This window comes from Epinephelus moara, chromosome 18, assembly GCF_006386435.1.
Source record: "Epinephelus moara isolate mb chromosome 18, YSFRI_EMoa_1.0, whole genome shotgun sequence".
Classification (NCBI taxonomy): domain Eukaryota; kingdom Metazoa; phylum Chordata; class Actinopteri; order Perciformes; family Serranidae; genus Epinephelus; species Epinephelus moara.
In genome coordinates, this window is record NC_065523.1 from 24,348,577 (window position 1) to 24,420,665 (window position 72,089).

Genomic DNA, 72,089 nt, shown 5'->3' on the forward strand with positions numbered 1-72,089 from the left:
TCAAAAATTGGGTCAGAAGATCATCACAAGGTCTGGCTCAGTCCTTCTACATAATGACAACAGGATTGTCATTATGTAGGTTTGTAACTTGGTTGTAACTGACAGAGTGTCTTGCTGTTCCTTGACTTTGTCTGTGATTTTTGGCATCAACCATTACTGACAGAAGTTCCAGATCTTGTTTTCTCTCCAGTCAGACAATTCCGTCGCTGTCCTCGTGCAAATGACCCTTCTGTTTCACCCACGAGTGTTTAATCTTTTCCAGTTTCCTGCAAGCTTTCAATAGAAATGTCATCCACACACTCACTCACTTGTGGTGAATTCTGCAGACAATTACCTGCTCTATTCACACATGTGCTCACTTGGACATTACATGGACTTTGTACCCGGAGAAGACATTCTCACACACAGCTCCTCCGAGTGATGTCTAGATAATTTCAGACTTGCAGCGCATGTGTGAAAGGGGGTTTGGAATGTAATAAACAGTAAAGTCTTCAGCCCTGACTGTTGCTAACTTGTAAGACATCACTTGAGGAAATTTATTAGACTTTGTGCAGCTCCTTCTGGAGCTGGCTTTGTTCAACTTTCGTCACATATGCTGTAGAACTTCGTAACACCTGTGAACAGACTTTAAGGCCCAGTCCCAATACACCCTCTGCCCCTATCACCCATCCGTGTTGCGTGTTCATGTCTAGAGGTAGGGTGTCCTCTTTCTTGTAGGGATAGAGGGGTAGGGTGAAGTGTTAAGCGGGATTTATGCTTGTGTGTCAGCTTGTGTGTCAGCTCGATGCAGATCCTACTCTGTAGTAGCTTATGCACATGGCCGACGCCATTGTGAGCATTTACACTTGTGTGGTGGTGTGGCTGTGTCACTCTGCAGTTACACCTCCAAGACACTAGTTGGCGGCAGGGTTTCTGTGAAGTGCTGTTAAGTTTAGCTGATTCGAAACACACTTTAAGCACACATTAAACATGACTTAATAGCGACAATTTATGAAACCCACATATACAACATGCTAATGTTTTTAGCACAAGGCTATGGCATCTTACATTGTATAAATTAGACTAGCAGCTAGCAGACTTTTCCTCTACTCATATGGAGCCAGGGACAACAGCAATGTTTGACAAAGGTAACGGATCATAATTTGGCTCCATCACAACTCACAAGGTTCACAGACAAAACAACTGTCTTATACTAAACACGTTTTCCAAACAGATATAACATGCTAACGTTATTAGCACAAGTCTATGGCATTTTACATTGTATAAATTAGCCTAGCGATTAGCAGAGATTTCCTCTGCTCATATAAAGCCAGGATAAATCACACCTTATTGGGCCTTATTGTCTTCACAATGTATTGTTTCTTATCTGTGAAATTAAAGTAAATTAAAACTTTGTTTCCACGGAGGGAAATGGTTTCAGCTTACAATAATAGATAGGAGGTCTGCGTCTTCTGGGAAGGTGCATGTCAGGCTATGGCGTAGGGTACGCTGTAGATACAGCGTTGATTCAACACAGAAGTATAAATCCTACATTAGGGCTACATGGCCTTCCAAACGGAGATTTTTTCAGAGGCACACTTCACACCAAGTGTTATGAGAAATCATTGGCAAGATGACTGTACTAGCAACATGAGAAACCCACAAATGTATTTTCTCTGTCATTAAAGATATAAAAATTATAACTATCACATTATCATAGTTTAGTGTTGTTTTAATGTATTATAGGCCTTTTCTTTGTAACAGGCCATGACATAAGCTAATGTTACCTTGTTTTACATGACAGTCCCCCATTTTGACATATTTCCGTGTTGTATATGTTGCATATGACGCCCATAATATAATTAAAATCCAGTTGTTACTGCTCCTCTAATATCTGACTGGTAGGTTAGGAACATGGGTTTCTGACATTAGCCTACAGAGCATCGCTCATTTCCTGGTAATTAAATAGTGTTATTTTTTATTTGATGACTTGTTTGATGGATTAATAGCGTGAAACTTAAGCTGTGAACAAATTGCGAGCATCCGGACAGATGCAAAAAGATGCCTGTAGCACACGTAAGAGAAATCACCACAGCAGAAGACGCCATATCGGCAATGTCTGCCTACTCTTGTTGCATTTCTTTATGTAAATCAATTATGTATCAGTGATGTATCAGGGTCTTGAAGGGTGGTCCTATTTCAGAGCGGAAGATTTCAACCATTATCCCTTGTAACTGTTCTGAAGGGCAAGGTGGCGCTCAAAAACAAGGGGTAGGGGTTAATATAAGAAATGGAAGTGGGCCTTTGATGTGAAAAAAAAAAAATGATGCAGTTCCCCTCTAGCCATCTTCTTACTTAAAGTAACAGTCATGAACCAATTCAAAGTAATTGAAATGATTGTTCCACTTCCTGCCACTGTCTTTAAAGGGGCACGTCCTTTGCCATTTGTCCACAGTAGGACACGGCCGACTGCCTCCGAGAGAAGAAAGGAGAAGGAGAGAAAGCAAGAAATGAACGAGGGGATGAGATACCATCTGTTTGTTTTTCTGCTTTTCTTTCCCAAGCTTGTTATCGTTCCTCATTTCCTGCTGGACGACAAGTAAATAATTCACATGTATACATGTACCAACACTGAGCCCAGGCCTCCCTGACTCGTCTGGATTTTGGCCTCAGTTTCAAAGCTATTCCCAGTAAACGGAGCCTTGGTAACTCGCCTCCAAACGACGTGTAGAAAAAACAAACAAAAGGCTGAAATGTTCTCCCAATATTCTGCATGCTCAAGGGGGGAAAAATGTGTGAGTAGCATTTTTCTGAGTGAGATATTCCATCATGCACATGACTCTGCAATCTCCTGCCCACGCTGATCCCGACCCAGCACAATCCATCTCTTCAGTTCGACTCTGACTTCACTCTCTGGGGAGGCAGCTCAGCAATTGTCTCAATTGTTCCTTTTTTTCAGTGCCTCCTACTCTCTGAGGAATCGTTAAGGGCTTGAGTGCTGATCATAAAAAGTAGTCGAACTCTCTTCTGATTTCATTAGCAAGATGAAGAAATGCCATGAGCGAAGAGTCCCTGTTGGACTGTTTAGGAAATGGTTAATAGATCTTTGGCCTTAAGACATTTTTGACTGATGATTTTTGTCCCCAGATGAAGCATCTCATGTTTCAAAACCAATTGTCAGCTTTTGAGACGTGTGATGCTTCAGTTTGGTCTGGGTGCTCAGACAATCTTCAATATCTGGATAAGATTTGGCATCTTCCCCAGTAATGACCACATTGTTGGGGTCTATTAGATGAGAGTGCCTCAGTAAGTCTACCCTCACATCCCAGGGGATTCACCTCATCCCCCAAAACACAGCCACTCACCGCAGGTGTGCAAAGTCACAAGGCAAAGGCTGTCAAGTGTCTCCTGATTTTGAGGCCACCCTAGACATCCACAACCCTCCAGCCCCTACTGAAGGACCCTCAAATCCCTTCAACGTCCCAGCTGCACCCTGAGCAATGCCCCTGGGCTGAGGCAGTGGCTGGGGAGCAGAGTCCACAGGGGTGACCTCGCTCTCCCTAAACCCTGCAGGAATGTGTGGATTTGAGTGAGTGCTGTAACCAGAGAGCACTCTCTCCTATCTTTAAGCCCATAATGGAGCCACTTCCTGTTGATAATCAGTTTGTTGTGATCTCCCTCTGCCTTGGGATTTTGACACTTCATCTTGAGTCATAGGAGAGGAGGAGGAGGAGGAGGAGGAGGAGGAGGAGGAGAGGTGTTATTATGGTTCTGGTCTGTGTACCATAATGACAGTATGGGCTGGCATCAAAGGCTCGGGGACCAAAAAAAGTTATTTTTCCAATTTGAGTTCAAGATCCTTCAGCAAACCTCTGTGTATGCACGTGCATGCATGGAAACGTCACCCAGTGTGTCATTCTTTGATACAAGGCATAGATTGCTTGACATCAAACAAGTATGGGGCTCTCAGGGTTTCCTCGAGGGCCAGCAGATGGGGACGAACACCAGGCAGGGGTGCCGTCTCCAGCTCCATTCTGGCAGGGACATTTTCCCTTTTTTTCCCTCTTGTTTGAATCTACTCTTGACTGTCAAATGAAGGCAAGAATACCAGGAAAACAAGAATGGAGGTCTTGCTAACTCCGTCCTGTCTCATATTTTCCCTCCTCTGTCTCGCTTTCTCTCGCTCGCTGACAAACATCCCTCAGCGGTGGATCTGGTACTGCTTTTATGGCCTCCAATAATAACAACAACAATAAAAGAGCCAAAAACCTGCAGTAATTATTTTTTAAAAGCAGCTATAGTGTTTCTTCCAGAGAAGCTAGGTGGGAGCTTGTTGTGGTAGGGGGGCTCACATTAACCGCTGTTAATAGTTACCATGATGCGTGCGAAATAGCATCACAGTACGGCCCATAAACTAGGTAGGGCTTCTCTCCTGGAGGTTAAGTGCTTTGCTCAGTTAGGTGTGGTTGCTATAGGAATGGCGCTGTGTTGAGGAAAATCTCAAACACAATTCATGGCGCTGCTCACTGCACACCTTCACAGCCCTGGGGCTGATAGCACATGGTAAAACGATGAGTGCACCCAAGTGGATTCTCTAACTGGTTGTAATCACCCTTTAATCCTGGGGTTTTCTTTTAGTGGCATCTTTTACTTCAAACCCTTGCAACCATAGATGGATTAATGAACAGGCCTGATGGTCAGTGTCAAATGCCAAGTTGAAATGTGACAGGAAGACTGAAAATAACCACAGAGAAATAAAAAAAGACCACAGAGTGATGCAAGGGAACTGCAAAGAGACACAAATAACTACAAAAATTGCTAAAATAATCACAGAGACACAAAATAACTACAAAAAGGGGTAAAAACCCCCACAAAGAGACACAAAATGACCAAAAAGACAATAAAATTACCTCAAAGAGACACAAAGAACCTCAATAAAACACTAAATTACAGCAAAGACACCCAAACAACTACAAAAACATACAAAACAACCACTAGGAGACACAAAATGACCACAAAGTGACACAATACGACCAAAAAGACAATAAAATTACCTCAAAGAGACACATAAGAACCTCAGGAAGACACAAAATCACCTCAAAGTCACCCAAACAACTACAAAAACAATCGCTATGAGACACAAAATGACTACAAAGTGACACAATACATCCAAGAAGACAATAAAATTACCTCAAAGAGACACAAAGAACCTCATTAAAACACTAAATTACGGCAAGGACACCCAAACAGCTACAAAAACATACAAAAACAGCCACAAGGAGAAACAAAATGACTACAAAGTGACACAATATGACCAGAAAGACAATAATATTACCTGAAGGAGACACAAAGAACCTAAGGAAGACACAAAACGTAAGAAAGGTGGTGGGGCCCTTTGCATATCTGTGCCCAGGGGCCCACTGTCTCATAATCCGCCCATGCTTGCAACCTCTCCTCATCTCCTCACTCCCTCTCTCCTTCCATCCAAGTCTTTCCTCTTCATCTCTGTCATAGATGTCAATCAAGGCAAGTCAAGCAAAAATCTCTCCTTAATCCCCCTGATACAGAATCCTGCCCCCTCCCACATGCACATCATCATCCCGGTCACCACTAGTTCCCCCATCTCCTGGTCCCTACACCATGAGTGGGGCAGCCTATGGCTAGTGAAAGACAAGGGGAGAAGGAAGGGTAAATAACAAAGTGAAAGCCCCATCTGACATGCCAATTGGTGTAATTATGGGCTTATAGGCTCCTAATACATTTCTGAGGACAGCTTTGTGTGCCCCCACTGAGAGCTGGGCTTGTCTGTCATGTCTTAAGATGACTTGTCATTGGACCTGTGAGTGTTTTATAGTCTTATGAGGCTGCCTCTTGGACCCCACATCTACGTCTTCACTCTTGATATTAGTTTCTTGCTATTTGTTTGGATTGTCTGCAAGTCAAAGCCATTTCTTTCCGCTTGCCATCGATGCGTAATCCTATGAACTCTCATATGTTTATTATGAATATGTCCCCTGTATATGTTATGTTCTTTAATGTCCTTATTTCAGGGCCAGTTGCATGTAAGGCAATACCAGTCAGCTATTTTCCCACTGGCACCAACAGAAAGCGTACATTTGTGCCACTATAATGTCTGGGCTCTACACATAGACCTCGAATTTTCCTCCATCTCCCTTGGGACCGCCGTGAGACAGGGCAGCTCTGTCTCCCCCTGTCCCTTTCCACATCGTCCTGTTCCGCCTTTGATGTCCCCCTTGCCAAGAGCCTGATTTGTGGGGTAGCCGTGTCCTCCCCTCCTAGCCTCCGAACCCGCGGAACATGGGGACGCAGTGGGAGTTCCCAGTGTTTTGGGGGAGTTGGAGTGGAGTAAGGAAGGGGGGAGGTTGGGTCAGACCACCACAGAGCCAGGGAGACCCCTGTCTTCCTCCTTGCCGGTTCCCACCGCTCCCAACACGGCACACACATGTTGAAAAGGTCAGGTCTTGATAGACAACAGAGCACCGGCAATTACGCTGCTATTTCTCAGTGGCTGGAAGTCCCCCGTTTTCTGTGTGAGTGTGTGTGTGCAGAAAGAGAGGGTGTTTTTTTTTTAAAGTTCATAGAGAATAAAGAGGCAGTGTTTTAAGGGGAAAAGGAGCTGGGACAGGGGGAACTGCATGTAAGGACTTGTGCCCGAATTGCTTCATGTCTGTCTGTCCATCTGTGGAAATCGGAGAATGCGCATGAGAGAGTGCAGGTGTGTAAGTGTTAGTGCACAAGTTTGTCTGTTCAGTGCGGATTCCCACACTCACAGCATGTGTGGGTCTGTTCATACCTGAGCTGCAAGTCCGATTTTGTGTCTCGTAATGGGATTTCCGTCTCACATCTGGAGCTGTGGCTTGCCGCTAGCTGCGCCCTTCATACTGTTGTGGTCGCAGGCTGCAGTCAGGAGTCCATCCCTGACCTAAATGACGGGGTCAGACCTCGGAACCAGGCAGGAACGGGATGCTGAGGTTGCAAGGAACGTGCAAAAACACACACAAACTCGGATTTCTTCCAGCGTGTTCCCAGTATTTTCTCTCTTTGGTGTCATTTCTCTTTCGCGCCGAACACCTATTTCTAGCTCTCTAAGGACGGCTTTCATGGAGGAGTACAGAGTGAGAAAGTTGAGGCAGAGTTATGACAAGAGCAGACCGCAGTTTGACAGATCTGGAGATCACACGGAGAGGATGCCGCGGTCCCTTAACAACTGAAGTGTGCCGCTGTAATGTATAATGTGTTGCAGCTGGAAGTTTGCCTCGCATACCTTGTACCACCGGCTTTGTGCATTTATGTGTGCATGTGCCATAATTTTTGATCCCGGAGGTTGACTCTACTACGCAGTTGTGACTTATGAAAGAGCATTTTGGGCACCGTGCCCTCTGAATACCTGCACACCTATAGTGCCTGAAAGGAAAAGGGGGTCCTGAGGGGTGCTGGGAGGCCCCACAGAGCACTTCATTCAGATTGCTATGCATGTTAGAGAGATGAAGGCCTGTAAATGGCTGCCAGTAATCGTCCCTATAAAAGAGCAGCTGCGTCCAGTTGTAAGTTGTAAGTATGGCTGCTGTACTTGGCCTCCCTCCACTGCTTAATATTCAGGAGAACAAGCGGTGAGAGTGTTTGAGTCTTTCTCAGCTGCTTGTTTATGCGTGTAGAGGTTGCCCTGGATATGCACTCTGCTCTGGATAATTTCCAAGTCCAATCTATATCGCTACCAGCCTGTGGAATGTACCTTTGCTCCTGGGAAATTTCACCTGAATTACTTACCCATGTGTGTGTACATGAGTAACCTAACCATAAAAGTCACCGCTGTCTCTAATGGGCCTATTACAAGACACAAGCATGTGTCAAATAACACACAGCTCCACACTAAACACATCAACACACAACCCACTAATGGAATCAACTTTGTCATCATAGACACTGATGAGCTAATTTGGGCTTTAGTTAACGGAGCCTAATTCTCCCCCGAGGAGGAGGGAGGAGATGACTCTGTAGTCTGCACAGGACCTGCTCCTTGTGTCCGTGACTCATGCGTGCTCATGATATGGCTGGGTGGCGGGGAGGGAGACACCAGGTTAAGATCTGTTGTTTGTTTCTCTGTTGCAAGGCAATCCACGCGGTCATCCACTCGGTCTTTGACATTATGAGGTGTCATAGAACGGGGATGCCCAGTGGAAAATATGTAACCGCTTTCATTGGAAAGGACATGTATCAGGTGCGGGTATCATAACTGTCGTGAATGTGCGTTTATCAGTGTATTGAGTTTCTATTGTCAGCTCTGCTATCTTTTTATGGTTCTGCAGCGCACTGAAGTGTGAGATTCTTTGCTTTCGTTGCAGGGTCGGAGTTCAGCTGCACTGGGATCAAGTTGAGATTGGGTTATGGATGATAATGTGTGTGTTAAAACACTTACTGTGCTGAGATACCAGGTCCTTTGCTTTGATCCTATAGGTGTCAGGACCGTATCAGGAAAATAAAACAGTCACGGAGAAGGGACATTTTAGACAGAGCAAGATTAAGGGTATATATTTACTTTTAACTTTGTTAACCAGATCTCACCTCTCAGGGTCTCTGTTTGGTCAGGTATGATGATTAAATACCTGCATCTATCCAACACATTCTCACTCCGACCTCGTCACTTATCGACGTTTAGTCATGGACTTTCCACATCCAGATATGACGTGAAAGGTCTGGTACGCTGTGTCAAGTTCTGCCTGTTACATGCATTGTCTTCTTTCAAAATACACACCAAATACAATATACTCTCTATAATATACTAGTCTCTTTCAAAATAAACACACTACGTCAGTACAACGACACGAATTGACGGTTTTTTTTTTTTTTCGTCCAACAAGTAATGCACGTGGTTGGGTTTAGGCAACAAAAGACAGACTTTTGCTCTTTAGTTCTTGACTAGCCGTGTGTCATGCTGACATTAAAGGATGGCTTTTTTCATCAGTGTCTGACGCCGCAGGTCACCGCCCAATTGCTGGATTTCGACAACTTTGGCGTGAAACCAGGTTGATCTATCGGGAACTGCCCATTGGTCCGACAGCCCATTGTTCCGACCATATTAAACCCATTGTTCCGAAGTCCGTTCCGAAATCATCATGATGCCCTGTGGTTAAGGTCTGGTTAGGTTTAGGAACAAAAACCACTTGGTTAGGGGTTAGGGTTAGGAAAAGATCATGGTGTGGGTTAAAATGAAAAAGAAAGTGGCAAACACATAAGCTGTGAGCCTGCTCCGCCTCAAGCCTTTCCCAGCTGACCCAGAGCCGGTCGTGGTGCACCATCAAGGCAGAAATACGCCCACCGGGAGCCGTTCAGCACCGCCAACAGTTGGACTAATGGGATGTTGAACCAATGGGCTGTCGGACCAATGACATGGACCCGATCTATCTGGTTAAAGGTTGGACCAGGGAACTTGATGGAAACAAGTCTAGGCTTTTATCATTTTATATTATTCATACATTATATTTATTGTATACGTTATTTATCCACAGGTTCACCGGACCAAACAACCTGTCTACTGGAAATTATGTTTGTATGCTACTAACCTGCTTTCTTAATTACGTGGGTTTTTTTTGCAACGCAGGATTACATTCAAAGATGTTTCTTACAGGTAATGAAACACCACATATGCTTCAGAAGGAGATGTCTGGAGAGCAGGGCAGGTGTAGAAAGTGTAGGAGTGTTACATCTTAACTTTGGGTTAGTGTACAGACTCCTGTCTTAGATTTGGGCATAAAAAATGCACTCTATTTCAGTTAGAGAAAGATCATAATTTCATTTGAATGTTAATAAAAAAAAAAGTGATGAACAAAAAATGGCGTAGTCACCACATGTGGATACTGTATTTCAAGACTGCCTATTCTGGTGCAAAACAACTAAAAAATATGTTGTCTGTGAACATTTGCTAATATGTTCACTAGCAACATTTTTGCGACTTGCCAGATTTGTTGATTGAGCCCACTCTCACTCCGAAGTTGTTGAAATCCGGCGCTTGGGCAGTGGCTTGCAGCGTCAGAAACCAATGACAAAATGTGTCCTTTAACATTGACATGATGCGTGGCCGGTTGCCATTATAGCTTAATGGTGCCCGGCGACATCAGGGAGAGGCACGATGGGATAAGTGCGAAAGTTAAGGTGGTGAAAGTCTGAGTAGGGGTGGTGGATGGGTCCAACCAACATTGACTTTCACCTGAGAGAGTGGTGTTCAGGTCCCGTAACATTCTAAAGGCAAACCCTGTTTTTTTTTTTGTCACGTCAACAACCAACGCACCCAGAGTACCTTGCATGTCATCTTTGGACGTGGAAAGTCCATGACTATGCTGAACCAAATGATATAGCAGTATAATCCAAAGCAGGCTACCAATGATGGGAGGATGCCTAATGAAAAGTCCAGACAGGTACTGTGATTAACATGGGACACATCTAAATTAAAAAGTCATCTTTGAGTCCATCTTCATTAGTTTATTGTGACTATGAAACTGATCTGACACTACACTTAACTGCAATTTACCCAAAAATAAAACAGTCCCAGCTTAAAGATATAAAGTCAGGACTCTCCAAATGAGCATTACCGTCTCACCATGGAAACAAATGATAAGAACAGACACACTAAGAGGCACACTCCAATCCCCCAAAGGCAATGCAACTCATATCCACCACATTCTTCAAAAATTTCCCCCCATTTTTCCTATGCTTCTCTCACTGGGAACTATGTGTGGCCTTAGGGGGAAACGGGAGTCATCACCTCACTCGGAGAGCGTCCTCTCCGCAGCGTCTTTATGGCTAGATTTACTGTGCACCAGCATCTATAAAACCATTTAATGGGGTTAATGTTGTTAGGTACACAGACCTCAGTTGCCAGTAAACATGTTGCCTAATGGCTTACGCAGAAAAGAAGGAGGGAGAGAGAATGATTTTCTGGTTTTGTTGTTTTAATTTCTTCTCCTTCCTCCAATCTGTATCTTTTTCTCTTTTGCTCAGTTCAGTTTTTTTCCCCCCAGTGTGTAAATGTTTTCATCCACCTCTACCATGCTCTCCATTTTATACTGTATGTGCATCATTCTTATGTGTCTCAAGTTCAAGATTATTTTCTCCATATTATTATGGCTGAACGGTTTAGTGTGCAGGATTTAGGGGAAGATATTTGCAGAAATGGAGTATGATATAATTCATATGTTTAATTTAATGTATAATCACTTGAAAATAGCCAAGAATGGACGAAACCAAACATGAGTCTAGATAGGGCCATTTGCGTTTTCGCTCTGGCCCCTCCACAACAGGCTGAACAGCATTGAAAAAACACAGATTTTTAATGTTAAACTGCTTTATTCAGTGTTTTTACTGTCTAAATCATGGGGTCCATTTATTTTGGAGAAGAAGAGACCTTTGCTGATAATTCGGCTCCTGGTAAAAACCTACTGAACGTCTGGATCTAAAGTCATCAGAGAAAAAAGGTGAGCACACATTAACAGGTGCTGTGCTAGTGGCCTGTCCACCACAAGCCGAAAAAACAGTGTCGGAAAAACACTGATTTCTGAAGTGAAACGGCTTTATTGAGTGTATGAGACCTCTGCGGATAATTCGACTCCTGGTAAAAACCTCCTGAACTTTGAACACTGATGGAATTCTAACCAGGAGTTCATACTTGGCACATAGGAGAAGTTTCAGCTGGCTGCAATCTTCAGTCCTCACCGCTACACTGCTCCTTTAAGGCGTCATTTATAAGCACAATCATCAAAACACAAAGGACACATTAAAAAGGAAGAATGAGAAAGACACAACGCATCATCCTCACCTGCTAGTTTTTCCTTTTACTCACTTCTTCACCCTCACGTTAGAAAAACAATCATTCTCTCCTCCTGGTCTCAAACCTCTTCCTCTCACTCCCACTTTCCCTCCATGATGCAAACCTACAAGACACATGATTCATGCATTTCAGCGAGGGTGCACATCCAGGTGGGGAGGCTGACCTCTGATGTCACCATGACGACACTGCAGGTCATAATGAGTCATTTTGCCATATCACATACTTTAATGCACAGTTCCTCATGCAGCTGAGGACTTAGTGCCATGCAGTAGGGGAGAACGGGGTTGGTTGTCACATTCATTAGATCTCCCTCTCCCCTCCTGTTAAGAAGTGTTGGCACTAAAATTGTTAGAATTGGGATCAGAGGTCACCTACAGGGTCATTTCAGGAGTAAGGCACTTGACATTGAGGTAAGAGGAGTGTTTTTCATGTCAAAATGTAAGTATCCAGTTCTTCTGAGTGTCTCCTCTCAGCTTTTACATGATGGGTTTATAATAATTGCATGAGTAGTTCAGCAAAAGGTGGATTTCTGGACTTTAAAACATCAATTTAGACTCTATAATCACCTTTCGTTACCATAAATATGGCCATTTCCTGATATTGACCTATTTTCTTCACATAATTGATGCCAATTAAGCTAATGAGAAAATGTTGCATGACTGCACCATGGTAATTAATGGATTACTGGACATCACAAACATGGACTTAGACTAACCCTTCCATTACACATTGAAAGGGAATCTATGAAGAGAGCCAGGTCTCGCTCCGAAGTCGTCGAAATCTGGCGCTTGGGCAGTGACATTTGGCGTCAGAAACACGTCCTTTAACGTCGGCATGATACGTGGCCAGTTGCCGTTATAGTTTAACAGCGCCCAGCGGCGTCGGAGAAACGTGGCGAGACAAGGACAAAAGTTAACGTGGCAAAAGTCCGACTGGAGCGAGCGGGAGGGGTGGTGGATGGGTCCAACAAACACAGACTTTCACCCGAGAGAGCAATATTTGCGTCCTGTAAGATTCCTTAACCTAACCACGTGTTTTTGGAGGATTCAGATGAAAGCAAAAAGTGTGACAACCAACCCCGTTCTCCCCTAATTTTAAAGAAGAGGCTTCAGTAAATGGCTTCAGCAGAGGGACATTTTTTTCTAAATAAAAATTATTACATTCATTTTACAGCACCGGTACCATCCTGAAATGAACTTCACAGGCCTATTAAAATAGTGACATTAATTACTCCACCAGCTGCTGGAGCGCTTCCTCCATGCAGCATTTCCAGCCACAACGCCCTCAGGCCGGCCTCGCGCTCTGCAATCCAGCTGAATGGACAAGGTGGAGGGAGAGACCACCTGGTTGGCTGACCTATGGCTCCCTGCTGATTGTCACCTCTGGCTGGTAATGTGCGTGCACGCCGTCTCTGTCTGTGTCTCCGCTCCTGTTGGTATGTCTCGTTTATCAGGCCCTCAGGCTCTCCTCCCAGACCTCCCAGCACAGCACGGCCTCCAGCTTCCCCACGACAAGTTAAGACCAGTCTGTTGTTAACCTGCTGTTAACTAGTTGCTTCCTGTGGCCCCCAAAATCATGCCCACACACACACAGGTGTAAAATGGGCGTCATCTAAGTCATCACAATGTACATTTACAGACATGTTTACATATTTCCATGTGCTTAATGAGCAGACATGATACATACATGGGTTTTTAACTCAAAGGCACAAAGAGATCTCATCATCATGACACATCATGAGTCACCACCGTCATCACTTCCATGATAATGATCACCATCTTCTACATTTTGCTCAAAGTTGATTACATCCTGAAAATCATCCTGAGTGATTTAATAAAAAATGTAATCACTGACTTCCCCTGATCCTTATTTGTGTTACAAACAAAGCTAATTATTAACAATGAGGAATGAGGACAGTGTCTTATCTTCATCAGCATCCTCATCCTTTCTGTGTCTCACTTTGTCCATAATTATTGGCATCCTTTCCAATAGGTGATAATCAGTCATCAAACACAGCCTTAATCTCTGAATGAGCTCTTTGCTGAGGGGCATAGCCTACACACACACACACACACACACTGAGGGGGGGATGGGGACATGCTCTTGAGTCTTAAGTCATCCAACCAGCCAACCAGCTCCCCTCGCTGAATAGATGCACGATCACCGAAACGCGAGGGGAGGCGCAACGGGCACGGAGCTGCTGGCTGTCTATATCCAGCGGCTCAGAGGCGCTCTGACTCCATTCACTCCAGAGTCCTACACAGTTAAGGACCTGTGCAGACTGCTGCAAGACAGACTCTGGATAGCACAGCACGGACAACTTTCTCCCCTGTGATTTTTCTCCCCAAGAGGATCTGCACGTTTGGATTATATTTCTCCACGACTATTAAATACCATCATAGAAAAAAAGTCTTAATTCTGTTTAAGTTGAACAGCCGCGCTTCTTGCTTGATATTTCACTAAAGTGGGGGTGAAGTTTGAAGCTTGTTTTGTTTAGAGGGTGAAGGACAAGTGCAATGCGCTTCAGACTTGTCTCATGGGAATGTCCCACTTGCGCTTGAGGAGCTATGCCGAGCTGCCGCACAGATCTTGTTCAAGAGGACGCAGTCCAATGTGAATAAGTCAGCGTCCAGCCTGTTCAGCCCTTTTTCACAGTTAGAAGCAAGTGCAAGACGGAGTCTGATTGAGCCCGCGTAGCAAGCTCTGACACCCCGGCTCCTCTCCCAGAGGGGATGGTTGTGGATCCTGTGGGGCCAGGAGCGATTCTGCGGCTCCTACAGAACACCACCTTTTTCTTGTTCGGGGTTAAATCTAAATTAAAGGGAGATGAGAGCCGCACTTTGTTACTTCCTGCTGTGGACGACGTACCTGCTGCAGGCCACCTCTGAGGTAAAGTTACCAGGACGGATAGACTGTGTCCCTCTGGTGCCATGTCACACGCAGTGGTGCGGGGTTTTATTCCTGTGAGGGTGCAAAGTTCCCACAGAGCGCGCATTGCTCCAGCAACACACCGCAACTTGATGCCCAGAGACAGAAAACTACAGAGCAATATGTTTGAATTTAAAGCCTGTAATTAGGTTGGAGATAAGATTATGAGCTTACATAATTTAAAGCAATGCTTCATTTGAATGAACACACTCTAAGGGCAGGTCAGACTAAGAGGCTATTATAAGAACAGGGTGAATATATGAAATCATATTTTCAAGAGTGAGCAAACACCATATCAGCTCCAGTTACCATGAGGGTCAGTGACTACGCGCTTTTGAGCACCAACATCGCGTCTTGCACTTGGACGCACATCGTAGTTATTTTTGGCTTTTGTGCCAAATTTGTTTGTAGCCCGAGCCAACTGGGCAAACGTTTTGGTTGGGCTAAGCGCTTTCATGGGAACCGCTGCGGGCGATATAAATAGCCACTGTTCCTGTAAGGCTGCACGGTTTGCTCAACTTGAGGTGCTTGCAAGACCGCAACAAGTGCATGGTGTGGCGAGCTGCCGTTCACACGGGCAGAGAACAGTGCCAAAGTCCTTTAGAAAAATAGACGGTTTAATGTTGTTTCACCTAACAGCAGGGGGATATGATTAATAAAACAATTATTAAAGTCGGTTTGAGCTCATTGGCATCTATTTAATAATTCGGCATCCCATTAATAGTCAAAGCAGTGGTAATATTAACTAATTTTCACGTTTCATGATAGAGTTCTCATAATCATTGACCTGCATGCCAGGTAAAGGCAGTGGGGTTCTTTAAAAACGAAAATAGATATTTTACAGGGAAACTGTGCTTATTCTAATCTCATCTGGGTGCCGAATTCACCACGGGACCCCAATAAAAAATATATGATATATTGTTCTTCAGTCATTTAGTTTTGCCCCCGTGCAAAGCACTCTCTACCTAACTTGTCTAATTTCTAAAGGAGGTTCAGCGCCACCTTCTCCCCGTGCGTAGGGGGGTTGATCTGCTGGTTGTAGTTGGCACATAGTTGCAAAATTGTTCTCGCACTGATCTTCCTGGTGCTTGTTTAAACCCAGCACGTTTACTTATACAGGCAAACAATTACACACACGTTTTGCCACTGACCCGACACATCTCTAACCTTCATCTCTTGTTTATTTTTTTTTCCTGTCGCCCCCCCACCGCCCCCTGTAAAGGAAGTGGAGTTTCCCCAGGAGCTGATAGACAGACTGTCCCACAGTGAAATCCACAGCATCAGCGACCTCCAGCGGCTACTGGACATTGACTCCGTAGGTAAATTCTGCCTCTTGATACTTTTACCCACAGTTACACTTTTAAGCCATGATGCTCTGGACGTTGTTCCACACGTGACACTGCTGTCGTTGATGTGGCAACACGTATTACAGGGTGGTCCGAAAAACAGCTGCGCCATGATTACATAAGCAGGATGCCTTTATTAGCTGTAGAATTTTGCTCTATTGTGGCATCACTTTTAAATATAGCTGTCTTACTTACCTGGTATGGGGACTTTCCATTTATATATGTGTGTGCTGGCTTGAGGATGAAGTCAGATAACTATTGCATAAATGTATACAAAGGTCATTATCTAAAATAGACCTGTCATCATCTAAATTAAGATTCCAATATGTTATTTCCACAGCCTGGGAAAGTACAATCAATATTTGTGTGTCTCAAAGCCAGAAACCACAGGAGTAAGTCTCAAACGTGTGATGTCATCAAGTATAAAGTCTGGAGCTGCTCCATGGAAGATGAATGGGACACATCCCCCTTAATATTAAGAGCATGTGCATTTGACCACCCCCCAAAATGACAAAGTTTTGACAAAATTATAGACATTTACAACATAAATTGATGCATGAAATTAAGTGTTTGATGGTGAAACCCTCTGTTTTACATGTGTTCCCCCAATGCTAGAACAAAACCTACACCCTTGGGCATAAGTAAGCTGATGTTTGAGTGGCACTTGATCAAATAAGATGTGGAGACTTTGCCTATCCTGCAGCTTCAGCGGATTTAGTGAACAAACAGGAATACCTGTTGTTTTGGCACATTCTGCTAATTACACTGAGCAGGGAATCAGTGAAGCTATGACTCCAGCATTGCACAGGAGGGATCTGTGCAGCTTAGCGCAGCCCTGGCGTGCGTGACAAAGCAGTAACCATGAGAGGTGCGTCTACTGTACACATGTGACAAAGATGGACTTTCACTGGCAGGCTTTTTTTTTTGCAAATATTCGTTCAGCTGCTGCAATAAAGTGACTTTATAGCGACCACATATGCCACATATGTTGCCCTGTAAACAGAGACAGCGGCTCGCAGGTCAGGCGAGCTTCTTCGGCTTCAGGCTCTTGGAGGTGCTGCTTCTTCTGTGGCGGCGGTCCGGTCTGTCTCGGGCTGTCTTAGATTAAGTTACAATGGTGCGCTGGAAGAAGCTGTTTGCCTTCACATGAGCCTCTATTTACACAGGCTGTGGCCATATATCAAATTCAGGGCTCTCTCCTGAAGATTTGTTGATGGAAATAGGTAATTACTAAATTTGCTTTAACAGTAAATGATGTAAGCTACCTCGCTGGTCATAGCTCATTAGCAGCCTCAACACTTAAATTCTGCAAAGCAACATTAGGAGCGGAGAAGTACTCTTCTGTGTAGCCACACCAGTGCTTTTCTGACGGACGTGTCAATTAGGGCCACAGTAGTAATAGCCTCACATCATGCGTGTGTTTAATTTGTTAATTCACAATCAAATCAACCTGCTCTCCACAACAGTAATCAGCTCACTATATGCTGGGCCTAGAATAGATCCCTGGAGCGCCTCTAGCATGAGAAGAGGTGTTTATAATTGAATTAACATGTCTTTCTTCAAACAGAGGAATGTTTCGTGGGGTAACAGTAGTAGGCTGATTATTATTACGAGGACATAAATCTGTCTGACGGCCGGCTCGGCGGCCCAGGCCAGCCCATTAAAAGACCTTTGACGCCAGCCGGAGGGGTATTTTCAGAGCTTTTGTTGCAGATGGCTGGGACAGTAAAGCTACCAGTATAGGCTGGACTGTACATGGCATAGCATGTCAATAAGGGAAGGTGAAAGGAGAGGTGTCTATGAGGTGTTGCTTTAAACCTTTGAACATGGAAGATCTGACATGTTGTGTTTTGAAGGTCACAGCCAGGAAACCCTTGATTATTTTGTTTTAGTTGTTATCACAGTGTTTTGTTATTATCTGAGATCTCTTGTCACTGGAGAGATGACTCTATAACTCAGCCTGAAAGGACATACATATGTGTGACTGAGGATTGCTGGGAAGGCCTGCGGGGCCTTATCTCGCGGCTGTGCATTTCACGCAGTGTGAGTCTATGTGTTCTGCGAGGATGGTGTCTTCAGCTTGACTGACAGATGAGATGACCCTGCTGAAGTCTGCAGATGGCTGTCTGGCCCCTGAGGTGCTCCTCTCCTCGCTTTTCCTCTTCTCCAGCCCCGTCTCTCTCCTTAGGCGGCCCCTCGGCCTGCCTGCTCTTATCTCTCTCAGTGAAGGACTTTGACAGAAAAGGGAACCTGACTCTTGGCATGGGGCAGAGGTGGAGGAGGGAGCAGGAGGATTCTGGAGGTTGTATTCCTGCTACACTTCACTCAGAAAGGCTGTAAGTTGTTGTGCAATCGGCTTTGTTTCCGACAAGCTGGCAGAGTGTTTACCTCTGGTACAGTTGGCAGCACTTCCGATGAACCTCCAGTGCTGCAAAAACAAAGTTATTGTGCTTCCCACCACCTTTCACACCCAAAGGGACGACATTTTGCACACATAACCTAAACTAAATTTTTGTCAACTCAGCCATGTAACTGTTGACGATGAAGAAGCAGGGAGGAGACAGAGAAAGAAGAACTACGGATGGAGGCATTTATTACAAGGAGTCAACAACATGTTGGCTGATTGTATAAATAGAGGAAGAAAGAAAGAGGAGGAGGAGTAAAGGGAGGGAGCCGAGGCCCTCAGCTAATGGAGGGAGTAATTTGCGAGTCATGAAAGCCTGATTCATGGCGAGAGACTGTCTCCTGTCCTCTTTTCTCTTGTCTCAGTTTGACGACGCTCCGGGCGTGTTATTACTTCTTAGTCACCTGGAACTAACAGAGGAGCAAACCCCTCACTCTTACCTATTATTTTTTTCCTGCATCTCCCTGCCCGATCACTCTGATCGCCTCCTCTCCCTGTGCTCCTTCTAAAGAAAACACCAACAGAAAGGTCCTTTTATTGTGCTGAGAAAAGGACTCCGCAGCCCATGAAGGACTTCTTTATGCCCATGTCAGCTCTGACACAAACTGTCTCCGGGTGGTCACCGGTGTGACGCCCTCCCTCACTCCTGTCCTCTCCTGACAGGGGGAGATGAAGAGAGGGATAGGTGTGGTGGAGCGAGAGGAGGCACAGTGGGAGTTCTGTCAGTGACCTGCAGTGTTAAAAGGTTGTCAGGTAGGAAAGTCAGCCAGCTGTCACAATGAGTCCACCTGACAGCGCAGACAGTGTAGGTGGAGAGTCTGTGCGAGATATATACAGTATGTGTAGGTGCAGGGGTGTCGTAGTGGGGGGAAAGTGGGACTGATTACCCAGGGCCTGGAATGAAAAGTTTGGTCACAGGCAAAATCTACAATAACTAAGCCTCTTATGATGATATACAATCGAGCCAATAAGAGCACATCATTGTCATGTCCTTTAGAAACTAAATATGTTAAGTTTTGCTAATTTCATTAATTTTGCTAATTTCAAACTCTTCCATAAATGCCTACATCATCAGGCTCCCCAGGTGCTCAGTGACCTTAGAGCTTCTGGCTCAGTAACACGTGGAGCAGCCAGTGGGAACTGTAAGGTTCCCCTGTGTACATCCTCATTTGGACAAACAGCTTTTTCTGTCCGTGGAATTCTTCCTTCAGAACTCAAACTGGATCCTGATTTCGATCACTTTAAACTCAAACTGAAACAATTTCTGAAGCGGGATCATTTATGCAGTCATGACTAATTCGGTGCTTCCTATTCTATGGTGCTAATTATGCGTCTTGTATTGTTCTGTCTGTATTTCTACTGTTGTTTGTACTTGCACTGTGACTTTGTATAAAAAATAGTGGATGCTTCGTGGGGCCGTCACCTGGTCAAGGCACACAATGGTTTAGTCTACTCCCGCACTACACGCAGGTAGAGCTGAATAAGCTGCTGCTGGAGCGCCAATGTAGACGTCTTTTCCCAACAAAGGGAAATAGGGTTTCCAAAAAAGAAAAGAAAGGAAGAAAGATAAGAAAAAGATGGAAAGCAAATTGTCTTTGCATGAGAGAGACATGGATCAAGAGAGGAAGGGCAGGGGGCCCACAGAGACTGTTTATCCATAGGGCCTGGAATTTGGTGCTACTGCCCTGTGAATGTGTGTCTGTATGCTGACTGATACTGACTGATAGCTCAGTCGTTTATAGAAATAATTCACGACCCAAAGGACCATTTGTATATCAGTAAATATGTAACGTATTTCTCGCATGCCTCCATGGTGAACCAAGAATCCAAAAAGGGAGAACATTAAACAACAGCAAAACTATATTGATTCTCTTATACAACTTATGCAGTATAATCCAAGTCTCATTTATCCAGTTGTATGCTCAGTACTTCCCAAACAGACAGCCCTTTTTGGTGTGACTTCAGTGTTTTAAAGGGATTGTTCGGACTCAGCATAGTCACACAATAAAACAAACTACCTACTCCTTTAACTCCAGGCCCCAGCTGCAGTCAGCACTTCCCTTCTGAGGACCTTTGGTTCTGGGTCGCTGGCTGTCTGACTGACTGCTAGACAGACTAGAAGGAAATTCCCTCCACTCTCACCAAGGAGCAGACTTGGGGAAAAAAGGCATCCAAAAGCAAATAAACAACCAACCCCAGAGGTGGATCGTGTATAGGTAGAGGAAATCCCTTCAGATGACTCTGGTCAGAGCACAAAGGAGCTGCATGAGTGGAATGTGTTTGCCTGTGGCTAAGCTTTGTTGTGATCGTGTACATTGGGTTTTAGCATGTTATGGAGGATAATAAGAGGAGTTTGTGTAGTGTGTCTTTATGTGAAACCTACAGGTGTAGGACTGTGTAAGTCAGGTGGGTGGGTATGCCGTACCTACAGACAGGTAGACCCACCCACTTAGCAAACACTCACATACTCTGCTCTTTGGGAAAGGGCAGGATCCTGGGAACAAGCTTTATCGCTTTATAGCTGCTCTGGCACTCTTCTGTAATCCACCTCATATTCTGGGTGGGGACCAAAACAAGCAAGCTTTATCAGATGACCATGACTGTGAATAAGCTGAGCTGGCTATATTAGACTGGGGTTAGGGAGTCTTAAGGAGCTACCACTGCAGCATAACAAAACGTGTACTTTTCCAAGCCGCTGAATGATTGAAAAAGCAAACATTTTCAGGTAAATGAGAGACACGAAACCACTAATTAGGTGCAGGGATAATGGCAGCTGAGTACCACCTGTCAAATGACCACTTTAGTCCGCTGTGTGTCTGGTTGTTTTCGAAAGAGCATGCTGACTCACCTGCGTCTAGATACTTTATTCCTGCTGGGAAAGTTCAACCAAATGAGTGAGTGAGGCTGACACACAAAGCTTGCAATTACACAGAGGTCTGTGTAATACGTGCCTCCTGGCTGCACCATGTGTACTCTGGACTGTTTACCTCAATTTGTGACATCATCAGCAGTCGCCCCCTCAAGCCAGCACACTGAAGGGAACCCCAAGCCCTTCAGGGAATCAAAGCATGTGTGACATGCAGCACAAGAAGCCAGTAGGGAAGTTACCATCTCATTATGGTTGTGTGACTAACCAACACATTGTTAGTTGTGGAAGGGGGTATAAAAAAACATCAATAGCCGTCTGGTGAGGCCTAGCAAGCCGTCCGCCACAGTCAGCACTGCTAAAGCTGCAGCCACGATCAACAGATCAGTAGTTTATTGGTTGAAAAAGCTTTTTGTGTTTGCTTCCTCTCCATGTGTGACATCATTAATGTGGCTGCCTTCTGTTTTGATGAGGTACGGGAAACAATGTCATCGAGGAGCCCAAGCACCACAAGCACCACAACCACCATAAGAACTACTCCCATCATCATGGTTACTACAATGACCTGAAGAGCTCCCAGCTCCACAGCCGACGCAAGAGGAGCATTGGTAAGACGGAATGAAGACTATATGTTTCACTGTGCGGCTCAGAGGTTGCATCATGATTACATTTGGCGCTATGTACATCACAACTTGGCACAACTTACTACAGTGTCACAATGCCCTAAAAATAACCTCTACAGTATGTTAAATATCAACCCCCTGACACGTGAGTACTCAGGAGATGAAACCGATCACTTTACACTAATTTCAAACAAAGCTAATAGTTAGTGGCATTTATATGGCTTTTTGTGGATAAAAGGAACCCTAATGAAGACGTCTACCCAGCATTTATGGCAATCAAGGAATCATGAGAAACGAGACTGGTGTGTGAGGTTGACGAGGACGTCTGACATGAAGCCTTTTAATTGGCCAGAGGCTTGCAGATCTAAGACACACGCGTCAGGAGAGAAATATATCCTTGAGCGTGGAAATTCCAGGCATTCAGGGCTCAAGTTGCAGCTCGCCTGGGCTCTCAGTCAGATTTCTTCATAAAACGCCACGCGGTACGATATCTGATCGAGGCGTGGAGAATACCATGTAGTGCACGATGTGTGTGTTAAGACTGGCTGCGTGTTTTGCACATCCCTCCCAGCAGCGCAGCACTTAAAGCAGCGCAGGATGAAGTGCCTGGTTGTGTTTCATGTATGTGCGCCATATCTGAAGTGTATGATACAGTGTATCATTTTGGCAGCTGTCCACAAAAGCCCTCACGTTCTGTGCATGCACATGTCATCTTTACGACGTAGTGGTATCGTACTGTATGCTCTGTGTCACATCTTTAGGTTAGGGTGCCTGTCAGAGCATTAAATCTGAAATGAATGCTTACTGCCTGCCTCTTTTCACTATGGCATACAGGGTCAAAGGCCATTATTAGATTTCCCACCCGCGGACATAAAGGTTTTCTGGCCTAGTCACGCTGCATTAACCCCAGTGAGGGTTCTGAACAAAGGAGCAGTCTCTTTCTGTCTCACCGACTTGATCCCAAAGCTCCTTAGCTGATATGAGATCAGCTTTTTGGATAGCTTGTCTTCTTAACAGCCTTAAAGAAAGTTGGGTGTGATATGAGGTAAGACGAACAGCTCCCACATCAAGTGAGTCATCAAATAACGAGCAGTAAAGGAATGCATGAATGCAGCTGGGACTGAATTACAACAATACATCAGCACGCGCCGCTTGCATTTGGAAAATGTGTCACTGAACACTCATGCAGCCCGAGTGCATTTACTGGACTCCTTCTCCCCGTCTTTTCTTCCAGTGGAGGAGGCGGTCCCGGCGGTGTGTAAGACGCGGACGGTGATCTACGAGATCCCCAGGAGCCAGGTGGATCCCACGTCTGCCAACTTCCTGATATGGCCGCCCTGTGTGGAGGTGAAGCGATGCACGGGCTGCTGCAACACGAGCAACATGCGCTGCCACCCTTCCCGCAAGCACCACCGCACCGTTAAGGTAAGACACACACACACACACACACACACACACCTGTACTGTTGCACTGCAGAAAAGACATGCCTTATCCTTACAGTCAAATCAAGGTTACACAATATCATAATCACCTCATTTATTCCAGAGGCACACCCACATTCACTTCCACTACTTTCCCTCTCACTGAGTAAATCATATGAGAGGTAGGGTTGGGTAAACCTGCCCTCCTTCACGCTCTTTTTCTTCACAGCTCCTCTTCATTTCAATGCACCCCTCTCTTCTGAGCCTCCTTGGCCAGTACCCAAATAGTGGCCACCTTACCTCCACTGCCCCCTCCCTTCTCTCCTTCCATTACAGCCGATCACCAGCCTCTCCCCTCACCACTCTATCCCATGTTTGGCGAGAGGCCAGCGCGGCTGTGCCAGGACAGCGGGAGGGAGGAAGAGAAGGAGCGGAGAGAGAAGACAGGGAGGGAGGGTTGCTGGCACCTTCAGCCAGGACATCTGTTGAAGGGTTGACCAGAGAGGGATGCTCTGCCAGATATAAGACAGAGAGAGAGAGGGAGAGAAACAGTTTCCTGTACCTTGAGAATGTCCCGAGTGTCACCGGCTACTGCACAGCTATTCCTCCGCTCTCTGTTTGTTTGGCCCTTTGTCTTTTCTGGAAGCAGGGAGCCTGGAGGAGACAAGGTGACAGAGAGACAGAGAGAGGGGTTGCACTGTTCTCAGAGGCTCTTTGGCATCGGCAGCTTGAAAACATGTCCTTCTGTTCAGGATCAGAGGAGACACCATGGCTGGAGCTGAGTCGTATTTCTGCTGTATTTACACTACAGACTGTTAGCCGGTGCATGGCTCCGTTTGGAGGTATGGGAGTTATGTGCTCTGTTCTGTAAGAGACAACCAGGGCATAAACAGGATAGCCTGGAACACTCTGCCTTTGTTTGTATTTCTCTTTGAGTCTATCTCTGGACTCTGTTGTGTCTTTAATCATTGTGATCTTGTCCGGCCATGGGCACTGAGACATCATGCAGGGTTTTAAAGATGCCGTCTCAATAGACCAGAAAAGTAATAAAACAAATACCAACCGGGCCTACCTCCTTCCCCTCGGCACACTGGCACAGGTCAGGGAGATTTCAGTATTCTCCTCTTTTAGAGGAGAGTAGAGTAGAGACAGTAAGGCTGCACTGACAAGACGGCCATTGTAGGGCGCAGGGCACTGCATCCAGGGCACAGGGTTTATGGTCAGAGATGCTGACTCACAGTGCGGTGAGAGCTCTGATATACAGCACAACCCTGTGTGTCTGTCTGCATGCAAGCTCGTCTGTCTCCCTGTCTGCCAGACGGTCGGTGCCTCAATAGGAGCTCTGTCTGTGATCACAGTGAGGAGGACGGGATGGAGAGACACCGACGAGGGCGCACAAGACACTAAAAGGCTAGATTCAGCTATTCCTGGAATGTCGTGATCCATGCGACTTTGTCTGTGTCCCCCTGATGACACTGAGGACAAAATGAGCACACAGAGTGGAGAGGGACCTTCAGGCGTGGTGGGCAGGGATTCACCAGGGAGGGGGGGACGTTTTTCCATGCGGTTCTAGCCGCAAGCGAGGGGGGGCCGAGAGGCGTTGTATCCCTGGAAAGGTCATTCGTCAGGGCTCGCTCCGGTCAGGAGACATTCACCACATTGTGTGTGAGAAACATTGTCTCATGCCAAGATTTTTTTTTTCTGTCTGTCCTCTCAGCAGTTAGTCTGAATAGGGGTTCAGTTTGTGCTTCTCCCTCCGTTTATTAGAAAGCTAAAAATGTTGCCCGTCTACCCTGAGCCTGACTTGTTTTCCTTCTGCTGGCCAAGGATGGGAAAAGAACACACTCGCTGTGTTTCTTTCCATCTCATGCCACTATGCATTTGTCCAAATGCACCTTTATTTATTTATTCCCCCTCTTCTGTTTCTCTCCCTCTTTCCTTTTTTTATGCTATGGACCCAAAAAAAAGGAAAAAAAGAAAAGAGAACGGGTCTATGCAGGCCCCGTACTGTACAAGCCTGTCCTGTTCAGTGGCGGGGTAATAAAAAAAAGACAACTTTAAATAGGACTAGCCTGAGGGAGGAGAAGGGGCAGATCTTAAAGTCACTCTTTTTGCTGGTCTCCCTTTTCCCCTGCTTTCACTCTTTTGCATTTTTCTTGAACCTCTCTTGCACGTTAGTCCATCCTAGTGTCAAAGTATCGCTAAAACTTTACGTGTGCATGTGCAGGTTGCATTTACATTGTTGTGTTGTGTGTTGCTTGCATGCCTCAGCACAGGAATGACGCAGTAAATGAGAACGGTGTAAAGATAAGAGCCATTAGGTTCAGTATTCAGAAAAAGGATTAAGTGAAAGAGGGGGAGATTAAAAGACAGGAGAGAGGCAAACTGAATTCTTAATGAGTTTTTATGTATTCAGACACTATCATCCCAGCATTCCTTTAACTCCTCCTTCACCCCCATCCCACCTCCTTTTGCACTTTCGATGACACTGCATTCACTCCCCCTATCCCCAGCATCTTGGCTCTGCCCTCTGTTTTCCATCCAAGTGATTCCTCCGCATTTTTACTCTTTTCATTTTAGTGTTTTATCACAGAGGGTTGGCAGGACATTTTGGCCATTGCCTTTTTTGTGTCCCGGTGTTCTGAGAGTCGTTACAATCTAGATATGACATGAAATGATGTGGAAAAAACTTTGAGTTTCGAGTCCTCAACAAGTCATAATGCACTCTTCACCAAATGTAATGCTGATTTTACTTTTCAAAAGCCATAAAAGCTTTTTAAAATGTGCATATATTTGGTTAATCCTGCACATTTTGCACTTTATCTTTGGGCTTGGGGGAAGTAAATTTGCTAGGATATCGAAGACATGACCTTCTCTGTCTTACCCTACATCTGATTGACTTAGCCTGACATTCTTGCCCTAACTAATCACGCTCCTCTTGCCTAAACCTGAACAAGCCAGGCAACGAGCACTAGCCAGTCGGAGGAGAGTAGGGCGGGTCATGCCTTTGCTATCCTTGGATTTGCAAATTTGCATCGGCGAAGGCTCAAGTCCAAGTGAGGTCATGAAACATTGGTGTTTAAGTCCAAGTCTAGATGCACGCAGAAGTCAAGTCTAAAGTCATCATATTTGTGACTCCAAGTCCTAGTCAAGTGACTCGAGTCCACACCTCTGAGAATGAGCATATCCATGGCACAAGACAAATTCTCTCACACTCCTTTTGTCTCCTACTCTTATACTCTCTCCTGTCGTCTTTCACCTCCGTCTCTTGTATTCCTTCTGTTCATCCTCCTCACATCTTCCTCTCTGTCTGCTGACAGCTGCAGCTGTGTCCAGTGCTTCTGATGGTTTTCTCAGTGCTTTTGGCTCCGAGGCTTGCTAGACGAACTCGCTCGTAAAACAACTGGCGATTTTGGACAGGCAGGACTGAGGGGACTAGTATACAAGGTGTGTGTGGGAGACGGAGAAAGAGAGTTAGTCTGCGAGCTTGACGAGCATGTGCATTCTTTTGCACATTAGTCTTTGTGCGTATGAATGTGTGTGTGTGTGTGTGTGTGTGAATCTAAATGCCTCTGTGTTTGTTCTTCCTGTGGGGCTGATTAAACAGCTCATGACACAGACAGAAGAATGGAGCTGTCACTCATCCTCTCACTCATTAACTCTCCAGGCTTCTGCAGTACATTTGGTCTCTAAGTTCATTATTTTCCCCTTCGTCATCCACAAAGCCACATGAGTGGTACAGAAATGACTATGTGATACGTGTGATCATATTTGTGTACAAGTGAGGTAAACCAGGGAATCCTTTCAATGGAAAATTTCAACCAGCTCTGTATCATAACAATGTGGGTAGTATCTGTAAATATACTTACCAGCATCCAGATCTCCCTGCTCATCTCAGCTGAAATTTTTGCTGACTCTTAGGGCTGTTGCTCGAACTACAGATTGTACTTCTGTATTCTTGTGTGTCCGCCACCACAGATACAAAGCGAACCGCACCTCTCTTTCACACCAAACTCCGATCAAACTGTAAAACTAGGTGACTCTGATCAAATATAAACCAAGATTCTGTGACTTCATTGCCGATTTCTTGCCTAAAATGTCTTCAGAAACATATTTTAGTTCACTGTTTGGCTGTAATACGAGAATTTGTAAACAGAAACCACTCTGTTTCCTGTATTAAAACGGAGGCTGAAAAAATGAGATCAAATGATAAGCTAGGCAGTGCTGATCAAATATGAAACAGGATTCTGTTGCTGTGTTGCCTCTTTCTCATTTAAAATGTTATCAGAATCATATTTTAGCTCACCATTTAACTGTAATACGAGACTGATTGCCGGTTTCCTGTGGATAAACGGCCAAGCTTGCATTATGTCACTCATTATGGAAGTGTTTCTTGGTCTGGTGTGGCGCAGTGCATTCTGGTAGTTGTGGGTTTTCTACCTCTTGAGCAAAAGGGAATGCCATGACCCCTTTTCTCAGTTTTCTCTGGTCATGTGGCACCAATTTCAAAAGTATTTGCATCTTTTTGCTGACCATCTTTCCAGCAGTGTAATACAGTGTTGACAATAAATGGGGTCCTCTTCTTGTGTCAAGGACAGCACCGAGAGTGGCTGACATTAAGGAAAGTGAAAAGAAAACTAGAGCTGCTAATTATACCCCTGAGTCCCGCAAAGTAATTAAATAAAATGATGAAAAAAAGAGGCTAAATTACAGTATTTCTGCTGTAAATGGTATTTGCACTTTCTAATTTTCTAAATTAACACAATTAACAAAAATAGAAACCAAACAGGAGAGCTAACTCTTTTCGTTGACTTCACAAGGAGCCTTAATTTAATCAGTGTGGCGTAATTTGCCGACAGTAAAGCTCAGTTTCTCTCATTTGGTTCAGTAGCTGGAAACTTTTGATGGTCCTTGAAGCATTTGTACAAGTATTTTTGCAGAGGTCAGAGAAGGTCGTCAGCGCACATCTGTGTAAACCCCAGAAGGAGATTGTTTGTGTGTGTGTATGTGTGTGTGTGTGTGTGTGTGTGTGTGTGTGTGTGAGGGAGAGAGAGAAAGCGCTCTTTGCTTTGCTACGTAAACTCGCCCACCACAGTGCGGGGACAAGGCCATTTGTGTGAAGCGGCAGCAAGAGGAAGACGGGCCGCAGAGTAATGAAGTGTTGATGGCTGCTGGATCAAAGCGGAGGCTGACAGAGGCCAGCCGGATGTAGCCACAGTGCTGAGTGTGGGGGTCCACACATCTCCGTGCATTGGCCCTGGCCCCGACCCCATCACACACACACATATACACACGCACTGACAGTTACCTCAGCGACAGTGGGTCAGATCCGGGTGTTGGGGGAAGCAGTAGCTGTAGCCCTGCGGTTGTGTGGGACCCTGACTTACGGGGTGTTTCATAAATAAAAGACAGTGTGACGGTGATACAGTGAGCATGATTTATGATCGTCTGAGGGGTCCTGTGGATTAGGTGAGGAGGGGGTTAGATGGGAATGAGGGGCCCCCCTGTTTGAAGTCCTTCACAGCTGTGAATTATTTTCCCTTTGATTCACTCAGTTCTTCTACTAGATGAAGAAGGGTGAGGGAGTTTGTGTGTGTGTGTGTATTAATGTGTGTGTGCACGGCGGGGGTTGCGGGGCGGGTCAGAGACCATGGGAGCGTTACGACCAAGCCAGAAGCCGGAGAGTTTGGCTACTGCCGCACCGGCTGGAATGCATCAGCTCTAGCGGGAAAAGTAGCAGCCGTATTTTAATCATATTTTACTTCATTTCTGTTATTTTCCTTCACTCCTCCTCTCCTGTCCTCCCTTTCGCTCTTCCCCCCTGACTTCATCCTCCCCTTCCACCGCTCTTCTCCGCTCAGAGTCTGATTGTCTGTTATGCGAAATAGTTGTTCACTCCCTCCTCACTCTCGGCAACACTGCCATCTCCCACTCTCTAATTTTACCCCTCTGCCAGTCTTTCCCATTTATTGTATCGCTCATGCTCTCTTTCATTAAAATCTGATTTACTCTTTTAAGTTCTCAGTGTAATGTCTTTTTCATCTGCAATTGTTCTATAAAAACAGACAGGAGGAGGAAAAATGGAAAGATTACACATCTTTTGGATTCTTTGATAGTTTGTATTGCATGATGACTCTTTCAGTCTCTAAGAGAAAGGGAAGCACAACACATGACGAGGTCAGGTACATACAGTGATACACTGATGTGGTGGGGAGAGAGTGGTGTGCCGTGAAGGGACTTTTTGGCATTGCAGGCTCGTGAGTGACATGATGAATGTGCTCCTTGCTCCCTCTCTTCTCCACACACTGCCTGTGATAACCCCTTGAACCTTTGTGTGTGTTGTAGGGGGTGGATGCAGAGGGCAGCAGCAGGTTGTCTTGGCTGTTTTCGTCCGATCTGTTGTTTGCTCCTCGTCCTTTTGAGGATCATCTTCTTCTTCCGAGTTTCATATTTTCTTTCTTGTGATTCCGGAGGATGTTTCTTTACACTCTCTCCTTCCCAAAACTCTCCCCACCTTTCCTCCACTTGCTCACAGTTGTAGCATCTCAACAGGAGCTTTTTGTTTCCGGGGCACAACCTCTCAGTGTCTCCCTCCTGATAGATGAATCACCACCTTGTTCAGCCTCTTCGCACCCGTCCATTCTCCAAACACACACATGCATTCTTATTTATTTTTGCTCGATTCTGTCACTGTTCCAGTTCGCGATGGCCCGCGGTGCACATCCACAACCCTGTTGTGTTTTCCTTGGAAAGACGGAGTAAAACTTTCCCCTCCATCATGCTCTCATCAGTGCTTCATGCTCAGGGAATTCCCAATTAGTCCGACCGGGACAATCGGCTCCACATGGAGGGCCGTGGAGACGCTGAGGACAAACTGAGGGGGTGCACTTCCCAGAGCCCCTTGCCTCACCCTAACCCTCTGGATCGGATATCATTCCACAGCCGCTTGGGGGGGACTCTTTCTCAGGGCCGCGGATTTCTAGGGAGTTTAGAGCGGTTTGATTTATACAAAGAGAGTGTGGGGCCCCTCGTTGTAGCATGGGGGTCTCTTTCTGATGTATGTTTTATGTGGGAAGTCATTGACTCTGCGCCGGATAGGAAGCCGGTGTTCTTTGTGTTGCGAAGACGTGGCTAAAAATGGAGGACGGGAGGATTAAATATGGGTTTTAAAGTGGAAAAAAACATAGTAGGCGAAGACCGCCATTCCACGAGAAACTGGAAACAAGACAGAAGGAGAACGAGAGAGTGTTGACAAAGTGGGCAGAGCGGTATCACAGCACAATTATACACATCCACAGACAAATATGAAAGTGTGAGTGTGCTTTTGTGTGTGTGTCCTGCAGGGAGTGTTTTTAACCCTGCTGTGTGAGGGGCAAGGAGACAAGCCTACTGCTGGGCCTCTCATCAAGGGGGCCCATCGCTTTATCTGTCTGTCAATAGCTGTTTGTTTGGCCAGAAGAGTTTGTGTGTGTGTGTGTGTGCGCGTGTGTGTGTGTGTGTGTGTGTGTGTGTGTGTGTGTGTGTTACTCATTAGGATCAGCCTCAGTAGTAAGTGTCAGATGCTGCTGACTCTTTTGGCTCCTGAACCCCCCTCAGCTCAGAGATTCCCGTAACCAGTGACAGCAGAGCCATCCGCAGAGACAGCTGCATGTTTCCTCTCTCAGTCAGATAGTTTGATTAAATATAAGCAGTTGTTTTCTGGTAAATCCGTGTCACTCTGTGATGCCGTCTGCACTTTCGGTAGATAACAATAAACCTTTGATAACTTCTCTATCTCTTCTGTCAGCGTCAGTGTAACAAAGTTCCCCAGCGGGTAACCCAGAAACCAAATGTTAATAGGTAACAGATGAATGCCATCTAATGCTAGTCATGATCATGGTCAGTCCTTCCTCCCCCTTCCTTAAATAACCCCCCTCTGTTTGCACACACACACACACACACACACACCCTCGTGTTCCCTAATGGGAGTGATGGTCCACCTTCATGCTCGCAGTTCGTCCCTGCTCTGGCCCTCTGTCTCTCTGTCAGGGCCCGATAACAGCAACCCAGACACCATTGTCCTCTGTTTGCTCACTGCATACCTCCTCTGCTTGCTTACCCTTTTTTCACTCCCTCTTGTCTCTCTCATCTCTCCATGGAAAGAAACTGTTGCAAAGGAGCGCCTGGTGAAACCACCAATCCTTGATTTCAGTTTTAGCCTCCCCAGACGACCCTCCAGCCATTCTTACCACACTGACATGACCAGTGTGAGTGTCAACATTATACTTTGTTTTATCAGACAGGGATTGGTATGTTCGTTTGTCTGCATGACTAATTCACCACTGAGAGCCAGCCTTGGCAGTGTGCCATCACAGGATAGAAGGAGAAGGAAAGCCTCTCATTGGTTTTGGCCCCTCCGTCTGTGCATGTGTGAGCCTCATGCTGACTGCAAAATCGTGTTGTTCATAACACCAGAGAGCGCGGGGAGATTGTCGGCCAATATCCTCTCTCGTGCAGTGACCAGGAAGATGGGTGAAGCGGGGGATATTGTTTCCATGTGGCCCCCGGGCCCTCAGCGGTGGATGTGAAGGTTACCTGCCCTTGGCACTCACATCAGAGAGGGAAAAGCATGCGGCCACCTCCCCTGAGTTACACAACAAGATCATCATAACCTCCACGCAACCTTCTCTATTCAGCTTTCATCTGAGCTTTAATCAACATAGCCTATTCATAACCCTCCGAGGATTGGTCCTTTTCATTACTAGCTGTTGGGTGGGAAGCGGAGGTCAGGCCTGTTGTGTTAAACAGAGAGGGTGTTAGCTGGACTGAAGGATAGGAATTTCTTCATTGCTTTTGTGTTTGTTAGATTGGACGGGCCGCTTTCTGGGGTTCTACTGCTTAGATTAGACCATGTAAGGTGTATTTCTTGCATGCACATGTTAAGCAACACTTTCCCTAACACATGAAGAAGTATTAATGTGGTTTAAAACCAGCCTACATGTCAGAACAAGGCGAGGGAGTTTAGGTGCGAGTCTGTCTGGATGTGGATGCTCCAGGCCTGGAGCAGGGGGGGGGGATATCCCAGCCTCTCTTCTCCTGCCAGGGTAAACCTTCCCTGGGCCTAAGGGCGTACACCGCCCCCCCTACACTCCATCTCTCCTCTCCCATTGTTTGAGCTTGCTTGGACAGGGTCATACGCTCCATTCAGTATTTACACACCTGATCAACAGCCCATAGAGCACACAGCAAGCGGAACCCAATGCATCAGCGTCTGAGGAATGCTGCCGTCACACTTCAAACACGGCAAGGCAAAGTGACGGCTGGCGTTTTTTTTTTTTTTGTTACAATTTTATGAATCAGTTTATGAAAGAGTCATCAGTCACAGTGCTACGCCTCTTGATGTTGGCGTACGGGTGAAGAGTGTGTGCAGTCATAGACGTCACACATGCACGGCGGAAGAGTGATGGTGGAGCTGGATCTGACTCTGCGGATAACCTTTTCTCTCTTCCTCTCCTCAGGTGGCGAAGGTGGAGTACGTGAGGAGGAGACCCAAGCTGAAAGAGGTCTTTGTGCGGTTAGAAGACCACCTGGAGTGCGTGTGCACGTCACAACATCATGTGGCGGAGCACTCGGATGCAGAAACAGGTAAATATGACCCTCAAAGTTTTTATATATCATTGTTGCGTAATCACAAACAGTGTTCCAGCATTGCCTTTTTTCAAAAAAATCACTCTGAGGCTGAGTTTGATGGCGCACCTTCCTCCCTACATCATCATGCATCGTCATGCTTCTTCCACCTCATGTCTGTCTGATGGTCTCTCTGTCTGTCTGGCTCTTTGGCTTTGCACTGGATGACCTTTTTCTATTGTTGCTTCCAAACAGACAGACACACCTGTTAGCTGACCTGCTATTGCAAAACTGTAAAGCTTGTGTGTTTGTGCTTTAGACGAAGCTCTGTGTGTGTGTGTGTGCGTGTGTGAAAGTGTATGTGTGTTAAGGGAGGGTGTCCAAAGGCTGCTTGGCATGACAGCAGGTAAATCCGCCAGTGCCTTGATCTGAAGCCTTTCTCTCCCTGGGAGCAGATAAGCGCTGGATGTGTGCTGATAAGGCATCTGAAGTATTTATAGTGTGTCATATCTTTGCACTCTCTGCTTCTGTCCCAGGGCTGTTGTGCCTCTCTCCCCGCTTCTTGCTTTTAACCCTCCTTCCTATCCACCCTCCCCGACTTTGTGTTTTCAGGCCACCGTAGGGCTAAAGGTAACAAAAGGAAACCTAAAAAGCTAAAGCCCAGCAAGGATTTATTGGCGACCTAATAAAGTTGCACTCATTGCCCAAAGTCCACTGGAAAGCTGTGAAGGGAACAGGTAGGACTTTAGCACCGCGGCGTCCTCTCACCTTCTGGCACTACAGTGGCCCAATCAGGGCACGACGAGGGCCTGCCAATCACCATCACCAATCACATCACAGCCAATCAGTGTGAGAAGAGGGAGGGCTGAGGAGTACCATGCTCTGTGCCCGGATGCTGCATGCTAATGTTTTGGCCTGCTGAGCATGTGCACCGCATACATCTGCTTTGTGTCACTGTGTTGTGCTTGTGTGTGCACTGTTTTTGTTGTGGTACACTCACTGTATGTCACAGTGTGTTTGTTACACCTTTTTTTTTTTTTTATCACTCTATCATCAACAGTATTTCAGTCCCTCCAGGATTTTGCGATGTTAGGATCACAACAACCACAACTTTACTACACATTTGAAATTTTTATTGTAGAGCTGCGTGCAGCGTGTTGATTCGCTCAGCTCCTCTCTCTCTTTGGATACCATGAGACTTCTGTTACTACTGCAGGACCGGCGCTTTGCCCCTGGGACAGAGTCACACACACTTATACATGGTGAAAGGGTTAACGGCTAGCATCACACAGCTAACTTTACTCAATGGTTATTAACAGCTTTGACGACAGAGTTGAACCATTTCAGTGTGAGATTAATGCTCAGTTGTCACGTTATGCTATGCTAACTCGAGCAGAGCAGCAGTAGAGCCTCTCATGGAACGGTCTCATCAGCTGATCGGTGGCATTAAGCTGTCACTGCCCCCCCCAACCTCCCTACTATTATACATAGATTCTAATTCTGTGGGAAACACTGAATACTCACAATAACACACTCCCAATCCAAGACCACATCACAACTACACAACGCAATTTCATTGTAAAAAAAAAATGGCAATAAACATCATTCATCGCAAAACAGCCTGCGAAATCCTGGAGGGACTGATATTATTCTCACCTGCTTTGTCTTAAAGAGATTTTTTGTTGTTGTAAAATAATCGTACCACAAAAGTTTCATGCCCAGCTCTTTGTCTTCTACGCTCACAATGACGCTCAGATATTTTGACTGGACATAATGACGTCTGGTCCGATCACTGTCTTTGAAATCTGGGGAAACATGATTCAGAACATTCTTGTGTGAGATGTGTCAGCTTGTTTGAAATGCATGAAGAAATTTATGCAATTGGGCACAAACTGCAAAATTCTTCTTTTTTGTTTTTTTTGTTTCTCTCCATGATGTCACCCATTTGATGTGTTCGTAAAAACTGTGACACTGATCTCAGCTCTCTCTGCCTCTCCCACAGTGGACGTGAGGTGAGATCAATCAGACCAAGGGACTTCAGCGTGGGAGGGACTGAAATAGAGGACGCCGCCAACAGGAGACCTGCTCTGTCCTCTTCCCCACTGCCATGCCACCTTCGTTTTAAAAAGACAAACTTTTCTGTTAAGACGAGAGACTGAAAATAGACAGACAACAATAAATAAAATGCCAAAGGTGCTTTTTAAAAACAGTAACCAGTGATGATGACTTCCTCTGTGGTACGCCACCCACCCAGACAACTAAACCCTGCCGCTGATTAAGAGGAAAAAGAGAAAGATGCTGTAGAGCTCGGGCAGGGCAGAAAGAGGCCGAAGGGAGATGATGAAAGGGATTTGTGTTGAACATTTTGACAGACTTTGTTTGCATAAGACGCACAACAGAAACGGCGATGAAACAGCTGGATCAAGCATTCGTGGGAATCTGGTGCTCAGACTCCAAAACAGCGGTGGACGACCTCCAGCTGGGCAACATAAAAGTGCCCTGCCCTGGTTAAGTGACTCTTGCATACACAGGAAGAAAAATAAAGGAAAAAACAATGGAAAGAGAGAGATGGAGGTGTTTCTTTGTCAAAAGACTATGGAGTATCAAACATTTTGAGTTTGTGGATGTTTGCTCTGAGTAAAAAGGAAATCTTCCGACACCTCTGGTGGTCTGTGACTTTGCCCACTTGCTGTGTACAGTTTAATTTGAAAAGGAAGATGCGACGCTACTTACAAACTATTTATACGTGTGGACGTTTGCTTTCTGTCTCTTCCAGTACAAAGAAAGAACAAAAAGGATGTTTTAATGATCTTGGAGACATGCAAGAGTTCTGTGTGGTCTGGTTTTTTGTAACCATCAGTATCACAATCTCAATTTTTTTTTTTTTTAGTCAATGTTATTGTTGTCATCCATGTTTCTTATTATATTACAGTATATCTGAATGATGTCAAGTCTTGTATATGGTTTGGATATATGTGTGCAAGGAGGAGATGTGAGAGTCAGTACAGGAAGATGCTTTATTTTTGTTATGAAATATATTAAGCTTACTTATATTCGAGCAGGAATTATGTTTATTTCTGTTGTTGTGGTTGAATGCCTGTATTTAATCCATTGGAAGAGATGCAAAAATGGGGGCAGGGGGTGGAGGGAGACGAGGGAGAGAAGGCTGCCAGTGCTTGTTGTGTCAGAGTGGCTCAAACATGGCGACTTCATAGTGAGTCGCCTTGGCGTAGCTTATTCTGCAGCCATGAGAAGCACTGCCAAAGAGTGGCAACAAGTGGCGTTTCACAAAAACATGCAAACAGCACGTTAAAGCGTGTTCATGCCGATCACACAAAACATGTTAGAGCAACTCCAGTGTGCATGTATGTGTGTGTGTGCACTGCACATGAGGCTATTTTTCACCTATATCACTCTCAACATTGATAAGGAAGATGCCAGCCCGCTCTGCTTCACAAGCATACATGCTGTGCCTGCAAAGAGCAAAGTCCACCTTAAAGAGTGAATGAGCAAGCAAAGCAAATCGACAAGTGCATGAATGGGCTCCTTGTTTGGCCAGGCTTTACTCGTCTGTTGACAGGAGAACAAATCTCTGATCGCTCCACACTGTGAAGGTCCTCACACCTTGTGCAGCCACATACCATCAGGACAGATGATGATGATGAGTGCTCTGCGGAGGTGGCCTGAAAACAGTACGGCACTGGCTTGAACCCGTGCCCCCCCGATGGAACAAACAATTACTTCCTTACCCTTTCCTGTAACAGTGATGAATGTGTAACCAGGCCGACGCAGTGCAAAAACAACAGTTGTCCTCCAACCCGTGTTCAAAGGAGGAAGTCAAAGGCGAAAGAGTGAGTCACCGTGCACTGTGAAGTGAGTCAAGTGAAAGTCAAATGAGGAGTGTTTGATTGAAACATGGCACAGATTACACACACACACACACACACACACACACACACACACACACACACACACACACACACGCACGCAGCCCACCTGTGAATTTACCATCAGCTGACTGGTGCTATATTTATAAGGCTAATGTTTCATCACTGTTCACATTCACATCGATGTAAGATAGCGCTCTCAGTAAACCAGGGACCACGCTTAGAGCTATTTGATTACAGAAAATGCCATTACGCTATCACCAAGCCTTCATTACTTTTCTTCTGGGCTTCCATTGGATAAAGACAGCAGTAATCATAATTTATATATTTATGTTTTCAACAATAAATATATTTCTGCTTATGAAACTGTTCACTGAATCTTGAGTCCTATTATTTGTTTGCATTGTGCTGACTATAGATGCAGTATAGATGTCATGCAGCAATCAAGGAGCAGTGTGCAGGATTTAGTAGCATCTAGTGCAGACTGCAGCCAGCTGAAACTTCTCCCATGCACCAAGCTTGAGCTCCCAGTTGGGATTCCTTCAGTGTTCATTGTTTACCGGGAGCCAAATTACTCACAGAGGCCTCTTCCTCTCCAAAACAAATGGACCCGGTGATTTAAAACAGTAAAAACGCTGAATAAAGCAGTCTCACGTTACAAATCAGTTTCTCCAATGCTGTTTTGCATGTCACAGATGGTCTGCAAGCCCAGCACCTGCTAATGTGTGCTCACCCTTTGCCTCTGATAACTTAAGATCCAGAAGTTCAGGAGGTTTAAACTAGGAACTGAATTATATGCAGAGGTCTCTTCTTCTCCAAAACAAATGGACCCGGTGATTTAACCCAGTAAAAACGCTGAATAAAGCGGTTTCACGTTACAAATCAGTGTTTCTCCGATGCTGTTTTGCATGTCACAGACGTGCTGGCAGCCCAGCACCTGCTAGTCTGTGCTCACCTTTTGTCTCTGGTAACTTAAGATCCAGAAGTTCAGGAGGTTTTTACCTTGGGCCGAATAATTCGCAGAGGTCTCTTCCTCTCCCACACAAATGGACCTGGTGATTTAAACCAGTAAAAAACACTAAACTAAGCAGTTTCATGGTAAAGATCTGTGTTTTTGTCATGCTGTTTGGCTCATTTCAGGGCGGCTGCTAACTATGGTAAGCACATGAATGGCCCTTTCAAGAGCCACTTTTTGATTTGTCCATTCTTGGCTACTGTAGAAACATGGTGGTGCAACTAGACTCCGTGGATAAGGACACGCTCCCTATGTTGATATCATTCTAAGGTGACAAAAACATAATGATTCTTACTTTCAGGTGATTACAAACTAAAGAAAACATACTTGATATATTATATTCCATTTTTGCCAATATATCCCTAGAAACCCCTCGCACTGGACCTTTGAGACAGAAACATGGCTCATGGGCACAAATTGGGGTTATGGAAAGTAGGAATTAAGGAAATGAGCAATATTGAAGTGAACAGTATTGCAGAGGAAAGAGGAAAAGAAACCTCGAGGTTAGAGGGACCACCCTGCGCCAGAATAACCTTACCTGCTCCCTCATTAGTGACAGACTTGCACATTTTATCCAAATATCTGTGTAATTTGCAAAAAAAATGTACACGATACACAGATTATGCGAGTTTAAAAGAGTGGAGTCCACATGTGTTGGTGCTGCCAGGGGAGGCAGGACAGGAGCTGGATGTGAGGGTGGTGTATACAGGAAATGTGAGCTTTTCCAGGCTTGCAGGCTGAGCAGGAGCTGGGCTTTGCTCCAGGATCCACCAGCAGCAGACGGTAGGTGCTGGGGGCTTTATTACTTTTCCCCAAGCAGCTCACCCTAATCCCAGGGCTAAGGGACATGAAAGTCTCCCTCCTCTGAAGAAAGGCAAAACATGAAAGAGAGAACGGATCAGAGAGACAGCAGCTCTGCGAGCCAGTGGAACAGGGGATAAAGTGAATAAAGTAAAGATAAAAGGAAGAGCAGAGGCTTGATTGACTTTATTGTTTTTATCTGACATTCATTGCTTCATTCATAAGGACGGAGGTGAGGGCTGAGGTGTGGATTGAGGAGTCAGTGTAGCGTGTGCAGTGGGTTCAGAAAAAAGAGAGCAATATGTCATGTTGAGGAAAGAGGGAGGAGGTGGACGGAGCTCAGGAGAGAGGAGTGAGAACACCCTGAGGAGTGAGAGTGTGAGGGGATGTATAGAGAGGGGGGAAAAACATGAAGAAAAGAGGGGATGAAGTTGACTCAGGATGTGGGTAATCGGCACCACAGCAAGAGGGGGCAGACAGGGCAGCACTAAGTGGACATGCTTTCATAAACAATGCCAGAGGGGGAAGAGGGGGCAGACAAGGTGTGAAGAGGGCTGCTGAATGGGCTCTGTGTGTGCAGTTGAACAATACAAAGGAGGTCTCCCAGTGTGAAACATGGACCACTGGAATTTTGGGCTCTTGCGGAGGGCAAACTGTGATTTGACTACCCACAATGCACAGGGTCAGAGTTCAGGGATCAGGGGTCGTATGGGGGATGTTGCTGGTGGTGCAAAGTGGCGGATGCATTGCAAAGCTTTAATCATCTCTCTCAGTGTGAAGGGATTTTCCTTGGTTACTGTAAATACATTTTTAAATTCAAACTTTGTTTTTTACATGATTTGATATACAACTCGATCTAACTGACAGAAGCCGTTTACAGCCTCAAACCCCCTCTGAGTCAACCTCGACTACTTCCTTCCCAGATTACAGATCGTGTAACCTTTGCTTCATTACTTACACCCCTCTCTTCCCTCTCCCGTCCTCCCCTTTCCTCTCTCCCTCCATGTCGCCCTGTTATGTTTCTCCTCTCTGCCCTAACCTGTGGCCTCTGGGTTTTGAGGAAAGGCAGAGGACGCCTTTGAAGATGGCGACAGCCAAGTTTGTCCGGGGCCACAGCCATGAATACACGTCTTTGTCCGCCTCTCTCTCACGTCTTCATATCCTGCCCCCGCTACACTCCTCATCCTCCCACTGCCCCCCACAAACTCACACGGACACGCTCATGCCCTCGCTGGGGCCCCCGTTGCACAAATGACCCCGCTAATTATGTATTTAAGGTATTTGGCTCCTGTGAAAACAGCTTTGGGTTAGCGGTGGAAGGTTGGTGGGGGCGGTGGTGGGGAGGAGGGTGTGCAGGGACATGGGGTGGTCCATGGTCTCATGGCTATCATTACTGCCCAGTGTTTTATGTAAACACTGGATTAGGGCAGCGAAGGTTGATTGAGGAGAGGGGTGGAGGAGGTGGCGTGGTGGTGGGGTTTGGCACAGGGGTAGGTAAGTGGGTCGCCAGTGCTTCTGAGTTCTGGTCTCTGGTTTCACCCCTGGGTGGCAGTCCCTTAGAAACTTTCCTCTCGCGTGCACACACATCTCACCTCACACAGATAATGGCTTATGAGCAACACAGGAGAGATTAAACAGCACGTAAATGCTCACTAATCTCACCTCTTGTTCTTTCGTCCTTAAAAAGTGTAAAGGCCTGTTTCCAACCTTGCTGGGGTCATTTTAAAACCTTTACTTCCTCAACAAACACACTTATGGTCAGTGTTGGGGAGTAGTTAACTACATGTAGTTCAGTTACTAGTTTAGCAATTATTTGTTGTAGTTCAATCAAGAAGACTTTGGTCAAAGAAAACTCTTTTTCCATCTGCAGTATTATATTAGGCAGTATGGCTGCATTCAGGGGCCTCTCTGCCTTTCCTTGTGCCTATGCAGAAAGCCTCTTCCAGGCACCTATGTAGAAAGCATAAGGCAAATAGAGCTCATACCTCTCTGCCCTTCCATGCGCCTACATGGAAAGCCTAAGGCAAAGAGCACACACATCTCTGCCCTTCCATGCACCTACATGGAAAGCCTAAGGCAAAGAGCGCACACATCTCTGCCCTTCCATGCACCTACATGGAAAGCCTAAGGCAGGGAGAGCAGCATCAATGACAAACAGAAATGTCACTGATAATTTAGACACAGCATGAAAAGGAGGAGCTGGGGTGGAGGCGGGTTGCAAAACAGCTTGCAGAGGAAGCAGCAACAGTAGGCAGGCCTTGCAGAGGAAGCAGCAACAGTAGGCAGGCCAGAGCAGTTTAAATAGGGCACCCTGAATGAGACTGTCACAGCGTTTGGAATGCACAAATCTATTCTTGTACACGAAGAGAGTATGTACCCTTTTACCACCTATATTAGCACGTGTATGGGTTTTTAAACACAGGAAACCCCTCTAAAAATAGACTATAGGTCCCTTTTCCACTGCCAGTAGACTAAGGCTGTGTCATGGACAGGCTGGAAAATAGGTTATTAAACAGTAGCAGCAGGGAGGCAAGCGAAAATGTCACGCTGGTTACTTTTTATATCTCTTACTTATTTAGTCTGTCTTTCAAACTCGGCGCAGACTAATTTGGAACAATGAGCGCTGCTTGGTCGGAGTTGGATTGTTTGTGTCGTGGCATCTCGCTGATAAAGGGGCTAAAATTAGTACGTTCATCTGGGTGTTGTTTTTCTATCACTGCTGGTCAGAGCTGGAGCCTATATATACCTGTGACCACTGCAGAGTCATTTGAACTGGGTGTGAACGTCGATTGTAACGTTTCCCATTATGTACAAAAGCCAGATGTTAGTGGGAAAGGGGCTTAAATGAGTCTTAACTCCTCAGTTTCCATCCCTCCTTTCTACGACCACCTTTAATTTCTCTCTCTCTTTGTTAAAATGCTACACTACAGTGCAATCACCTGTAACACATCTGGGCCACAAGGAAGGATGGAGCGGTACAGTCGTGAGCAGCAACCCTAAAAACAGCTCTGAAACCTGATCGTTTCGCTTTGGACCCTGCCCCGGGAGAAGGGGCTGACTGATGCTGCTGATAAAGCTGAGATGGACAGCAGCTTGCTCGGCCTCTCAGTGGGAACCCGCTGACGCTCTCGACTTCAGCACCAGCTCTCTGTACCTGAACCATATCTGTGATATTCTTCTACTTAATCTCATTAAGCATAGTCACTTTTGAGTTTTCCCGTTTGGCAAATTTTGTTCAAACACACAGCAAACAATGGTAATCCATTCAACCCAGAGCACACAGGGTTTACTGGTAGGAATTAGTTTTTACTTCCTCTGAGTCAAATCCATCTGTATCTCTCTTAGCTGACTGTGCCAGTGTCTGTGGAGGTTGAAAGAAATCAAATCCTCACTGACTGATCTATAAGTATTCAACTTGCATTTTGTGACTGAAGTGAGCCTGGCTGGGCCTCTGTCAGGTCTTGATAAATGGAAGGAAGGAGGAAGCAAGAGAGGCAGGGAGTGAAGGAGGGCGTGGCAGAGGAACTACTGAGAGTGTAGAGGCCTCTGGAGGGAGATAAGTCAGGTTCTAATGGGAGCTGGTGTTTGTATGTGTTGTAATTACAAAGGGAGATGCGTGGAGTCATTGCCTCTACTGTATGTGTGTGTGTGCAAGAGAGAGGTAGTGTGTGTGAGCATGCATGTTTTCCGATGGGAGCGCAGCTAGGGAAGCCAGTTTCCCTTTGCACATCAAATAAATCAGAAGTCTACAATTAGAAAGAAGGAGTGAGCAGTGTTTGGTTTGTGGGAAGAGAGGAAGAAAGCTTGGAATGTGTCACTGCTATTGAGGAATGAGGAGTGTGTGCGCATGTGTGTGTGTGCGTGCACGTTTCTGTGTGTGTGATTATACGTGTGAGGTCGGGAGTAGCCGGCCCAGCCAACATTCTTGGGCAGCAGTATTATTAACTGTGGTGGAACCATTATCAGTGTTTACTTTGATCCAACCACCATCAGAGGAGTAATGGACTCAGCTGAACCCTGCCTCTTTCTCTTTTTCCCTCTCAGCGACTCTCCTCTTTATCAAGATGATGTTCAGGATGTTCTTTACCTCATTATTTTCAACACAAGGAGGACTGGCGAGCTCAAAGGAGGCTTCATTAAGATGCTGACTAAGTGGGGTGTGTGCGTGTGTGTGTGAGCATCTGACACCGACCGTCAACATCCCTGATTCTTTGGATAAAAACTGCTGAACTTCCTCTGAAGGGAGCCAAACACAGTGGGCTTAGCGCTCTCCTACGTCCTATAATTCAATGGTGCGATTAGACCACCTAGTTGTAAAGCCTTACTATAACATTTGTGAGGAAACACACACACACACACACACACACACACACACACACACACACTGCTCTCTTATCTTCAAAGCAACACTATTGTCATTTGACAGGACAGACATACACTCACAAAGACTTTCTTGTGCTGACACACACAAAAAAAATGACCTGAGCTTCATTATTGTAGGACTCTGGACTTTAGCATATGTGTGTGTGTGTGTGTGTGTTAACGCAGTTTACATTCAGAGTGTGGGAAAGACCGAGGAAGCAACCACACACGTACCTGTCTGATGAGGGTATGATGAGAGCATCACAGAACAGGCCTCACACTGTTCACACCGGCTGGCAGGTGGCAGACGCACCTGGCACTGAGGTGAAGCCACACACACACACACACACACACACACCCACCCACACACACTCTCAGTACTAGAAAGAGAGATTATTAATGCGTGCATGTGGGAGCTATTGTTAAGTGAGTGCTAAAGACCTTTTCACATGCACAGGTGTGACTAATAACATTAATTAAGACTCTGGTCTAAATGAGGGTGTCCACCTAACCTGTTTAGTTCGCTTAAAACAAACTCCGCCCCATTTGCCTGGTTAGTAAGGCTTGTCTGAGCTGGTGTGAGAGCTGTCAACCCAGTTGAATCTGCTTGAAAAGGTGGGTCTCAGGGTGCTTTCACACCTGCCCTGTTTGGTTTGGTACGATTGAACTCAAGTTCATTTGCCCCCTAAGTGGGGTTTGTTTGGGCAGGTGTGAACACAGCAATCGCACCAAAACAACCACACTGAGACCTTCTTGAAGATGTGGTCTTGGTGTGGTTACAGACAAACTCTGGTGCAGTTTGTTTGTGGTGAGACCTGCTCTGACCTTGAGCAATATAGTACACAATGACCAGCGCTAAAATCAACCTGCGTAGTTGTCCCTCCATTGTGACATTAGAAAATGTTGCATTTATCTTGCAAGTGTACTCTTCTTCAGCGTTTTGTTTACTTCCTGGATTTTTCCCACATGGAAATTCTGACCAATCAAGAGCAGCTTTTTCGTGCAAGGCATTTTGTAAATGCTACCGTGAGAACACAAACCAACTCGAGGCAATTATGCAACTTTACAACAAAATTAGTCCCTGATTCAGACCAAAGCAAGACAACTCTATGTCTGAAAGCATCCTCAGTCTGCTTCCAAGTGGACTCTGGTGTGGTTTGTTACTGTTGTGACAGCAAATGATCCAACCACGGGATCATATGATAGCAGATCTGATTTTAGCATGATTTCAACAGCTAAACCAATAATGCATACGTCTGCTGATTGTGAAATCTGACCACGATCTTATAACTGATATGTGTAAAGGCCATGTATAGCCTATAACCTATTTACGCTAATGAGTACACGTACTATGGTAACACGTGGGTATTTTCCCTGATTAAAAAAAGTTGTTAAAACTGCTGTGATTTTATTTGTCAGTCCATTAAGTCCAATAAAAAGTGAGGGACAGCGATCCACGATAAAAACATAGACACCAAAACTATTTTCGTACCAGGCTGTGCCAACATGCCTTTTAACATGGGAGTCTACGGGGATTGACTGTCTTCTGGAGCCAGCCTCAAGTGGCCATTTGAGGAACTGCAGTTTTTGCTAGTTTGGTGTTGGCTTCATTTTTCAGCCCCGGAGGTTGCCACTTAAATATACAAAGCTTTCGATTTACTGGTCCATCTACGTCCCAACCCTCGCCTATGGTCATGAGTTCTGGGTAATGACCGAAAGAATGAGTTCGTGTATGCCAGCGGCTTTAAATGAGTTTCCTCCGTGGGGTGGCTGGGCTCAGCCTTAGAGATAGGGTAAGGAGCTCGGACATCCAAAGGGAGCTCAGAGTAGAGCCGCTGCTCCTTCGCTTTGAAAGGGGTCAGTTGAGGTGGTTCGGGCATCTGATCAGGATGCCTCCTGGGCGCCTCCAGCTGGAGGAGTTTCAGGCACATCCCACTGGTAGGAGGCCACAGGGCAGACCCAGAACATGCCGGAGAGATTACATATCTCCTCTGGCCCGGGAACACCTCAGGGTCCCCCAGGAGGAGCTGGAAAGCGTTGCTGGGGAGAGGGATTTCAGTATGTAATTAAAATATAAAATGAAGTTTGAATAATGGAAAGCAAGTAGTTTCTCCCAACTTGCTCCAACTCTTTCAAATTAAAGCCATGTGAATATACTATGTGGTTTGTTGGTCTGTGTTTGGCAGGACGATGTGCAGCAAGAATGAGCAACACAGTGAATCCCTCCAGTCTCAAGGAAAGCACGCTGCTGAGATATTCCTGGTGGTGGTGGTGGGGGGGGGAGTATTAACTAAAAGTAAAGCTTGCATTTTATCATTTGATTATTTTTCAAAACAGTGTTGGAGGTTCAGGACAGGGACAGGTAGTAATGCATTACAAGTTTTATTTTTATTTTTCAGGAGCAAGTACTTTCCCAAAAAAAACCCCAACAGAGTACACCTTTACTGCAGATGCCACGTTGCAAGCTGCCTGAAAGAAAAAGAAATACCACCTGTAATAACCAGGTACTTTTTTTTACCTTTACTTGAGTAGGTTTATCAAATTTTCACTTTAATTCCCAGTACCCACCCACCACTGGTGCAGGAAGACTACAGAGCTACTGTATCAGTGATTTAACCATCTGACAACCTCAGCATCTGTGTGTCGGTGTGAAAAACCTCCCTGAACTACTAGCTCCTGGCTGCAGGCTTCCTGTTTTATGCACTTAAAGGCTGTGTGTGTGTGTGTGTTTCTGTGGGGGTATTTACTGACGACCCCCCCCCCCCAGACATGACCGTCTTTGATGCGAGGTGAGGCTGAGAGGCAGTAGTCTGACTGGAAGCCGGTTTGACGGAGTGGCTTCTGAGGGAAGGTCACGACAGCAGTGGAGGAGGGAGTGAGAGATGGAGGGTCGGCAGGGGAGAGGAAAGACTGTGAGGGGATCACTGACAGCCCGTTAACATCTCAGACTTCACAGCACCCCGTTTGTTCTCTTTGTCGCCTCTCACAAAAGTTTCTCTATAAACCCTCTCATCTTTGCTCTTTTGCTTTTATCTCTCTTCATGCAACATGAGGGTTTCTCTGTGTACTTCATGTTACTCCTTTGTTGCACTGCATCTCTGTTTAAAACTCTTGTTCTCACCCTCCTGCTCCTTTTCTCCTCCTGAGTAGTGTTGCTTTTGTAATATTTTGACATCTTTACAGTCTGTCCGTTTTCATCTGCGCACAGTTTCACATTTCTTCTTTGCTCGGTGAGATGATGTCATACAGTGTGCAGACACACATGCATGCACGGTTCCCCACTAACCCCAATGCTTTATATTCAGTGGTTTCAGACTGACCTGAATATCTCTGACATGACTTTCACCAAAGCTAATAACAGCAACAGGATAACTGCTACCAGTGCTGCTGGAAGTTGCCTGGCAAAGTTATTGTCGCAGGATGAGAAACAGGCCCGGCAGTGGTCGGGAAACTCAGTGACCTGCATGCCAGTTTGACTGCACCATTTATGAGTTTAATTCAGGTTCAGTAATACCCCCTTCTCCTTCCCCTCTCTCACACACACACACACCCCTCTGTCTTTCCCTCTCTCTGTCTTTAACTTGCTTTCCATGAGCTAAGCTGCATGTGAACACCTGCTATTTCAAATGACACTCATTGTCGTGCAGAGCTGTAGGTGTAAATCATTGTGGGCCACTGTGGAGGCAGCCGTGCGCGTACACTTGAACATACATGACTGACACCTACGACCCTTTAAAGGAGAAAGGAGGGCAAAGCAGAAAATGTGCTCAGCGTCCAGGAATTCAGCTTTCACTCCCCCTTTCTTATTTAAGATTCACACAAGTGCAGACACACAGTTATCAAAGTCTTTGCAGATTGTTTAGTAGCTGCTCAGGGTTGTCTCTGCTATGGTGATGAAGTGTGTGTATTGTTGTAAGATGTGTTAACGGGGTTGAGTCCACAGCCATGCTTGCGGCTCTGTGAGGCCAGCATGCTAACAAAACAGATAATTGTTGCAGACTGAAACTCATCTGTTCAGATTGCACCTTGGTCCATTAAGTTAAAAAAATCTCTTATTGTCTCTCAGGTTATGTTCACACTTCAAACCTCAATTCAAAGTTATTGCTCAGATAAATTTTAATAGGCCCGTTTCCACCGCAGGAACTTTGGGGTAACTTTACGGGGCCGGGGCCGTTGAGCTAGCAAAGCAGTTTTGTGTTGCTATGTGTGGTATTTATTCAGTTTTGGGAAATCACGATGTCTAGAAAGCACCAGCTGACAGGGACAGCTAACAGCAGCAGCAAAGCTAACATCAGGACGTCATCTGTTAAAAGCCTCCCGTTGTCGGATACGACATGAAACTACTCCAGTTAGCTCAATCATGTTGTAACTAAGACATCCGCTGCAAAAAATATGTTTTTCACGGACCGTGACCGGAGTTATTACAGACACCGGCGTCCCTACGCCCCTACGTTGCCCCGGTCAAAATGGTCGCGCAACGATTACGTCACATACAGAGCCCGTTAACTTTACAGGAACCTTCCTCGTACTCCACTCTCTCAGTGGAGACACGGCGATTGAGAGGGCCGAGCGAGAGGGCGTTCCTGTAGTAGTTCCTGCCCCCCAAATAGTACCAGGAACTTATTCAGTGGAAACGGGCCTAATGTGCCCAGATCAGATGCTAGTATAAACACTGTCACCAGGGTTCGGTACCGTTTGCATTTGAACGGATAACGGTACCCAGTGGTACCTTTTCTGTATTTTACTTTCTCAGCGATAACAAGAATTATTACACAAAGTCCACTCCTCTGCTTTTTTCTAATCACACATGAAGCTAATCCTCTGTCTCTGACCATCTGTGCTTGTGTGTGCATGTACAATATGTGTTTCTGTTTGTCTCACAGTGATACAAGGCTACCCACGAATGACATTATAGTTACAGAGTTTAGCTTTGGCCAATAAAAGTTACTGTGGTTAAGTTTAGAGAAGAATCATGGTGAGGACGTACCTTAAAATGATTCAAAGTTCACTCAAAGACCGAACACATGCCTCCAGGGGAAAGTCCCGAGCGCAAGTCTATTTTTTTGTGAACCATCCACCACCCCAACCTGCCTCCTTACAAGTGCTCGGGACTACTTCATTGTTTACAGCAGTCAGTGCATTGGTCATGTGATCGCAGCCTTTCAAAATATGTGGAATAAGTAATTTGGGGGTGCTGCTTTTCATAGAAACGTATACGAAAAATTTGTGAGAACAGCCTGAATGTGATGCAATAGGCTGCTTCTTCTGTACGGAAGTGTGTGTGGATGTGCAGTTGAAATTCCGTCTAGACGTTCTTTATAATTGGGGAGACCTCTCTGTCAGGAATTATTCCTGACGGAGACAGCGACATGCCTCCACTGGAGTCAACATCAAACCCAGACTGTAAGGTGTTGTATCATAATACATTCTGAAAACCATCACTGATAGCGTAGTGGTCACCAAACAAACAGAAGATTCATTTGTGGGGTTTTGAATGAAGTGGGAACGGGAAACCAGAGATGTTTTGTGCGTAATGGATAAACTCTAAATCAGTGATGGCTGTCGGAATGTAGAGCTATTTAACATTTATTTTAACAAATGATACGGATAACATATAGCCTACAGCAGTTTTGTATGCATCGTCTTCAAATTATTTGAATCTTAATAGCCTAAAGCTCTGTTTTATACAACGTAAATTAAACATTTTTCAAATCAGATTTATTCATTCAAATGATCAAAAAGCCACAAAAAAAAAAAAAAAAAAAAAAATGTGTTGTCTCAAATAATTCTTTCAGCTGGCGCGTGCTCCTTCGTGGCTCCACCACCTGCTGCTCCTGCTGCCCCTGCTGAACCCAGGCACCGAGGCCGAAGAGGCTGTGATCCGGCTGTCCTTACGGATATTTTTATTATCATCATTCAACATGTAGAAAGAACGTGTAATCTATTGAGTCGATTTACATAGATAATTCACAATCATGAACCTAATCTGGATCTTAAACCTGCTAATTGCCAACTAATTTAACTAAATGTGTTATATTTTTAATATTTTGTCATGTTTAGATTACGTGTTTCAAAGGCATCTGTGTATTGTGTACATAACAGAGCGCAATACGAATTAAAATTGTAATTTCCAATAGTGACAAGCAATATTTATGTGCTTTACTAAATTTACACAAGCACTACGAGTGGTCAGGAGCAGGAGTAGATTTTGTTAGTAGCTACGAAAAGATCGGAGCTACTAAAATATTGATGAATGCGGACATGCACGTAAATTTCCGTCTGTGAACAGTTTACACACAAATTCCTTCTGCTCACGTTTCATGAATGAGACCCATTGAGTCCAAGTGGAAATTTGTGCCAACATTGAAGACGTTCCCTCAAGATGTTCTTGAGATACGTGTTCATGAGAATGGGATGGACGGACGGCCATTCAGAAAACTTAATGCCACCAGCGACGGCTGTAGCCGATGTAGAGGCATAAACATCAGGGCTGTATCTGGCCACATGGCCCAAATCAGAATTCAGTAGATCAGATTCTATGTGATTTATGCCATTCACACTGTTATAAAAGTTACAAAGGAGCAATATGTGCAACTCCCCCTCCCCCCAAAAAAAGAAGAAACACATTTATGACATTCTTTTCTGCAGTCCGAATGTAGCCTAAATATAGCACTCGAAGTTATTCAGCATATTTGATGAAGTTGATGTACTTGCTTGATTCTAGCAACTTTTGGGGTCACACCCACATTGTTGGTTGTAATGTAACGTTGATGTTTACCAAGTAACGTTTGCACCAGTACATCTGAGGCTGAGACACTCATGTACTGGACAAATTAAATATTTGATCTGATGATGAAACTAAATGAAAAGTCAGGGGATGATGGAGATTACTACAGTTCCTCCTGTGGGAAACACAAAAGTGTTTTTTGGCAGTCCATCCGAGACAGCAGCCGTTTGGACGTAACACAATTTCAACCAGTTGCTGGGGCCACCGGCGCTGGAATAAAGGGACAATGAGACTTTTTGTCCCACCACTTTCTGTGTGCACAAGAGGACACCACAGCCTCTATTATCATGAACCAAGCAGCGCGGCAAGATCAGAGTCTGGTGCACTCTGCCAAGTGCGTCAAGAGTGTGCCAAACACACCTTTGGTAATTCTGTGGTGAGGCTCCCTTGGCGCACCTGTGGCACATTTGGACACAGGGTGGGATCAGAAAGAATGCATTATTGTAGGCAGGTAGGTTACATTAAAACCTGAGACAGACCTGGTTTTAATTAACTACTTTCTGTTTGTCATGGTGCACTGACAGTTTGGAAGTTTTCCTCAGAGGTAACTTGTTGTTTGGGACATGGGACAGATATCATTTTTAAAATTAAGTTGAAAACCTGAACAATCTGTATCACATCATGTTGCTCATCACAGCATCAACCTGTATAATAATAAAACATGCAATGCTCCAGGTAACATTGGCGAGCTTTGGATAAAAAAAGATGAAGTGCAGCCATTACCCCACCTAACAGGTGTTCATGATGGATTCACCAAGTAAAAGACTGGCAGAAACAGACAGTCCTGAGGGAGTTATAAGCAGAGCAAGAACATTTAAGAGATTCACATTCATCTGACAGTATGCTGCATTACTCCACTTACAGACTGCAGATGGAACAGATACCTGCTGCCTTCAGATGGCTGCAAAGAGAGACACTGGTGTAAAGGAAAAGCATACCAGAGAACATGAGTGTTGATATTTACTTGGAAAGATCCCTTCCCAGTACCTAGGACAAGCTATAGCCCCGTTTCCACCAAGCAGTATGGTACGGTTCAGTTCGGTACGCCTCCAAAGTGAAAAGTTGTGGATGGTACCAATAGAACCGTTGCGTACCGTCCCCATTTTTGTGCGTGACAGTGCACTCACACCTAGAGAAAACACATTTGATATTCTCCTCTCTGTGTGGAGTTGATGGCTCACAATAGGAGGTAGATAAGTGCGTGTGACTATGTGTGTATTCACAGAGCATATGCTGTGAACAAGAGCTAAACAGCGGGGGGTCTGCAGGGCCATAGAGGAAAGTGGTCTCTATAAAGAACTCAGTAATCCCTGGCTGTGCAGCAGGGGGCTGAGGCGTTAACTCCGGGGTGAGCCCTGTGACTCGAGCCCCCTTTTCTCTGCCATTCTCTCATTGTAGCCGTGGACACTCACACAGAGTGAAGCACATAATGCTTTGTCATCATTCTCTATTGTTACACTGCTAATCACCTCTCTATCTTCTCTCAACTGAGCCTCCTCTACGTCCTGCAGGGCCTAAAGATGTTGAATGCATCACTGTCAGATGGAGCCATTCATGGGCAGTAACATGTTACGGTAATGAGTAGTGAAAGGACTGCACTGTGAAATTCGGTCATTATCTTACACTTATTAATTCCAGTAGCTGTCTGACTGGGAGTTTGATGGAGTTCTGAAATTAGTGAATCCTAAAGCTTCAATGTGAGATGAGATTTCTGAAGCATTGTATGCAGCAGAGTCTGTACACAAGAAGTGTACGTAGCCACTGGGTCTGAAAAGTGAAGTCAAATGAAGAGCCTCAAACCTGCATACTTGCTAATGGCCAGCAGGGGGCGACTCAACTGGTAGCAAAAATGAGTCAGATTGTACTGAAGTCTGATTTATTACCTCAGCAAATGTTTTCTTTATGAGTTTATAGTCTCAGTCGCTTGTTTCACGTCTTCACACAGCATTTTGTAAATTACAGTCTCATTTAGAGTAAAATAAATTGTAAAGCAGGAGATGCTTTAGGGTGTGGCTACCTTGATATTGACAAGTCACTACCATGGCACATAGTCCTGCATCGGGTCTGGTATCTGCTGGTACCTAGCGGGTGACATTTTGTTTTAATTCTATTTCCCGATGGTAAAGAACAAGTTGGTCAGATTGAGGGTGTTGGCTAATAAATACATTTAAATAAGACTAAAAAATGTTTTAAATAAAAATAATAATGTTATTATGACTGCTGACTTCATGTGCCAGCTCTGTCTTCTTTGCTAGCTGGAATATGAGAGCTGCTTCAATCAGATTTCATTTTTTAACAGGCACATTAACTGTGGAGATTTGCTGCTCAATATTATGAGCACAAGCCAAAAAGTATTAATCTAAATGGTATTCTATAAATTTTCTTTATTTCAAAATATTAGTTTTGCATGTATGAAATGTCCCAAATTGATCCCTTTAAATGTGCTGCCTAACCAAATCACTTGAACAGTGTATGGTTATTAAAAGGATTCTCGGTTTTTGGATGGGCCGTGGCTCTTGTGTTCGATTCAATTGGGCGGAGAATGCCGAAAAATTTCACACCTTCATTTGGTTCGGTTCACTTTCACACTGCACTTTTTAAAGCGGACCAAACCGCCTGGACAACGTCACGCAGTTACAACAGCTGCTCATTTGGGGGCGGTATTGCCAAAAACGATCACTGACCAGGAAGAAAAAGAGAATGAAGAAGAAAACCCAGCTCATCGATTGGCCAGGACCGAAAATGGAAATCCATCCCTTCAGCTGGCTTGGTCACCGCAAAAAAATCGAACACCAAAATGCACTGCACTCTACGTCACTTCCTCTCTTTGTCTCACTTCCTCTCTTTGGTTGGCTGGATAGTCCGTTTGCATTTCCCACTGTAAGCGAACCACACCAGAGTTCACTTGCAAGTGAACTGAGACCCCCAGTTTTCAAGCGGACCATGGTTCGCTCGTTTGGTCCACACCAGAGTTCGAGTGAGCGTTCTCACCACTCCAAACGAACCAAACTATTCGTGGAAGCGGACCAGGGTTCGTTTAAAGCGGACCAAATAGTGCCAGTGTGAATGCGTCCTTAGTGGTCAGATGTGTAGGGCAGGGTGTGGTACTGCTTGCGCAGTTCAGGTGCTAGAGTGTGTCTTGTAAATAAGACCTGCGCAGGACTCTGCCATGGCAACCTGTAAACAGGGATAGAGGCGTAACAATGTATCCATGCTAGCTACATCCTCTCTTCCAAATATGGTCACCTCTAGCCCCAAATAACCAAGACACCGATGGCTAAATGACAAACTGGAGGCTTTAAAACAGTAGTCCACCTACCAATAAATGACATCACGGTGCCAACATCCAATTTTTTTATACAGTTTTACAGTGTGCAGTCACTGTGACTAACGTTAAGTTGGCTGTTTATGGTCAAAGTATTTCCAATCATGAACAGTCTGTCTACTTGTTAAACCATAATGTCAGGTCTTAAATATACAGTATATCTGAAGTGGAGGCTTCGGAGGCGTTTATAGACATTTTTGATGGACTTGTGCTGAGTAACCCAAGTAAAGTACGGAGCAAAATAACCAATTACTTTAACTTTTAAGTAATTAATGATGTATTTATTGCAGGGAGGTATAAGTAAGGAGGAAGTGATGACAGTCTTCAAGTAACTTGTGTTGCAATAATGTTGTACTGGAATAACGTGATCACCTACTGTGTGTTAAGAGGAAATCATAAAAAAGGATCCGAGTGCTCCGGTATGAATATACAAAGTGCTTTCTGGTCAGACAATTCAAGTGTCATACATTTGTCAGTAAAGTCTGAAAAAGCTTTTTTAATACTGGAATAGAGCTCCTGCATCTTAAGGTTTGCTGATGACACAACAGTGGAGAAGTGATGGATGAACAATACTGAGAGGAGGTGAAGTACTGTTTCTAAATGCCATTATAAAGAAAGAAATGAATGGGGTTTCAGGGAGTAGGACTGTCATGAATAGGGGAGCAGGTGGACCCAATCTCAGGGGACTGCAGGCAACAGGACTTTGAAGAAAAAACTTCTTATTCAAGGTGCATGCGGGCAAGGCAACACTGATCATAACTGAACAAGACCAACAATCCAAACCAGACTGAGCTGAAAACCAGGACTTAAATACAAACTGATCTGATGAGGGGATGAAGTGCAGGTGAGGAGATGGGCGGAGAAGCTCAGGTGTGGGGAATGAGGTGATTAGGAAGGAGAACAGGTAGGGGAGCCTCTGAGAGCAGGGGAGGAGTAACGAGGCTGATTCAGAGCAGGTGTGTAGATGGATGGAGGAGGGATTGACAGCACGGGAACACAGGAGGAAAAACTCAGCAAATAGAAAACGAAATACCCAGAATACACAATCACCTTAGTAATAAACCCACATTTATCAAACTGTCTCAGAATATGCATGAATGAAATATCAATTCTAGAAATAGAAATATTAATATTACAAATACAAATTAAACTTTAGGTAGCCTACCAGAATAATATAATCAACTGTTTTTTCAGTCCACTAGATAAATTTTGCTGCTGCAAAAAAATGGCTGAAGTGAGATGAACAGACTGAAATTTTATTAGATAAAACAGATGGTGACAAAGTTTTCCTTTGGGGATATAATTTACAGTTGAAAAAAAGGTAATTAATCGCAATATATTTTAAGGCAATACTCAGCATATCGCAACATATTTAAAATCGCAATAATATTGTATCGTGACTTAAGTATCGTGATAATATCGTATCGTGGATCCTCTGGTAATTCCTACCCCTTGTAGGTACATTCAATTGTCATGCACATTTTAAGTTAACTTTTGAGAATTAGATGCGTTTCCATCAACTTGTTGGGAATAAACTGCGCTCTGCAAAGCTTAGGGCCTGTTTATTTGGTTCCGTATATTCTGAAAACGGGTATTTATCTTTGTGTCTGCACCTATCATTTACACGTAACAGCGTTTTTCTTGACGAAAACGAAGATTTTCAAAAACGAATATCCATTTCTATGGGGATGTGTAAACAGGATAGACGGAGATTGTGGAAAACGATGACGCTGCAACCCAGTTCGCGCATGCCCATTAGGCGCCCAAGAACCACAACAACAATGGTGGATATATGCTGGGTTGTGTATGTTTTGTTTGCACTTGTGGGACTACTTATGAGCTTATGAATGAACTTAGCACTGCTGCATGTGTTTGACATGGTGTATCGCCACCTACTGGCCTGGCATGCTAATTGCAGCAAAAAGCTTCCGTTTTTGCGTTTTTGTGTAAACAGGGATATCGTTTTCACAACTGATCATGTAAACCCGTCATTTTTTTTATACGGGATAAATAAAAATCCGTTTTTATTTGTATTGATATCCGTGTAAACAAGGTCTTAGTTTCATTAGGAGTTGGCGGCACAGGCTACGCTTTATACGGCTCACGTATACGCTTGTCTGTAATCTGCCTGAAAACAGAGTGAAAAAAGTTGCAAAAAGGAAACAAAGCCTTTATCGTTTAACACATCTGCAAGAAAAAAATGAAGATCTCTTCAGGACTTTGTTTCAACTGAGATCCATAAGTTTTAACTGCTCTTTTATGTCAGCTAGTATTGCATGTTTCATGCTGTCCGCAGATGAAGACACATTAATGCAATGATTCTAATGCCATGGTATTTCCATATCTCATTCATCGCATCAACCGTTTTCGACAAAGGCAAAACCCACCTCAAGCCAGTGTAAAAACTTTTTTACACAATCATGTGACTCTGAAAAGGTGCAAAATTCAGATGAAGGGCAGGAATAGATAAATCCATGTACTGCGTGAACTGGATATAGAGAAACGTGACTATATTAAAGGGCTAGATGAACCTGCCGGCAGCAGGTATTATCAGAAAATTGAAACTCAAAACAAAGAAAAGTGATTTTTCACATGACTTTATTTTTCACATTTCCATACAGCTTTTCTAATGCTACAGGCCTACTTCAAAATGTGGATATAAATATATATGGAAACCAGCCATTGAGACTGAGTATAAGCTGTGTAAGTTTAGACCAGAGTGAACACAAAGACATCGCCAGCTTAAATGATTATCATGTCAGACAGTCTTTTAAATTAAAAATACAAGTCATTCTGAGGGCATCTGAACACAGAGCCAGACTGTGACAAGGAGCTGGACCCTTAACACCACCTCACTGGCCTCCACATGCTCATGTTTAGGCTACAGCTCAAATGTAGCAGCAAACACAACCTTTAGGAAGTAAGCATCCTTATAAATGCTCCCTACTTTATATATTTGATGTACTGTACATGCAAAGTCAAGCGAAATATTTTCTTTTGCCCCATTTTGTAAGACTGAAAGAAAGCGGCAGTGAAATGTTTATGTTGGAATGGCACATCAACAGGGATTAAGTGTGATTGTGGTGAAAGAATTGCCTCGGGGTGTGCTCTGAGTAGTGTGAGACCGTTGATAATGTCGTTCCGTTTTTTTTTTTTCCTTCTATGTTCCTCCTGATCTAATCACTTCAGCATTCTTTTATTGCCAAGCCTCTAATGAGATCACTCTGCACCGTGAGTAAAAGCAGTGGCTTTGTCTCTGTGCGCAACTGCATCAACTCTACCCTGTTCAAAGTCCCATTAAAAACAGATTGTGCTGTTGCTCAGCCTGACTCCTGAATCCCATTAAAAACACCCCACAGAAGTGAAATAGTCATTAGCGAGTGAATCGGCTTTAGTAATTAACTCTCTCTCCCACTGCCAGCCATTGTGTTTATCGTTCTCCTTAAAAAAAAAAAAGCCCTCAGGGCCTAAATTGGCGAGACGCGAGTTCCTCACTGACGTAATGTTTTGGTTTACCTGCAGTCCCGCGGGCAGGAAGTGAGAAAGAGCATTTAGATGATGTGTGATAGGAAAACAGGAAGTCAGAGTAAAATAAACACAATTTTGGGTAGATAGCTTAACTCCCTCAAGCCCAAACAGGTCCAACAAGAGACTTTATTGTAGCTGAGGCCATTTGATTAAACAAAGAATAACACCAGAAGTTCCCAATTTAGGATTGCTTTAACAATTACTGTGCTTTTGTGGTATACAGTAATGTGTTTATTTAAAAGATTTAACTGTCATTAGCGTAAAATGTAAATGCAAAATAATGATTTACTACACATTTACTCCCTTGAAAAGTGAACATCATATCCAGCTCTCTGTCCAGCTCCAGTACTTTTTTATTCCTCCTATCATTCTCAAAGTTCAACATTTTTAATGGCGCTGTAACTAAATAATGCTCCCTTTTAACGCTCAAGTTTTCCTTTCCCCACCACCCGTATCAAAGAGCTGGCCTGATTCTGTCGGCACTGTCAGTGCTTCAAAGGCTGTGTTTCAGAGAGGGGCTCTATGACGTCCAGTGGCAGTGTTTCAAATCACCTCTGGTGCAGTAGATATAAAGATAGCATTCATCTATTTGACTGCTTTATGTTCCCACTGTGGCACAGATAACTACCTTACTGTCCCAGGACAACAGGGCCTGTGTGGACCTTTGTTGCTCTTATGCCAGTGGCGCAAGTGTGCATTTCAGCTCTGAGTTCATCCGAGACATTGAACGCTGAAGGGCTTGTGTGTACATGAGAGTCGGAGAATGACATCGATAGTATGTTTGCACTGGGGAAACCAATACCGCCACAGGAAAATGTTAATGTGTTTGATAATTTGATGATATAACAGGCTTGAGACATTTGTCTTAGAGCAAATTAGGACAATGGTGCTTTTTAAAAAAAAAAAAAAAAAAAAAAGACAGAGCTCGTCACTGAGCCTCCTATGTAAACGTGTAATGATATGTAAGAAGAAAGGAGAGCAGAATGAGATGGAGGTTAAATGAGAGAGCGTGAGAGAGAGAAAGTGGAGGAGAGGAAACCAAAGAGAGGTAAAGAAAAGAGGGCAGCAGGAGGGAGAATAGGAAGATTTGGTGCAGAGATACAGGCGGCTGGCATGCACTGTAGTTCTGGTGTGCAATGTAAAGCTCGGGTAGGCAACTTATTTTAGAAGCATTTTATGTTGTATTTGTTAAAATTCTCTTTTCATCCAAAGTGGAAAGTATCTGTGGCTGTTGCAGGCCTGTAATAAGCCTGTCCAATTATTGGATTCGGGCCAAATTAAATAATTGGATAGCTTACCTGTCCGTCAAAGAGAGGGCCTTCCTTTTGGCTGTTCTACAAATGCGAATGCACGTGTCCCTTTGGTTAAAGCCTAAGGCCCTGATCACGCAGAAAGCGTTTTAGCAGCTGGAGGCAGTTTTTTGTAATTGTTTTTAATGAGAATGAAGCTTTTTGCTCGTGGTTTTTGCGCTCTTGGCACCTGGCGTTTCTGCTCTCTGAACTCCTCGTGTTCATCTCTTTTTTCCGTTATGTTTCTTCCTATTGTCCAATTGGATTATTTGAGAGGCAGGCCCTCTGTGGTGGTCACGATAACAAGTTTACAGTTGGTAAACAATGGAGGAGAAACTGGTGGTAGCAGTTGCTCGATACCCAGAGTTATACAGCCTGATGATAGACAGCAGGCTGTATAACTGCCCTCGAGTCATCACAAAATTTGCCTTGACACATCCATCATGGATGCGAAGCTCCTGGACCAACTGGTGGTACTCCCCATGATCCACACTGTTATTTAGGGTCTCATGTACCCACACAGATCTTTGTTTCCCTCTGCCCAACAAACTATTTGCTGACAGCCTCTCACCCTCAACCAGAGCTACAGCAAGTACCCTCTGCCTGAACATTTTAGGAACTAGACACTAATTACTGTGACATAAATAAAGTTAGAAAAAATAAATAAGTAATCGGTAGATTGATTACACAGTATGGTCAGGGTTAAGAACTGATGGGGTGGTTGATTGGCAACAATAAAAAGGCGCAGCAAGAGTATTTTTACTAGTGGCATTCAATAAATAAAAACGGCAGTGCGGTACGCCTTTTGTTTTGCAACCTGCAAACCACTTCCTGTGTGATTGGGGCCTAATTCAGTGGAGGGATCCTGCAAATAATGTTGCCATTCTACCGTTGGCAACAAATCAACTCCCCTCTCCGAAAAAGACGGACTCAAAATGAACATCTGATAATAAAAGAAAACCTGTCAATACCGGCAAAGTGTTTCGGAGATGGAGAGAAAATGTTGCTAATAGTTCAGCCCTCTGCTAACCGGGGCCAAAGGCTCACAGCTGCGGCTTCATGTTCACGTTTATGTAGCTAATGTTAGCTAGAGCCTCAAATCACAGTATGTCCTCCGTTGGACCTCCTGTCAACAGCTGCAGCAACACGAATCCAGCCAGCGCAAACCCCAGCCCCACAAGACGGGACAGCCCCAACTCCCCGCCGGATCAGATGAAAGGTTAGACCTGGTGCTGCGGCTGGCCACCAGCCCGCTGTGGCACTCAATGTAGGGCTGTTTGTGCTGGCCAAATTTGGGCTGCTACAGCCGCTGACCCATGGTCTGTCCCTCAATCTGCTCTCCTCCTGGGAAGGCATTCCACTAAAGCGAGGCGAAGGGACGGTGGAGAGCTAATGTTAGCTTGGTAATTCTTGTCTTATTTGTGGTTGGGCAAGGAGGGCTGAGACAGTGTGTTGTGTGCAACTCTACAATGCAATATAATTCAATAAATCTATGTATGGGAACACTGGGCTACTGTATAAAGTGCATGCACATGCCTGTGCACGTCTGGGACTGAGGGTCTTGGGACAGAAAAGGGAACGCTGCAGGAGGGGGGGTGTATTTTCAAATTCTGTTTTTTGCCTTTTCCAGATTTCTGCCTTCCCTACTTCAACAAGACTGATGTATTCAATCAGTCAGATCAGTCAGCTTCTGTGGAATTTTTTACCCCCCAGTTTGTAGTAAACAGGTGAGTTAAAGAAAACAGCTGGGCGGAAAGTGATGTGTATCCATGTATGTGTTGTGAGATGTTCATGTGTATGACGTCCGCTGTGTTTGAAGATTTTGCCGCAGCCTTGGTTCAGTGGAAAGCTGTCCTCCTGCTGTTGGGTGAGTTACTGCAGAGTTGATGGAGAGGAGAGATAGACAAGTAAACATGTCCACACTGCTCTCACTCTCTTTTCTCTTTTTTCTCTCTCTCTCCATGTCGATCTCCGCCCTGCGATAACACACAAAGATGAGAAATCAAATCCCTGAATTACTGGCAGTTCTTTCTTTCCATTCCTCTGTCTCTTTTCATCTCTTGTTCCCAGACTGAGAACAAATGGTCTCATCAGGCTCTGGTGAGGCACAAGCGTCTGTTTGTGGGTGCCAGGCTTAAGTGCGGGTGGCATGCTCTTTCTGAACAGCTGTATTACACTGCGGTTGGTGCTACAAGGTGGCATCGTGTGGTCTAATGTTGAGGGAAGTCACGTAAGTATTCTGGTTAACCTCAGAGCTTCTACACAATGGGGTCGCTGCACTGATTACTTCCTGCTGGAATATGGGGATTTGTGTGACTGAAAGAAAGATCGTCTCTGAAATATACCCCCCCCCCCAAAAAAAAAACTGGTGTCAGGCTTCATTTGTGACCTAGAAACTTCATTTAATCACCATGTTAGCTTTTGTTGGAGAGTTTTAGCTTCAAAAATGCTGCTAATAATCAGTCCAATTCGGGATGTCAGCGGTTAATGGTTAATAACTGCAGAGAATGTTGGTGTTACGTATCTTGGTCCATAGATTAATTTTGCTACTCTTCATCTACTGCACACCACCTGGGTCTGGTGTGAGCTGATGTAAGGTAGCGGCACAGCTCATTCAACGATCAGTGCTTCTAACTCCAGCCCAACCCAACAGTGTTGCTGTGGAAACATTGTGCCCACCCCCACTGTGCCCACCAGAGTGAGTTAAGACCCAGACACACCAAACCAACTTCAAGGAACTAGCTGCAACAAAAGCTGACTGTTGCGCCGCCTGTGTGTCCGCCAAAAAGTTGCACATGAACACATTGCAAAGAGTACAGCTGACCGCCAGCCAGCAGGTACGTTCTGTGCCTGCGTGAGGGAATGGTAAATGGACTGCACACATGGAACAGCCATCAGGAGCAGTTGGGGGTTCAGTATCTTGCACAAGGACACTTCGACATGCAGAATGGAGGAGCTGGGATCGAACTGCCAACCACCGGCTCTACCTCCTGAGCTATTGCCACCCATGAGGAATAACTCTACAGCAGCAGATAGCTGTAGTCTGTATTCGTCATTCAAAAAAACAGGAAGATCATCCGACGCTAGTGAGCCAGTTAGCACTTTAACAACACAATCTAATGTTGAAAGACCAGAGCATATTTATCATGCACCAGTAAACAATCATGAAACGTCTCTGCTAAAGAGCTCAATGGCTAAAGAAAAACAATCTTATCTTATATAACAAGTTTGTTTCAGTCTCACTCCATCTTGACTTTAGTTGTTTGTTTACTTTCCTCACTTCCATTTCGTGCACTGAGCTGAACTGATGGGCTCTGCCGTTGCCAATTCAACATGCTGAATCAGCCAAAAAAAAAAAAAGAAAAGCCAGTGGGTGCTAACGAGTGGTAACGGTGCAGGACACACCCCACAGACTAGAAAACTGACCAACCGCCAACCGTTTGGTTGGTGTGCGGCCCAATTTTGACCCACAAACCCCGTTTAGTATGGTTGACTACTGTTAGCTCTGTCAGCACCATTAGCATTGTCAGCACGACTAGTGATGCTAACATGGTTACCAGTGCTAAAGGGGTTAAAGCAGCTCAAAATGAAACTGCTTATTCACCAGGGCTACCTCAGGAGAAACGGGAACAGCCCATTGGTTCGACATCCCATTGTTCCGACCATATTAAACTCATTTTTCCGAAGTCCGTTCCGAAATCATCATGCCCTGTGGTTAAGGTCTGGTTAGGTTTAGGCACAAAAACCACTTGGTTAGGGTCAGGAAACGATCATGGTGTGGGTTAAAATGAAAAAGAAAGTGACAAACACATAAGCCGTGAGCCTGCTCCGCCGCGAGCCGTTCAGCACCGCGGACAGTCGGACTAATGGGATGTCGAACCAATGGGCTGTCAAACCAATGACATGGACCCGCAGAAACTGCAGGGTGGCCACCATGTTTCCACACCAATGACATGGACCCGCAGAAACTGCAGGGTGGCCACCATGTTTCCACAGCAACGACATCCCAACACCAGGACAGCGTTATTAGTGTTAAAAGCCGAATGAACAGCGCCGGTAGGCTAGCATTAGGTAGGCACGATTAGGTAACCAGTGGAGACCAGAAGGTGGGCAGCGGTCATTTCATTTACACATTGTTAAAGAGGCTAGCCGGCTGTCTGTAAGCAAAAATAGAATAAAAAGGCAAGACATTTTCATCACAAGACAATAAAATTTCACCACCTATAAGTGGATAGCACTTTGAAATGTGGTGCTAAAGCTAACTGAGTCAAAGCAGCGCCAGATCAAAAGGAAAGGCCTCCTGTATTTCACGTCATTTTGCGTTTTTTCTTTTCTTTTCTTTTCTTTTCCTTAAAAATGTAGCCTAAGTCCAGTATCAAATATATTGGCTTAAAACCAACACTATTTCATGTTTAGCAGTGAGGCTTTGTTAGACATCAACATCAGCCTGGAGGATTAAGGAGGTAACAGATGGGAGGCTTGAAGGAGAGAAGGTCAACAATTTTGGAGGCAGAGACAGAAAGAGAGTCAAAGTAATGTTGTTGAACACCTGTTTGTGTTGTAGGTCAAGCACCGTTGAATGCTCCTTTGTAAAACACGGCCTCTCTGACCTGCTCTGTCGCTAATAGCATGGGAGGGCAACAAATCTTTTTTCTCTCTGTCTGTCTTTTCTATTCTTACAGTTGTCCAGTTTTACTCATTTTCTTAGTCAGATCAAGCGGTGCATTCAGTGGGTGGAGATCAAAATTGATGCTTCTCCCTCTGAAAATAGCTCTTGACAACGAGACCAAAAACAACAACAGAGGAAGCAGACGCCAGATAGTCCAGAGAAGATGTCGGCTTTTTTCTTAATTCTATTCTGGAGTGTGACTTCGCGTGATGAGAGATCAAAAGCAAACTTCTGCAGGCTGCACTGGAGTCACAGAGGGGCCATTGTGCGAGTGCGTGGCCCTTCCAGCAACACTGGCCGTTTGCTGCCGGGGGCCCGCGTGCAGCCAGTGCCGCCTTTGTGTTGCCATATGAAACAAATCTCACTGTGACATGCCGGAGCCCTGGAATTCACTGCTGCTGTGAAATCTCAAGCGCCAGGGACGGCACCACCACCACCATCGACCAGCCAGTGACCTCTCTCTGTTGTCTGTCATAATCACAGAATCTGAAATTTCCACATTTGCGCGCATTAACTTCCTTGTTCTCCATTGTAATATCATTACCAGGAGTTTCAGGGTGTCTCCACAGTGTCAGCATTGTGATTCACATCCCGTTGCACTGGAATTCACCGATGACTCTGCTTTGTGGTCTGCTTTTCACCGAGGTGGCAAAATGACCGCATGTCTCTAGTGTCTCGCAGCTCCCCAGGAGTTTAATGAGTTATAGCTCAAGTGTTTTCTTCCTATTGATTTAAAAATCCAAATCAGCAACTTTGCATGCATTTAAAAACTTCCCAGGGGATGAGGTCACAGCCTTTTGTTTTCATGTTGGGGCTGTGATGGGGAGCTGGGCCGGTCCACTCCATATCTCCCAACAATCCCAGTGTCACCTCATTGGCCTCTCACCCCTGACCCCTGCAAAATAGTGGGGTCACTGTGCGACTGACAGCGGCTCCTGGTGCTACAAACAAGGCAACAAGGCGACAGCGGCTGCGTGCAGCTCACTAACATCCTTATAGATACGCAGCTGTGCAGACGCACGGGGCTTCCTCGCTGACACACATACGCAAAATCACGCCACAATACCTGACATACCTGCTTAATCGCTTTATGCTCTGCTGTGGCATAGCAGGGTTCCTCTTTGAGAAGTGACAAGGAGCTGTTGAAAGTTCGTCTGGCATGTTATTTTATAAGGTCATTTGCACAGATTCCATTCCTTAGCGGTGTGTTTTTATGTCTCTGATATCCAGGTGATGGCGGCTCAGAATAGCTGCCAGTTGCCCCGGTGTTTTGTTGTGTAAAACAAAACTTTCTGCTTACAATTAAAAAGAGAAGAGAAAGAGGAGTAGGAACATTCATGATGAGGTCATTAGAAAGAAAAGGGAAGTGAGCGCAGATTTGTAGATACTGCATGCGTATAATCGTTGTCAGTGTATCTCACAGTAATGGGTCACGGTAAAGGAAGAGTGTCATGATAACAAGAAGTGTGAAATAACTTCTCCATCTTCTGTTTCTCTCACCTCCTCTGTCCCCTTCTGTCTCTTCGCCTCCAGCCAATCAGCTGCTTGTTTCCTCCCTTATGTCCTCTGACGGTGTCACAATCTTTTTTCGTTTTCTTGCCACATTTAAATTTCCTTTCTCCGTCTTTTGTGTTAAATTATTTCTGTATCAACCTGCTGCCTCATAGATCCGTCAATCATTTCTCCCTCTCATTGTCTTGTTTTCTTTTGCTTGTAAATAGAGCAGGGAGAATAAAACAAGCAGAGTTGCCTTGGAGGAATTTCTCTCATTCCTTTTCTTTCTTTCGGTCTCCTTTTTCCCCCTCCTGCTTTTGGCTGCTCGCCAGCAAATTTTAACACCCATCATGGCATGCTGGGCATCATCCAACAGATGCCCTTGAGGAGGACATTCCTGTCTGGCACAACTCCTCATTTCACGCTATTTATACTCAAATACCTGAGCTCTACACTAATACCAGTACAGCATGCAACCAGACCATTGTTCTCTGTGAAAATAAAAAGGAAACACACTCTTCTTCTCACACGGTAGCATTACAGGAACTCAGTGACTGATAAAAACTCTCTGCAGAGTGTTGCACAAGCTCACACCGCCTTTGTGGTACAATGTTAATACTTGTTATTCTCAAATAAAGCATTATTCAGATAGAGGCACACACACTGATTCTTGCTAAATTTTCTTTATCTTCCTTTTGTAAATTTGCCATTTTATCATCATTAGTTACGGCTTGATTTTTTTCTTCACAACCTACATCTTCATTCATCCTACAGAAGAGGAGTGAACCACTTCTGGATAATAAGGACAGAATGTACCATTATTATGAAGTGGAGAAGAAAGTCAAGGGAGGGTATTCTGAGAAGTGCTCATTGAAAAAAAACCCACCCATTAAGGGAACACTGGAGCTATTTCTTTCATATAAAGAGCCCCATCAGACTGAAGCTTTTGAAATCCACTCACTGTGCAGCTCTCCTGCCTCGAGAAGCTCTGGTGAAAAGATCGGAGGGGGAGAAGGAGGGAGGGAGGGAAGACACTGTGTCGAAACCGACTGAAAGACAAATTGTTTGCCTGGTTTAAGCTAATTCAGGCACATCTCTCATGAAGTGTGCACTTTAGCCTCATCAAAACCGACAGTGTTGGTAGTCCATTAAATATCATTCACGCCATATAGGAGGACCTTGAGAATGTTTTTCATCTCAGCCTAAAAGTAGCCCGCTCATATACACCAAATGTATATTAGTTCATCAGCTGGCCCTTGGAAAAACATAGACTCAGTGCACTTGTATATTTGTCTTTGGTTTGCGCATGCTTGCTTTTCAATCCATACCTCATGACCATGATCAGGTTTAAAAGCGATGACTTCACATGTATAAAATTAACACCTGCGGGGCACAGAATGCCACCACTATTGCTGAATATCAACAGGATCAAGGCAAACAGGCAGCTACACACATGAGAGCCACACTTAGAAACACTTAATAATGTCATCAAAGCCAGTGCTGGGGTTGGATGGTCTCCCTGTGACGCTGTGTAAGAGGGATGAGAGGTGGTAATGGACAGAGGGAGTGGTGTGGAGAGGTTGGTTAACGACTGTGTGGACCAGAAAGCTCAGCACATGTTGGGAAACAGCCCCCCCTCCCCTCAAACGGCTCCTGTAAGCAAATGTGTTTTGATGGCCAGCCTGCTGTGCCCGCCTGTCTGCGGTATATTAACACCTTTACACAATAATGAACTTCTACCAACATCTTCAACTTTCGTATCACATGGGAATGGTGGACTTAGTTTACTGCAACACAGTGTATACTGTATATTTTCTGACATTTTGTCTTCATTAACAACAGGAAACGTACTAAGCTGTTTACATGGCTAAATAAAATAAATATTCATTTATTACTCAAACACCTCTGGGAAACGTTGCAAAGGATCGGTAAAAACAGCCGGGATTGTTCAAATGCTGCTGGGAAACAGGAACTAACTGCAGGGAGTGTGTGTTTACAGAGGAATGGGACTTCGGAGCAGTAAGCGTTTGTTTTTGGGATACTGAGCTGTGGGAGACATGGGTTTTCGGTCGAGTGGGACATTTTTCGGACTTATGGGGCCTTGGAATTTTGGGCCGTCAGAAAAATGACAACAGTGCCCCAGTGATAACAGTGCCCTGTTACATAGACAATACTGTTAAGCATCTTCATTGGGATTTTTAGCCCCTTTTCCACCGCAGGAGCTTTTCTCATTTACTCAGGATTTTGAAAAAGCTCGGCGCATTTCCACCGAAATTACCCGGGTAAAAAACTTTCCCTCAACCCCAAACTTTCCCTGAAAAAAGTACCTAGTAGGGGGGTAAGACTTTTCAGATTACACATAATTCTTGAGGGCGGGGCTGTGTGCTGAAAAACGCTGATTGGTTGAACACACACTTGTAGCGTTCCGCACTTCCTGGTATGAGCGGCCGCTGCAAACTTTATTTCATTTCTACTTTGTTTGTGTTTTGATTAAGGATGGGTACCAAAACCTGGCACTAAATTAGCCCCGGGGCTAAATTATCAAAGACCGTGGTATTTATAAGTGCTAACGGTATCAGTTCTCCTCTGCGCTCTCCTCCACACACATGCCTACACAACACAGTAAAGCCTGATTTATGGTCCTGCGGCGCACCTACGACATACCTATGTCGTGAACCCTTCGAACTTCTCCGTCACTCCATTTCGTCGCGGTGCAATTCACCGCCAGAGCAGTAGGAGGCTGCGTTCCTTTCCTAAATGGTTATCATCATCTCTAGTTGATTCTTTGTTTAGCTTCCGGCTTTTCCGGTCACAGAGAAATGAACGCGGAGCACGGACAGACGGCTCCGTCCGTATCCGTATTGAACGTTGAGCATAAATGGGCCTTAATACTGCAACATTTACATCACAGCAGAAGATGTTTAAAGATGGCGGGGATGGCGCAATCTGGAAATACGGAACCGGAAATGCGTTGCTACCAAGAAAACCAATCACAGCCCTCTCGGTCTGCGCTGGGTCCGTGTCCCCTCGACGTGTAGTTACGTTTTTGGGGAGGTGCACGTCAGGCTATGCCGGGGGCTACGGCGAGCCTTCTGCATAGCCACGTACCCTACGACGTAGCGACGTCGTTGATTTAACGCAGGACCATAAATCAGGCTTAACCGGTGAACAGCTGAGCAGCCGCGGTAGAAACAAAGTGAAGATAACTTGAAAATGACTCGAGTTGACAGCAGGTACACTTGTTACTGTGACATTAAACCATAGCAAGTAAGAAGCCAATACTTCATCAATACATGTGTTCAGCAGCATGAACATGTAAACATGTAGACAGTGATATTCAATATGCTCCGCCCACAGTCTCTCATCCACCAACACTAGCGTTATGTCTTACACAAGGACAGCACACTAGTTCGGCTGATAGCTAATTGTTACTAATAAGCTCAAATGACAGCTGTCTGTACGTAGACTAACTTAATTTGACACTTATCTTAAAATACTTTAAAACTTAGCTGCTGGCTGAGACAAACAGCCCCAACTCTCTACACCAGCATGTTACCAGCCAACAAGCTGGCGGAGCCAAATACAGGGCACACGCCAAATCATCTACGTCATCAGAGAGATTTGAATAAATTGTCCGGAACTTTGAGGTGCGGTGGAAACACAAACCACACAGATTACCAGGAATTATTTTACCCAGGTAAATAAATTCCTGGTAATAAAAGTTCCTGGAAGTGTTGGTGGAAAAGGGGCTAATGTTTGATCGAGAGTAGCTCCAATAGATATCCTTACAGAGCAATATATAAATACCTGCATGGCTTTATATCAGTGGGGGGAAGCAAGAAAATTTGTTTCATTGTAGTCTGGGTGACTTGAACCTTTAACCTTATAAACTCCATAAGACATTTTTCTGTGAACCCCAAACCAACAGTGTTTCCTCCTCTGTGATTAAGAGCAGAGAGGTGGACTGAAAGACAAGCTGTGTGCTTTTTTAACAGGGGTTAGGGGGCAGGTTCATAGGTCGCCGAACTCAACCAGCGTGACCATTTGAAGTCTGCTCTCTGAGGTTGTTGTTTGGATTTTAGACGGAGCACCTGTTGAGGGTGGAGACATGTAGACATTTATTAGCATCATTCAAACAAAACGATATCTGCCTGTTCTCATCTACAGAATTCATCTTTCTCCTGACGCATTCATAACTGAGCTTCAGTTGTTCAGCTCCAGGTTTTCTCTCAGTTTATACAGTGAGCGGTGAGCGCAGACGGCTTTTGGGTTTATCCAAGGCAGCAGTTAAAGTACAGGACCACAGGCGTAAAGCTGTCAACATGTGGACACGGTCGTGGAACACAGCCTTGCCTGTCCCCACAGCAACTTTATAGGAATGTTTAACGCCCCCCACCACCTAAACATATCTGTCCTCTGTATCGTATTTTCCTCTTGCCAGGCTGCTTAATATGCAGGCTGTGATTTCCCCCCACATTCCTCCAGATAAATCTACACTCAGGATCTTTCTAGAACAAAGCCGTTAAGACATGTTGGGAAATCTCCCACTTTCATCTAGACACTTGCCCACCTATGTGTTCGTACTCATATCAGTTTACCCATTGAAGGATATTTGCTCTGTTGATATGAGCCACTTAAATTGTCTGCGTGTCAGTTTATGTGTAGAGACAAAATGAGAGGTACCTGTGTGACAGTGTGCGAGGTTTTTCCACCTCTTTGAAGTGTACAAGATGGGACGGGCAAGCCTGTCGCCATGACAAAGATGAGTCTTTGATGTGTGATTAAAGGAGTGATGTACACCTTTATGTAATCAGCTTCAACATTAAACAGCCCACATCCCACAATGCACCACTTGTGAGAGACCATTTTAAAACATTATTATTATCCTGCCTGTCCTTTTTGATCATCTGTTGGTGCCCTCCTTGTAGGCTGGCGATGAAGAGACACAGTTACAGAGCCCAGTGGATAAGTGCGTCTCTGTCAGACAAATTATTCTGTCAGCTTTGCAGGATTAGTCAGGTGAGAGATCAGTGTACACAGAGGGATGCCTCGGTTGGTTGGAGGCAAATCAAAGAGCACAGAAAATGGACAAGGGCGGGAGAGTGAGTCATACACACAATCGTTGCCTTGGTGGGCACAATCTTTTCTGGGCTTTCCAAACGATTACTCAGTGAGGAATAGGAAATACTGGAGCGCTGCCTTACACCCTGTGCAGCGTAATCAAAGCAACAATCATAACCCTGGCAGTCTAATAGCACAGCGATAGCATGTGATAGCATCAGAGGCAGCTTTTTTTGAAACACCAGCCTGGGCCTAAGCCTCTCTATCAACATGGACATCAGCCAGGACCCGGCTATGCAGCCACGCCAATTTTGTTTTACTTTGTTCTGCTGCTACTTTCTCCATCCCGTATTTATTTTCCTGCTTGATACTCTCACTTTAAAGTGGAGTGACACACAAGCTGGGTTTTCCAGCACAGGTTTCCTGTGTTTGGAAGAGGGGGGCAGGGATATGAAAACAGAGTGAGGGGTGAGAAGGTCACACGGAAAGAGGGGAAAAAAGAGGTTGGAAAGTGTGGAGGTTAATTGAGAGGTAAATCTGAGGAAAGACCTTTCTATTCTGGCGTTAAAAGTTCAGCCCATGATCCCAGGAAGAGTAGACGCTACTATGGTGATAGGATTGGGACCTGAATAAAACAAACAAACTGTTAAATGAAATTTCATGAAGCTAAACCATTCTTGACATTACCCTTACGCAGAGGCAGCTGAGCTCAGAAAGTAGCAATGTAATGGCTGTGTGAGCTGTAACGGGACCCCGAAATAACAAGACAGCTCAACCATGAAGTCACACTCTATCACCTATCCCAAAGACTATACAAACAAGATACTACCTGGTTTATCTTCTAAACATGACCACAACAGAGACGTTGTCAGGCAACGTCCACAGCAACCATATCTAAAAGATGGCACTGGACTCCAAGACATTATCAGCTGCAGATGAATGATATCACACTTGAGAGAGAGATTGTAGCTGTCTGGTTTGTGGATGGTGTAAAGGTGTTACAGCCCATTTAAGGAGGAGCACAAAAGGCATTTTTGTGTGCTAAAAAATGGGAGAGATTGGGAAGGTGATGCTGTCCAATACAAAGAGCTTTAATGATGAGAGACCCTTCAGAATATGAATGTATAAGGTGACACAAAGCGATGCCCTATGACCCCTGTCATGTGACACAGTACCAGCAGGTGAAGCATTAGGGCCTGTGTAGGGCCCCACATAGTGCTTTTTCCTCAGTCTCACGCCAGATTTCCACTGGATGCGTGTCCTTTGCGGAACGGCAGCGCTGGTTATCCGCTGCGTGCCCCGCCATCCGTCAATATCCACCGGCTGTGTTTGCTGTGCGGAGCAGTGGAGCTCCGCCAGAAGACATCTCAGTGCACTGCCGTGATTAATATCTCCTCGTCCATGGTGTTAACAGGGTGAAATGACGTCTAAAAACCTCTGACCTGTTGACTTCAGGCCTGCCTCTGCCCATTATGTCATTTTCAAGGTGTAGTGCAGGGAAATATGATCCGCTGTGAACACTGTGTATTTTGTTTTGAAAATTTACCGGATGTTTTATCGTGTTTCTGCGCACGACTTCCTGCCCCGCACGATCTGCTCTGTGCTGAATTGCTGCGTTGTGCTCCGGCGTCTGTCAAAAATAGAAGTCCTGCGTATCTGTTGCGGAGGGCTCCGGACTGCCGGAGCTGTGACGGAGCCGGAACGCAGCACAGCCACAGCCGGTGGAAACACACACATTGACTAGAATTGAATCCTATTGGCTCCGCTGCCGTGCCAGAGCGGAGACGCAACCAACACGCATCTGGTGGAAATAGGCCTCATTTTTCAGTTGTTTCCAATGAGGAGAGAGCGTATGTGTCTGCATGCGGCCGCCTAGGGAAAAAGTGCAGCATCCAGTGTCCTTTCTCTAAGTGCTCGCCTTTTTTGTGCAGCCGCTGAGAGCACTTTAATGCAGGATTTATACTTCTGCGTCTAATCAACACCATACCCTACACCGTAGCCCAACATGTCCATGACATCTCCCTTTTAAGCTTTTATTTATTTAAATTTCACAGATAAGAAATAATAAATTGTGAAGACAATAAAGCCTCCACAAAAATAATTTTTAAAGTCTTGTGTGTGATTTATCCTGGCTTCATATGAAAAGAGGAAATCGCTGCTTGTCGCTAGTCTAATTTATACAATGTAAAATGCCATAGGCTGGCGATAATAACATTAGCATGTTATATTTGTTTGGAAAATCATTTAGTATAAGACAGTTGTTTTGTCAGTGAACCTTGTGGGATGTAATGGAGCTGAATTTTGTAACGTTACCTTTGTTATATGAAGCCAGGGACAACAGCAACATATGAGTAGAGGAAAAGTCCACTAGCCACTAGGCTAATTTATACAATGTAAAATGCCATAGGCTTGTGCTAAAAACATTAGCATGTTGTATTTGTGGGGAAAATGTGTCCAGATAAAGACAAGTGCTTTGTCTGTGAATTCTGTGAGTCATAGTGAAGACAATTTGTGTATTTGTGTTGAAATTGTCACTATGAAGCCATGTTTAATGTGTGTTTAATGTGTGTTTTGAATCAACTAAACTTTACAGCACTTTAACAAAACCCAGCCACCGACTAGTGTTTTAGAGGTGTAACTGCAGAGTGACACAGACACACCACTGTACAAGTATAAATGGTCATAACAGTGTATGCCACATGTGTAGGTTACAGCGTAAACTCTGCATAGAGCTGACACACAAGTGTAAAATTGAAAATCTCTGATTTTGTCAGAAAGGCACTGAGGGGTCACTGCCAGTTCTTTAGCTAGGCTACTAAAAAAGCTAATTTTCTGGGAGCAGATTGGCCGGCAGA

At 44.9% G+C, this 72,089-nt stretch overlaps 1 protein-coding gene across 2 annotated transcripts; it reads left to right on the plus strand.

Moving 5' to 3' along the window:
* The first annotated feature begins 14,042 nt into the window (after positions 1-14,042).
* On the plus strand, positions 14,043-37,274 carry pdgfab (platelet-derived growth factor alpha polypeptide b). 2 transcript variants are annotated; one of them, XR_007571600.1, is made up of 7 exons: positions 14,043-14,710; positions 15,972-16,068; positions 21,839-21,973; positions 23,223-23,413; positions 32,908-33,034; positions 33,629-33,753; positions 35,019-37,274. XR_007571600.1 is itself a non-coding variant. In XM_050069513.1 (6 exons), the coding sequence occupies exons 1-6, from the start codon at positions 14,648-14,650 to the stop codon at positions 35,030-35,032; spliced, it is 627 nt and encodes a 208-aa protein (XP_049925470.1). In that variant the 5' UTR covers positions 14,046-14,647; the 3' UTR covers positions 35,033-37,274. The 2 variants fall into 2 exon arrangements, 1 of the variants encoding a protein (XP_049925470.1); XM_050069513.1 differs by lacking the exon at positions 33,629-33,753 and having other exon boundaries at positions 14,046-14,710.
* The last annotated feature ends 34,815 nt before the right edge of the window (positions 37,275-72,089 follow it).

Excerpts from the sequence above, each read along its gene's own strand:
- pdgfab (XM_050069513.1), top strand. The coding sequence starts at position 14,648 with ATGAGAGCCGCACTTTGTTACTTCCTGCTGTGGACGACGTACCTGCTG. Across the intron at positions 21,974-23,222 it reads CCGACGCAAGAGGAGCATTG|TGGAGGAGGCGGTCCCGGCG; the intron begins GTAAGACGGAAT and ends CTTTTCTTCCAG. Across the intron at positions 23,414-32,907 it reads AGCACCACCGCACCGTTAAG|GTGGCGAAGGTGGAGTACGT; the intron begins GTAAGACACACA and ends TCCTCTCCTCAG.